The following is a 72,089-nucleotide window of genomic DNA, read 5'->3' on the forward strand; positions in this document are numbered from 1 at the left end:
TTGCACTAGCTGAAACAGTTTTTTTATTATCGTAGATAAATTTGTTAATATACAATAATTTATCGTTTACTTACCTGAGCAAAAATTTCGTGAGACGCTGAAAATAGGCCACCTATTGACAATTCGCACGGTTTCATACTTCTCATTGTTAATAATAACAAGAGCTTTTGATTCTTCTTAGAAAGTATATAGAACGGTACTTGGCACCTGTAAATAAGATATTGAATTTTTTGTTTGTAAAGGATAATTATTTTGGAAAACTTATGCCGCGTCAATTTGTGTTATTATTGTTTCTAAATTAAAATTTTATATAACAAAGTTTTCCTACAATTCTTCAAAAGTTCCATTGCTATGATCAATCAGCATTTGTCCGAAGTAAAAATTAATATATATAATGAATAGAGTTTCAAACACTGTAGCAAAGCATTCCAATATCGTGCTTGTATTCTTTTGCAGTATCACTTGTAATTCTAAAATCTTAAAATATAGAAAACATTCTTTAAAGAAACACTTTTAAAAGAAATTTTTTTAGTGAAGAAATATAATCTCGAAAATAAAATAGAGCAATCGTTTATATACAAAAAATAAACTACTACACTATAAAAAGAAATATAATACTTTACTTTAATTTTGTTTAAATTCTTTTTTTTGTTTAAATTCTGTGTATATATATATATATATATTTTGCACTTTTCCACTTACATAAAGAACATCAAATATAATTATGATCATACTAAAAAATATTCCAAATAGATAAATCATTTTTGATATTTTATTAATCAATGTTGTGAACCTAAGCAAAGAAACGAAATAACGAAATAAATTTAATAGAAAATTTAATCTTGTAAGAAAATAAATTTATGAAAATTATATAATGAGTTTTACTCTGTGATCCTTATATAAGATTTTATAATATTAATTATCCATTCTGATTCGTCCTTATTTGTTCGACTATTACGCCAACAATTCTGTAGAAATTTCTCATCTTCAAATGGTTGACGAATTTTTAATCTACAATGAATTGATCGAAAAAATTTTAATGACATAAAATTTAATACTTCAAAACAAAAATATAATAATAAAGAGTAATATTTAGATAATAAACTTACATTAGAATACTAAACATTGTACAAGCGTGTATTACGTATGACACATACATTAAATAAATCACACAAGCTATTGTCAGTACAGTCATAAGTGTTATTATTTGGTAAAACAGTAGACTGTAATATATCAATCCCGAATTAGAAATATTATTTACAAAAAATGGTAACGTTAAATTCTTATTTTCTGAGAATCCAAAAATATGCATTAAAGCACCTAAAATACTTGGAGTAGTCATAGAAATATAGTAAGCCATAGTAAAGCCTGAAAAATGAGAACACCTATAAGAAAATATTTATTACCTGTTTGTTTTTTTTTACATGAGGGGAACTACTTACCCACAAAAAAAAACGTATAAATTTTCGTTAATTTCGTGTACGTTTCTAATATGCATAATTCATCTTCGTTCCAAATGTGCTCGTAATCATATTTTAAATTTGCGACCAAATACTGGCTCTACAATTCGAAATAATTCTACACTTTTGTTATTAAACTTTTGTTGAATGTAAATAAATAAGAGTTATTTTTTATATATAAATACGTACTGTTTTGAATTGAAAATTTGCTGCAATGAAAGTACAATTTACACCTAAAACTATTATTATGTTTGGCAACGTAGTTAAAATCGATTGAAAATCCATGTTTAATACATAAAATTGATAAAACTGAAATTATAAATATTACTTAAATATTCCATAAAAATAAACATTTTGAGTAATTTATACATATAACGATTACTTAAAATAATATTTGTTCGATATTTTATATATTTCTGTAACAATACTGATAAAACGTAAAAATCATTCTAATGCAAACGATAGTTAAAGAAAAATTTTCTACCTGATGAAAAGAAAATGGGAATAAACATGCAGCTACTAAAAAACAACGAAACAATTGGTTAGTATAATTTTGATTGCAATTAAGACCAGTTACACATTGTATTATTCGCTTAGAAAAAAGGAAGTGTTGCTCGTTGTGATTAAGTCCCGTTCGAGACATTTTTCTGAACTGTTCGTTTTTCTACGTCGAGACAAACAAGAAGTTCAACAGATCCCCTACATTGCGCATTCAAATAGCCGATCATTATAATTATTAGAAGTGTTTAAAAAACAATGTAAGGATAATAATACACCGACGATATAAATCGATATAATCGAGGGTTCATCTATTTACTTTCTAGCAACATTGTAGTATTGATCATTTTACAAAGAGTTTTAAATGCATATAAGTACGAAAACAGATGGTTATTCCCAACAATTAGGAAAAGGGGTGCGATACATTTAATTTCATACATTCACTGACCTGCGCAGTAGCGTCTCCTTTCAGAGCAGGTCTTCTCAGTTGCACTTTGATAGTAGTGCAGTACAGATGATTAGAAAATACTTGTTAACGATGGAAAAACAAGATCGTTACAGGAATAAGCTGAGTGTAAAAGAATACAAAAGGTGTGCTCTTTTGTGAATAAGAATACCACAAGTGCTTATAGGTTTATTAAAAATGTGTTTTAAAAGAGAAAGGAATCATAATGAAAAGTTATTAAAAGAAATTTTAATTTATAAGCTTTTTTTAATTTTAACGATTATTAGCAGACCTCATACAAGTGAACAGATATTTTGTTTCGTGTTTGGAGTGAGTTTTTTGTTATGCATTACTAATAAATAATTTTTTTTCTTTTTATTTGTCACTATGTTGACTGTATTAAACTGTGATATGCCATGGCGAAAGAAAACGATTTTTGCATGAGCTGAAAGAAGTTGCATATTTGAAGTAAATTTGTTAATCGAGAAAAATTTATTTTTACATACCCCAGCAAAAATTTCGTGGGACGATGAAAAAATACTACCGATTGAAAGCTCGCTTGGTTTTTTACTTTTCATTGTTAATAATAGCAAGAGCTTTTGATTCTTCTTAGAAAGTATGTAGATTGGTACTTGACACCTTTAAAGAAGATATTAAATTGTTAATGTATAAGAAAGTTTATTGCTTACAGAATATCTATTATTTATAACAGCTATTATTTATTGTCGCTAAATTAAAGCTTTGTATATCAAACCTTTCTTACAATTCATCAAAAACCCTACTGCTATGATCAATTAGCATTTGACCGATGTAAAAATTAATATATACAACAAATATTGAAGCAGAAATTGTAAAAAAACATTCAATTATTTTGCTTGCATTTTTTTGCATTATAACTGGTAATTCTAAAATCTAAAAAAAAACATTTGTTAGAATGATACTTTGAAAAGAATTTTTTGGGGGTTAACAAATTTCAAAAGTATAAATCTGTATGTAATAATACTAAACATAGTGGTGGCAATTGTATGAAGAAGTAAATAACTGTACTTTAATTTTTTTAAAATAGCACGTATTGCTAATATTTTACTTACATAAAGAATATCAAAGAAAATCAAGATCATACATAAAAGAATTCCAATTATATAAACATTTTTTGATACTTTATTAATCAGATTTACATACCTAACAATCAAGCAAATATTTTATTCATACAAAATTATTGTTGGAAAAGACTTAAAAGTACTGATAAGAAATGTTACTTCGTTACTCTTGTATATCTTCTTATTATATTAATTACCCACTCTGATTCTTCCTGATTTGTTTGAGTATTCCAATCCTTTTGTATGAATTTCTCTTTTGCAAACGGTTGACGTATTTTAAATCTACAAAGATTAGGCTCTTAAATAATTCTTTGTTTTCACTCAAATACCGGTATTAACAGATTTAGAATATTTAAGTGAAAGACATACATTAAAATATTAAATTGTGAACAGGCGTGTAAAATAAATAGCAAATATACTGAATAAATCACACATCCCATTGTTAATACTGTAAAAAGAGTTATTATTTGGCACAAAAGCAAACCGTAACGTAACAATCCTGAGTAATTAGTGTTTACAGGAAGAATATATGTTATATTGACACTGTCAAATGGTCTATAAATATACAGAAAAATGCTTAAAATAGTTGGGATTGTCGTTAAAATACCGTAAAGAATTGCGCTACCTAAAAAAAAGATCGTGTTTACTAGACAATCTTGTTTATGTTTCATATAAGAATACTGACCAACATAAAAGATGATATATAGTCTAGTAATTTTCGTATATTTTTCGGATATCTTTAATTCATTCTCGTCGAAAAAATTCTCGTAATCATTTTTTATATACGAGACTAAAACTCTTCCCTATTATGAAACAAAACCATTACTCACCGTTATAAGAACTTTTTTTTACTATTAATAATAATGGAGGGAATATAATTATTATACGAACTGTTGAAAGCTTTAAATTAACTGCACCGAAAGAGGAAGAAATACTCAAAGCAGCTAAAATCTTTTGCAGCAAACTGTAAATTGATTGCGAATCCATAGTTATTTGAGAACATTGGTATAACTATAAACAAGAATATATATATATATCTACAACATAATAATTTATATATGGACAAAAAAAAATATAGTAAATACTAATTTTTATAATGTTTTTTATTACGTAGAGAGAATATTTTGAATAAAAATAAATTTTACAAACAGATATATATACCGTGCAAACGATAAATAAATGTAAATCTTTTACCTGATATAAACAAAATATGAAAACGAAGATGAATAATAAAGAATTACGTATAAAAACGTCATTCAAATTTACGTTTCTGTTAAGACCTAGTACAAATCGTACTATTCGATTAGAAAGAAGAAAATGTTGTTCGTAATGATTCAGTCCTGTTCGAGACATTGTTTTGAACTGTTTGTTCCCTGCGTCGAAGAGAAAAACGAACCCAACGCGTGGTTTACATTGCGCATTCAAATAGCCGCTACTTAAAATTATTAGAAGTGTTTAAAAAACAATGTAAGGATAATATTACGCCGACGATATAAATCGATATAATCGAGGGTTCATCTATTTACTTTCTAGCAACATTGTAGTATTGATCATTTTACAAAGCGTTTTAAATGCATATAAGTACGAAAACAGGTGGTTATTCCCAACAATTAGAAAAAGGGGTGCGATACATTTAATTTCATACATTCACTGACATGCGCAGTAGCGTCTTCTTTCAGAGCAGGTCTTCTCAGTTGTACTGTAACCGTAGTGCAGTACAGATGTTTAGAAAATACTTGTAAGCGATGGAAAAACAGGATCGATACAGGAATAAGCTGAGTGTACAAGAATACAAAAGGTGTGCTTTTTTGTGAATTAAATACCCTAAGTGTTTGTAGGTTTATTAAAAATGTGTTTTAAAAGAGAAAGGAATCATAATGAGAAGTTATTAAAAGAAATTTTAATTTATAAGCTTTTAATAATGTTTACAATTGCCTACAGGCTTCATACAAGTGACTACATTTTATTTTTTTTTGGAAGAAGTAAATAGTTTCTTATACAATAATAGAGAAAATATTTTTCGTGATTATTAATTACTATGTGGATTGTACTAAATTATAATACGCCATAGCGAAAGAAAATGCTTTTTGTATGATCTGAAAAAAGTTTCATATTTAAGATAAATTTGTTAATGAGCAGTAATTTATTCTTTACATACCCCAGCAAATATTTCGTGAGATACTGAAAATAGATCACCGATTGAAAGTTCGCACGGTTTCATACTTCTCATTGTTATCAATAGCAAAAGTTTTTGATTATTCTTAGAAAGTAGATAGAACGGTACTTGACACCTGTAAATAAGATATTAAATTTTTGGTTTGTAAAAGATAATTATTTTGGAAAACTTATGCCGCGTCAATTTGTGTTATTTTTGTTTCTAAATTAAAATTTTATATAACAAAGTTTTCCTACAATTCTTCAAAAGCCCCATTGCTATGATCAATCAGCATTTGTCCGAAGTGAAAATTAATGTATATAAAAATTATTGAACCACAAATAGAAACAAAAAATTCTATTATTTTGCTTGTATTTTTTTGCAGTATTACTGGTAACTCTAAAATCTGAAAATAAAAAATTTAATCGAATGATATATTTAAATGAAATTTGTCGAGATTAAAAAAATTTCAAAAGTTTAAATAAACAAGTCATAATACCAAAAGAAAAGCCTGCATTGTATAAAGAATTAAATGACTGTAATTTAAATTTGTCAAATGTGACAAATATGTCTAACGTTTTACTTACATAAAGAATATCAAAGAAAATCAAGATTACACAAATAAATATTCCAATTATATAAATGTATTTCGATAATTTATTAATTAAATTTACATACCTAACAAACAAAGAAACAAAAAAATTAATTAAAAAAAATAGTTAGGAAAGAATTAAAAGAGCATTTAAATAAATTATACTTCGTGACTCTTTTAAATCTTTTTATTACGTTAATTATCCACTCTGATTCTTCCTGATTTGTTTGATTATCCCTGTTCTTTTTTGTGCATGTCTCTTTTGCAAACGGTTGACGTATTTTAAATCTATTATGATTAGGATAATAAATAATTATTTAGTTTTATTCAAATACAAGGATTCAAAGAAATAGACTATTTAAGTGAAAGACATACATTAAAATATTAAATTGCGAACACGCATGTAGAATGAATACCAAATACATTGAATAAATCACACATGCTATTGTTAATACAGTCAAACTTATTATTATTTGTCACAAAAGCAAACCGTAACGTAAAAATCCTGAGTAATTAGTGTTTACAGGATAAACATATGCTATGTTGACACTGTCAAATGGTCTATACATATGCAGAAAAATGCTTAAAACAGTTGGGAGTAACATTGAAGAACTGTACAAAATTACGTTGCCTGAAAAAAAAAGACCGTGTTTACTTGACAAATTTGTTACATCGTGTTTCATATAAGAATACTGACCAATAAAAATGATGATATATAGTCTACTAATTTTCGTATATTTTTCGGATATCTTTAATTCATTCTCATCGAGTAAGTTCTCGTAATCATATTTAATATACGAGACCAAATCTCTTATCTGAGAAACAAAACCATTACTCATCGTAATAAAAACTTCCGTTTTTATTTATTAAATACCGGTAATGTAAATAAAATACGCACTATTGAGAGCTGTAAATTTACCAAATTGTAAGAGCAAGCTACTCCGAAAGCAGTTAAAATGTTTTGCATCAAACTGTATTTTGATTGAGGATCCATAGTTAGTTGAGAACATTGATATAACTAAAAACAGGAAATAAATAAATATGAACTCTGCAGTAAAATAAATTATTTAAAATCTAAAGCTTAATAATATTTATATATGTGAACAAAATAATAAAAATACTATTTATTGATACACTAGTGATCTCTACGTGAAACTATTATTTAAAATAAAAATAAATTTACAAAACAAAAAACCATACAATGCAAGCAATAAGAATCTGACAATTTTTTACCTGATGTAAATAAAATATGAAAACGATGATAAATATTAAAAAATTGCGCATTTCTACGCCATTCAAATTTACGTTATTATTAAGACCTAGTAGAAATCGTACTATTCTATTCGAAAGAATAAAATGTTGCTCGTAGAGGTTAATTCCTGTTTGAAACATTGTTCTGAACTGTTCTTTTCCTGCGTCGGTACAAGAAATGAACCCAACTCGTGCCTTACATTGCGCATTCAAATAGCCGATCATTATAATTATTAGAAGTGTTTAAAAAACAATGTGAGGATAATAATACACCAACGATATAAATCGATATAATCGAGGGTTCATCTATTTACTTTCTAGCAATTTTGTAGTATTGATCATTTTACAAAGCGTTTTAAATGCATGTAAGTACGAAAACAGGTGTTTATTCCCAACAATTAGAAAAAGGGGTGCGATACATTTAATTTTATACATTCACTGACTTGCGCAGTAGCGTCTCCTTTCTGAGCAGGTCTTCTCAGTTGCACTTTGACCGTAGTCCAGTACAGATGTTTAGAAAATACTTGTTAGCGGTGGAAAAATAGGATCGATACAGGAATAAACTAAGCGTACTAGAATACACGAGATGTGCTCTATGTGAATTAAAAATATCCCATGTTCTTAAAGGTTTATTAAAAATACGTTTTAGAAAAAGGGAAAAAATGATAATGAGAAGGAATAAAAGAAATTTTCACTTTTTATGGTGGATCAAAATTTCGTGCGTCTATTGTGTTGTTTCAAATAGTGCAAATTTTTGAAGTCAATAAAATTACTTTATATATGCAAGTGAATTATTAATTTGAAGATTTACGAACTTTTGGTTCACCATAATATAAGCTTATAATAATATATACGATTTTTAACAGACTTAATATCAGTGACTATATATTTTGTTTTCGTTGGAAGAAGTTTATAATTTCTTACGTTATTGTTTTCTTAATAGATAAACAATATTTTTCGTGATCTATTAATATTACTAAGTTGACTGTATTAAACGATAATACGCCATGGCAAAGGAAAACGATTTTTTCATGAGCTGAAAAATAATTTCTCATATCAAGAAAATTTGTTTATCAGTAGTAATTTATTTTTACATACCTCAGCAAAAATTTCGTGAGACGATGAAAATAAACCACCGATTGAAAGTTCGCTCGGTTTAATACTTCTCATTGCTACTAATAACAGGAGCCTTTGATTCTTTTTAGAAAGTATATATATTGGTACTTGACACCTGTGAAGATAATATTAAATTGATAAGGTAAATAGAAAGAATATTGATAAAAAAATATCTATTACTTATTACACGGTTATTATATTATTGTTACTAAATTAAAACTTTTTAAAAAAATTCTTCCTTACAATTCTTTATGGGCCTCTGTGCTATGATCAATTAACATTTGTCCGAAGTGAAAATTAATGTATATAAAAATTATTGAACCACAAATAGAAACAAAAAATTCTAATATTTTGCTTGTATTTTTTTGCAGTATTACTGGTAACTCTAAAATCTTAAAATAAAACATTTATTAGAATGATAATAATAAAAATATTTTTTGAAAGTAAAAAAATTCCGAAAGTATAAATAAACAAGTCATGATACCAAAAAAAAAGGTTGCATTGTATAAAGAAGTTAATGACTGTAATTTAAATTTGTCAAATATAACACATATGTTTAACGTTTTACTTACATAAAGAATATCAAAGAAAATCATGATCATACATAAAAATATTCCAATTATATAAATGTTTTTCGATAATTTATTAATTAAATTTACATACCTAACAAACAAACAAAACAAAAATTAATGAAAACAAAATTATCAGGAAAGAATTAAAAGAGCATTTAAATAAATTCTACTTCGTGACTCTTGTATATCTTCTTATTACGTTAATTATCCACTCTGATTCTTCCTGATTTGTTTGATTATCCCAATTTTTCTCTATGTATTCCTCTTTTGCAAACGGTTGACGTATTTTAAATCTACAATGATTAGGATTCTAAATAATAATTTATTTTAACTCAAGTGCCAGGATTCAAAAATATAGAATATTTAAATGGAAGACATACATTAAAATATTAAATTGCGTACACGCGTGTAGAATGTAAAAGAAATTTAATGAAATAATCACACACGCTATTATTAATATAGCAAAAAGTGCTATAATTTGGCACGAAAGCAAACCGTAACGTAAAAATCCTGAATAATTAGCGTTTACAGGAAAAACATATGCTATATTGACATTATCAAATGGTCTGTAAATATACAGAAAAATACTCAAAATAGTTGGGATTGTCATTAAAATACCGTAAAGAAGTAGGTAACCTGAAAAATAAAACCGTTTGAAACGTGAAAAATTTTCATCCGTATTTTAAACGCAAGTATACAGACTAACAAAAATGATGATATATATTTTAGTCATTTTCGTATATTTTTTGGTTATCTTTAATTCATTCTCGTCGAGTAAATTCTTGTAATCATGTTTTATATACGAGACTATATCTCTTATCTAAGAAACAAAACCATTACTCATCGTTATAAATAACTTCTGTTCACTGTTATTAAATAAAGGGAATATAATTAATATACGAACCGTTGAGAGCTGTAAATTAATTGCACCGAATGTGCAAGAAATACCGTAAGAAGCTAAAGTGTTTTGCAGCAAATTATAAGACGATTGGGAGTCCAGAGTTACTATAAAACATTGATATAACTAAAAACAGGTAATAAATATCAAAAGTTCACAGAGAAATGAATTATATAAACGTCTTAAACCTAATAATGTATATATATATATATATGTACAAAATAAAAATAAAAATACTCTTTATTTTTAATGTTTTTAATTTCTACGTAAAAACAATATTACTTCTGGAAATAAAAACTAAATGTTGCAAACAAAAATATTATACATACTATGGAAAGTGCTAAGAAACTAAAAATTTGTTACCTGATGGAAAAGATATAGAAATACATTGGTCAATATAAAAAAATTGCGAATCACTACATTATTTAAACTTTTATTACAATTAAGACCAACTAGAAATCGTACTATCTGATTCGAGAGTAGAAAATGTTGCTCGTAAAGGATAAGCCCTGTTCGAGACATTGTTTCGAACTGTTCGTTTTCTATGTGAAAATAAAAAACAAATCCAACGCGACCCTTCAATTGCGCATTCAAATAGCCACTCATTATAATTATTAGAAGGGTTTAAAAAACAATGTAAGGATAATAATACATCGACAATATAAATCGATATAATCGAGGGTTCATGTATTTACTTTCTAGCAGCATTGTAGTATTGATCATTTTACAAGGTGTTTTAAATGCATGTAAGTACGAAAACAGGTGGTTATTCCCAACAATTAGAAAAAGGGGTGCTATATACTTCTTTTTTTTTATTATTATTATTTTGACAAACCTGCGCAGTAGTGTCTGCTTATAGTAATTCTTGTCAGTCAGTGTTTAGCTACGGTAGGATATAGATGTTTAGAAGGGAATAGGTATTGCAAAGGATAAATCGATATTACAGTATGTTCAGTGCAATGTTACAATGTTGAATGCACAACTGTACAATTTTGAGTGCACAACTGTAAAATGTACAGTGTAATGTTGAAATGAATGAATTTAGTTGAATAACATATTCAGTAATCTCATAATTCTATAAAAATGTAATTACTATGATCAATAAGCTATTTTTCACAAGTAGTTTTATTAAAAATGATAAGAAAAGGGTGAATTTATGAAGTGAAAAATGTTGTTTACTTTCTTTTTGAAACTATTTAATTATTAAAATAATCTAACAAGATAAAATAATGACAATTAATATGAGCTAAAATACTTTACTATAAACAATAATCGTATTTTAACACAAGTTAGTATTTCAAGTGCATAATACTATTTCCGGGTATTTCCATTGTTGCATGGATCGTTTAGGTTTAATATATACTGTAAAAAACCGTTGCAAATGAGAACGCTTTTTGTATTAACTGAAAAAAAAAAATAAGTAGATTTAACTGTACCATTACACGTATATTAGAACAAATTATTTTATAAAAGTAATTACTTACACTGGCAAAAACTTCGTTAGTTGCTACGAATACATCACCTATTGAAAGTTGTGACAATTTCATGCTTCTCGTTAAAACGAATAATAGTAATTTTTGAGTTTTTATAGAAAGATTGTAATATGGAATAGAACATCTAAAAGAGAAAAAAAAAACAAAAATTAAGAAAAATATTTATTTGTTAATAAAAACAATTTTTAGAATATATTTTAAATTATATTCATTTCGTTTCATTTTTACATTGCATATAACAATTCCTTACAATTCTTTAAAAACATCATCACTTTGATTAATAAGCAATTGTCCAATATAAAAGGCAATATATACAGTAAATAATGATCCAATCAAATAAATACAGCACTTAATCGTTTCACTGATATTTTGCAATACAGGAGATAGTTGAAACATCTAAATGACCAAATAATAATAAAATATACAATTCCTAATAAATAATTTGTTAAAGTTATATTAACAATTTTATGATTATTTATAAAAGGTATTACTCACATATAAAAAATTTAAAATGACTATTAGCATAGAAAAAAAAACTGCGATTAAGTATTGTCCCTTAGCAATATTATTGAAAATATCGATGAACCTTTAACAAACAAAAAAGGAATAATAAAATATAATATAATAGAATGATTAATAAAAGTTCGAATATATTATAAATGTTTCATTTTTTATTCGGGGTGGGTCCCGGTGTTTTTCATCAAAACTATTGAAGTATATTTCACAAGTGAAAAAATTAGAAAAAATATATAACCAACATTTGAAGTTCTATTTCAAATAAAGTAAAGTAAACTTTGGTACACTATGTATAATATTATTAGAATTTTCTTAAAAAATAGTATGAAAAATTAATTTAACAATTTATTCGCGTTAAGAACTATTTCAAACTTACTTTGTTATTCTTGTATAGATTTTAATTAGACCAATCATCCAATCATTTTCTTCCTCGGGTGTTGTAAAAAACCAAACATTTTCTATTTCATTCCGATTACTATTAAATGGTTGACGTATATTAAATCTGCAAAAAAAAGAAAAGAAAAGAAAAAAAACAACAAGCTAGAGTTAACGTTGAGGAAAAAGAAAATTACTTCTTAACATTTAAGAAGTAGCTATTTATATTAGAAACAAAATGTTATTTTATCGTATAAGAACTTACATCATAACGTGAAATTGGCCAATAACGTGTTGCAGTAATAACCAAGCGAATGAAGAAAGAAAAATACCTAATATATTTATAATAAATAATGCTGTTATTTGATAAATGAGCAAACTATAGTATAACAGTCCTGAATGTAATACTTTATTAACAGGAAATGGTAATTTCAAATGATTATCGTCCGTTGTTCCAAAGATATTTTGAATAACACTCGATATACTTGGATAAAGAATTATAATTGATATAACATTTAATATTACTGGAACAAACAATATAAGATAAATATATTGGTTGTTATAAAATAAATAAATTGTTAATTTAATTTGTATTCTATTAAACGGACCAGCGAAAATGTATACAAATAATTTGTTCATTTTGTTATTTTTGTTGATTATTTGAAATTCTTCCTTGTGCCTCATATGTTCGTAATCATGCTTAATATGAGTTATTAATATTTTTAGCTAAAATTACAACATTGAAACGTGTATTAAAAACATTTTTGTCAAAAGCAAAAAAAAGTCATTGTGAGAAAAATAATACGAACCTCGGCCAAGCTAACATAAATCCTGTAATAAAATGAGAGAAAATATAAACATGGTCCCATTGTTTGCATAATTTTGATAGATGGAAGTAATTCCATATTAAACGCGTAGATCTGATAAAACTAAAATCATAAATTCAATCAAAGATTTGACGAAGCAATTTTTTTAATTGTGTTATTACAATATTAATAAATCAAAGATTGAAGTAATCTGTGCAAAAATCGGATAAATATATATTTTTATAAAACGATATAATAGCAAAAGAATAAAATATACAATCTAGAAAATATTATCAAATAATTAAATAAACAAATAGAAATAAGAAATTGATTTTTAATATATACATTTATAAAATTAATTTTTGTATAAAAAAAATCTCTGCCCTAAAATTTAATTTTATTGTCAGATTGTATCTTAATATATTTGTTGATGTATAAAATAACACTAATTGATTAATAAACACGCACACACACACACATTTTTTATTTAAAACTTTTATTATTTCATACAAGTCAATTATAATTATATATTATCAATTATATATTGTTAAGTAATAGAAAATTACTAATTTAATGAAAAAAGATAAATTTACCTGATGCGCAATTAATGGTAATAAATAAATAATTAACGAACAAAGTAAGGACAGTTGTCCATTAGGATTTTGATCAGGAAAAATTCGTATCAGAAATCTAACGAATTTGTTAGAGAAAAAAAAGTGTTGTTGAAAGTATGTCAGACCTCTTAGAGACATGGTCAAGTATCTAACAAGTACAACAAAGAAGTGGAACAAATTTCATCCCCTCTTCTTCATTATGTATTCTAATTATCCTTCTATTACAGTTTGTAAAACGTATTGTAAATTATTCATACGAAAATAGTACGACAATGATTGCAATCTATCGATTGCAACGTTAAAATATTGCCACCCCTTTTGACAAATTATAGTTCGAATAATACAAAGAAAGGTAAAGTTGTTTTTTTTTTTTATAAGCGTGAATACACCTGGTATTTCCCAACAATTCAAAGAGGAAATAAAAAACTTATATTTTTCGATATGAAAAACATGCGCAGAAAGGGTTTATTGATTGCAATTCTTTCTCAGTTAACGTTCGACCATCATAAAGAACACTTGCTTGATAAAAACCAATACTAGTCAAAGTAAATTTTTGTTAGAAAATTAGATTTAGAAAATGTTTTCGTAATTAAATAAAATAAACTTATCAACTTTTGGATTCATAAAAAGTACCTGTAATATATTTACAATACTAATATGCGATACAAGTAAGTACAATAATTTAATTAGTAATTAAAATAAAATTTTATAGTACGAACAAATATGTCACAGTATTTCTACTGTTACGCCTCGGTTTATAACAAACTGTAAAAAACCATAGCGAAGGAAAATGCTTTTTGCAATAACTGAAACAAATGTAAATTCTTATAAAATGTTAGAAATTTTCTAATAAATAATTTATAATACTTACATCAGAAAATATTTCGAGATTTGCAACAAATATACCACCTATCGAAAGTTCACAATGTTTCATGCTCCTCGTTAATACAAATAATAGTAATTTCTGAGTTTTTATCGAAAGATCGCAAAATGGAATATTGCATCTGAAAAAGGAAAAAAACAAGAACGAAATTATTTTGTTCATAAAAAATAGTTAGATAAAAAAACAATTTTATTTCACATTCAATTATATAATATATGATCTCACAATTCTTTTACAGTGTCATCGCTATGATTTATAAGCATTTGTCCAGTATAAAAAGTAACATATGTAATAAATAATGACGCTACCAAATGAATTACGCATTCAATTACTATCCTTAAATTATCAATGATGGAAGATATATTAAGTATCTACAATAGAAATATAAAATCATGAAAATAATTGTATATATTATTAAATAACAAATTTTTTTCATTAATACAGAAAGTTTTTAACATTATAAATCATAATAAACAGTTGTAATAATATTAATTCTTATTTTTTTTTTTTATTTTTTTTTTGTCAAAATTTTTTACTCACACGTAGAAAATCTAAAAGAAGATTTACCATTGAGATAAATACAATGATTAAGTAATTGGTTTTAGTTATTTTTTTATATATTTCAACGAACCTTAAAGAAAACAAACAAGAGATATTGATTATGGTAGAATATAAACAATTTAATAATACTTATGGTATTTTGTAATATATGTAAATATCTATTTTTATAAAAAGTCTCATTTAAATATTTCATTTTTCTATTTTTCTATTATATATATATCTTGTAAAATACGCGTAAAGAAAAATAATTTAAAAATATTTTCATAGTAAGTATGATTATTAAGGTAATAGTTAAAAATTAATAATCAAATCTAAATTGAAATCGAACAGATAAATAAAGATAAATAACAGAATTAATTTTTATTATTCTTTTAGTTTAAAAATAACAATTTTTCAAGTATAAAAAATTCCTTAAATAAATTGCACGTGCAATAAATATAATTAAAAGATTGAAACAAAATAAAAATAATAGAATAAAAAATGATATATGAGCTTAATCAATTATTATCTAATAAAAATACAATGCAAACAAACTTTGTGATTCTTGTATAAAATTGTATTATTCCGACCATCCAGTTCTTTTCATCAATGTATGTTCTATTAAGCCAAACTTTTTGTATATGTTTTTGATTATTCGCAAATGGTTCATGTATGTATAATCTACAACAGGTATAAAAATTCTAACTTATATTTACGAAATAATAAACGGTAAAATGCAATATTACAAATATCGTTGAAAAAATTTAATGCCATTGAAAAATAATAATTAAATAATATATATATATAAAATAAAAAATATAATTATATGCACAATAATATATAAAAAAACACCTACGTCAAGATCCGAAACTGACCACATATGTGTTGTATCATAACCCAAGAAAATGGACTAAAAACAACGATTAGTGATAATACCAGAAAGATCCCTATTATCTGGTAAATAAGCCAACTATAATATAAAAATCCTGAGTGTACAACATTGTTAACGGGTAATGGTAATATCAAATGACCATCATCCGTTGTTCCGAACATGTATAAGATTATGCTCAAAATACTTGGTGATATCATTACACCTCCAAATATAAAAGCAAAAGCTGCAACAATTATGTAATACCAATTATTTAATAACGTTTTATATTTTTAATCTTATGTTTATTTTTAATTCTACTTACCAACGATAATATAACTATAATATTTACTCTGATTAGTGTATTTTTCCATTATTTGAATTTCTTCATTATCAGTCACTAACTCGTAATCAATTTTTATGTGAGCCAATAATAGTTTAGCCTAAAAAAGAAAAAAAAAACAACGAAAAACACAAATTAAAAACTATCTTTGCGTTGGAAACATTTGTAAGAAAAAAAAAAACAAAATAAAAGAAGCGTTAATTTATAAACAATACAAACCGTATGAAGGCTCGCGTAAAGTTTGTAATAAACAATAAGAAAATACAAAACTGGCAACATTGATTGAATAACTTTGATAGAAGAGTCCACATTCACATATGACACGTAAATCTGATAATACTATTATAAAATCGTTAAATTTGCTTGTTTGTTTTTGTCCTTTTTTTTTTGTTTTCAAATTTAACCCACTACTTTTATTATTATTTGTTCTAAAAGTGTCTAATACATAGATGATAACTTAAATATAATATAACGTTTATTACTGAAATTTAAGAACCGTTTTATAATAAATTATAATTATTCATTGATTATTTTATAACTACACATTTTTCCATATTTTCTTCTTTTGCATAGAAATAAATAAAAAAGAAAAGAAGAGTAAGATCTAATAATATTCATTTTGATTTTTTACTAAGTAAGTCATAAATACTTTAAAAAATAATTACGAGACAAATTAAAATAATTTAATTTAAATTAAAGGTCCTCTTGATGAAAAAAAAAAAGAAAACCATGAAATAAAATGAAGTATGTTTTAATATTCGATACGATATCGTAAAATACTATATCCTAACAAGGAAAGAAAATAAAAAACAAATTACTTCAATATATTAAATGATAAACCAAAGCATTGACGAATCAAATGTCTATTCGTATATTTAGAAAATATTGAAAATACTATTTAAAATACAAATTTAATAAAATAATATTTGAACTGCAATAGTTATGTGTAGTATACAATCACTTGTTTATTAAAAAAACAATTTCTTTTACCTGATGCATTATGCATGGTATTAAATATATACATAACCCACAAAATATACACAAAACACTATAAGAGCTTTGATTAGGACTAATACGTAGAAAAAATTTAACTAATACATTTGAGAAATAAAAGTGTTGTTCGAAGTATGTCAGACCTTTTACAGACATCGTCGAGTATCTAACAAATACAACAGAGAAGTGGAACAAATTTCACCTTTCTACTTTATTACGTATTCTAATTACTCTCTATTACAATTCGTAAAACATATTGTAAATTATTTATATAAAAATAGAGTTTCATAATTATTGTCCAATCGATAGAAAGTAATGCTAAAAAAATGTTCTTCCCTCCCCTTTTGAAAAATTATACTTCGGATAAACTTCACCCAAAGTACACAGTGAAGTTTTTTATAAGCGTGAAAACAGGTGGTCGTTCTCACCAATTAAAAGAGGGGAGTTTTACCTTATATTTTTCGATATGAAAAACATGCGCAGAAAGGGTTTATTTATTGCAATTCTTTCTCAGTTAACGTTCGACCACCATAAAGGACACTTGCTTGATAAAAAACAGTACCATTTGTTCGAATAAGTGCAAATCTCTAACAATTTTATCGACAATTTAAAAAATCGTGCGGTTGTATATTTGTGAAAAATATAAAAAACAATTGATAAATAAAATATATGAAAATAATTTTTAACAAAAAATAAATAATGGAATAAAATTTCGATATAAGATGTATTATAATATGTTATAATATTTACAAGTTGGGTGTCCATATATAAAAATGTTTTATGTGTGTATGTTTTATTTTTATTGGGGAAAGAGACAAACAAAGTTTTTTGTTTTTTTTTTTTAGCTAAAATAAATAATTCTTTATAGATTATTTGTAATAATAAATTTGCGGAACGTAATAAAAGTAATACACGAGTGTTAGAAATAATTAATAAAAATAAATAAAATCAAATCAAAATCTCTCACGTGTAATGAAGATATCTTTTGTAGTAAAATGAAATAAAAATAAGTGCTAATAGTAGGATAATTAAAAAAGAAAACAAAAAAAAAGAAATACGATTAGAAGAACAACTAATGATATTTTTGATAAGCAATATTATTTAACTTTATACTATGAACGATCGTAAATCGTATATCTAAATACAAATAAGTGTTATATATTCTTTCCAGAAGAATTTAAATTTTTATAACATACATTAATCGGTGTAATATATATTTCCATCATCGTAAAATCCTTTAGGTTTATAACATGCTGTAATAAACCGTAGCAAATGAGAATGCTTTTTGTATTAACTAAAACAACAAAATTGTTTGAAACATCAGGAATATTTGTAAAAGTGATTAGAAGAAAAAAAATACTTATTTATGTTTGCTTACTCCAGCAAAAGTTTCATGGGATGCTACATATATACCACCAATTGAAATTTCAGATTGTATCATTGATCTCGTTAACAAGAATAATAACAATTTTTGTGTTTTTATAGAAAGCATGTAAAATGGAATCTGACGCCTAAAAAATAATATCTTTTTTTTTATTTCTTCTTATCGTCTAAACTATTTATGTAATTAATTTTCTATTTTTATATATAAAATCATATTCTAAATACTTTAGATTGAATATTAAAAAAATATTTATTTATTTATTTATTTATTTATATATTAATAAGATTTATAGCAAAAATCTTACATTTCTACGAAAGCATCATTGCTATGATCAATGACCAATTGTCCAACATAAAAGCTAATATAAATCGTAGAAATTGATCCAGCCATGTAAATGCAACAGTTAATTGTATCATTAGCACTTTGCAATACCGTTGATAATTGAAACATCTATAAAAGTAAAGAACATAATAATAATATAATAATTACAAAAAAAGAAAACAAAATTTGTGCATAATTTGAAAGATTTATTTAAACATACGCTATATATATAAAATCTATAGTTTTATTTTATTTATTATAGGTGAATTACTTACGTATAAGAAATTGAAAAAAACTAGTAGCATTGAAATTGAAACTGCAATTAGATAAGACATCTTGCAATAATCATTTATCAAATCAATGAGCCTTAAAAAAAAAAAATATCATTATATTAATAAATAAAAATAATATTATATTTTAATATTTTTCATTACCGATGCTAATGCAAAACGTAATAAGAAATATCGAAACGAATGAAATTTGAAAAAAAAAAATAATTTTATAAATTAAATACTTTTTTTATATTAAACTATATCTGATATTTATTAAATTTGTCAATTATAATAATATCAAACAAAAATATTTGACAAAACTTGTTAAGAGTGATAAATAAAAAAAACTAATATAATAGTAACAAATTAATTTAATTAAAAAATCATTTTCTACTAACTCGGTGACTCTGGTATAACATTGGATTAGGTCAATCATCCAATTCCATTCCTCCTCAATTGTGCCACTAGACCAATTATTTTCTATACGTCTGTGATCATTCTTAAACGGTTGTTGCATTTTCCATCTGAAATTAATAAATTATTATTATTAAAAAAAAGGATACAATTTTAAAAAATACTTTTTTATTTATTTTATATATTATATATTAAATATTAATGTAAAATAAACTTACATTATAACACTAAATTGACTGCATACGTGTTGTATCATTACCCAATACATTGAATAACATATACTACCAATTACTCCTACAATAAATAATGCTAACGTTTGATAAATAAGCAAACTATAATATGCCAATCCTTCGTTTAAAACATTATTAACAGGAAACGGTAATGTTAAATTAATATCGTCCCACGATCCAGACATATAGAGAAAAACATTTATTATACTTGGAAACGTTATTGAAATAATATAAAGATTTATGAGTACTGTAAAAATGGAAAAGAAAAAAAAAACAATTACGCAAATATAAATTATCGCAACGAATATATATATTGTGTTATTTTTAAAGTTAATTTATTTATTTTTCTTTTTTTTTTGTACATAAATTTTTGTTTGCTTACCAATTATAAGATAGACATACAATTTGCTTTGTTTCGTATACTGTTTCATAATATTTAATTCGTCCTCGTCGGCCAACAATTCGTAATCGAGTTTAAAATGGACGTATAATAATTTCATCTTAAAAATGACACACACATATTTTCTACGTAATTAAATAATTTCTTTGTTTGATTTCATTTTTTTTTTTTATTTATTTCTTTTATATATATTTTTTGTTCTAATATGAAAGTTAAAAGATAAAGTAATGTTCAAGATAAAATAATACGAACTGTTAGTAAACCAAAGTAAACGTTAAAATAACAATAGACGACAAATAATCCGGGTATCATTGTTTCCAAAATTTTTACAGCCGATTGCAGATCGTAGTTCGACGTGAAAAGTTGATAAAACTGTAATAATTGTTACAAATGCATTTCGAAAAAATAAAGTTAAAAGTAAAAAGGAATTAAAAAAAAATTGATAAAATAAAAAAACAAACTATAATAAATCCCGTGTTTTACTCATCGATTGTGGATACCGTTTACCTGCTGTAATATCATTGGTGATACGCAAACAGTTACCGTACAAAGTAAAAACAATTGTTCATTTGAGCTTTGATTTGGACGAATACGTATTAGAAATTTTAATAAACGATTTGAAAGAAGAAAATGTTGATTAAAGTATGCCAGACCACTCGAGGACATTGTGTGAGCAATGTTTCGAATAAACTGCTACGATAGGAGGAAACAAATTTTTACGATTTAACTTCATTGCGTATTCTAATTGGCCCATTTATTACAGCTACATTTAAAGGTTTTTTTTTTATAAAAAATTCATACAAAAATACTAACACGAATGGATATATAGAACGTAACGTTCAAGTATTATTATTTCCCCTTATCGATAATTGATATTAAATACACGAGGAGATGTGTACAAGTTTTTGTAAAAAGTATGAAAACAGGTGTTCATTCCCAACCAATTAAAAAGGGGGTGTTTTATCTTAGAATTTTCGTATTTGAAGGACATGCGCAAAAGGGTTGATCGATATTACAATCTTTCTCAGTCGACGTTCAACCTTCGTAATAAACACTTGCTACAAAAATATCACTCATTCGAATAAGTGGATCCATGTGAGACAGTGTGTGCTGATAAGTGTGTGGAATGATAACAATTTTACAGTGAATTTTACTTAACATTTACTTTACAATTTAACATTACTTTTCTTTACTTTAGAACAAGAGTTAGGTAATTATAAATATCGTTTTATTATTATCTATAAGTTATTTCATTTATTATTAAAACCAGTAACGCACTACCTATAATGTGTATACGTTTCAAATTTAATAATAATAAAATGAGTGATTATATTTTATTTAATTCAAACTTGAATTTTAGGCATGTAGTCATTGGTAAATTTTTTTTTTTTTATGGTGAATAACGAAGAAAAGATTTATTGAATAATATAATGTACCGTAGCAAAAGACAATGATTTTGCATTAACTGAAACATTAAGTCTTTCGTTTAAAAATGAATTTATAAATAATATTTAATTTTGGCCTGATTCTGAAATAATTAAATATGACGAAACGAATATTCTTCTTATCGAAAACGTGCGTGGACTTATATACTTATTTTTATCATTCAGAAAAATTACTTCTAAGAATTAATAGCGAACATATAATATGCAATTTGATATTTGCAAAATAAAAAATATTTTGTTTACGGTAAAAAAAAGACTTGTAATGCATGCATATGCCCAACAACAAACATCAATGTTATAAATAATAAAAAATTTTTATTCTAAAGTTAGTATCATATTAAATAGAAATGATGACGTATTATTTTATTCTATGTATTATATACCTATGTATTATAATAGTTACAACTTTTTTTTATGTAAGTTATATAATTAGATATTATTTAATACTGGAATAAACCATAGCAAATGAAAATGCTTTTTGAATTAACTGAAATATTAAACATAATGTTAAAAGAATATAGTTACAAAAATTTATATTCGTAATCGTTGATTGATTTATACTTGCCGCAGAAAATGATTCATGTGATGAAACGTATAATCCCCCAATGGAAAGCAAGCATGGTTTCAGACTCCTTCTAATCAGAAATAACAAAAGTAATTGTGTATTTTTCGAGAGCAAATAAAATGGAATTTGACACCTGAAAAGAAAATATATTTTGTTTATCATATAAATTATAAATAAACTTTGTAATTACTTACAATTCCTTGAAGACAGTTTCACTAAAATTCAACAGTTTTTGTCCAATATAAAAATTAATATATATTGAAAATGTAGAGCTACAAATGTAACCACCTAACTCGATTATTTTAGGTAAATTTTCCATGACTATAAACAATTGTAATATCTACAATTAAAATATAAATTAAATATTTCAAATGTCAATTATAAAAAAACAAAAGCCTTATTTGCTTAGTACCAACTAAAAAATTTTTATTATTTTTCATTTAAATTTATTATTATTTACTTACACGAATGAAATCAAGAACAACGATAAACATTGAAATAGAAACTAGAATTAGATAACTTATCTGTGAATAATGATTGATTGAATCAACATATCTGAAAAAAATAAAAAGAAAATTAATTAGGATAATACTAATAGAATATACAAAATCTATGATCAATTATATGTAACTAACTCCGTCAATTTTCTGTAACTAACTACAATGTCTACAATCCAATAAAATTCATTCAACGATTTTATTTCTTGATCAAAAGATCTTAAAACGTATTCTCGATCAGAATTAAACATTCGCTGTATTTTACATCTGAAATACAAGACTTAAAAATAATAGACATAAAAATTATAAATAAATACAATTAAATACATACATTATGATACTAAATTGACAGCATGCGTGTTGTACTATTACCAAATATGTTGTAAAACATACGATAGCAATTATAAGCAACATATAAAATCCTATTGTTTGATAAATAAGCAAACAATAATATAAAGCCCCTGCATTTGATATATTATTAAAACCAAGGAGTAACGTTAATTGATTACTATCTGATATACCAAAGAAATAAAGCAGAACTTTGAAGTAACATGAAAATGTTATCGAGATAACGTAGAAGCTTAATAAAACTGTAATAATATAAGAAGTTTAATATCATTATATAATATTATTATAAAAATATTATCAGAAACAACATTTAAATAACAATTACCCACGATGAAAGAAGTATACAATTTATTTTCTTTATTATACTTTTCCATAATCTTCAGCTCTTCCTGATGAGACAATTCCTCCAAATCTTTGGTTATTCGATTTAAAATTAACTTTAACTGTATGTAAAATGTTTTTATTAAATAGATTACTCGAAATTTCGAAGAAATATTTTAAATAGAAAATAAAAAAAAATTCTACGAACTGATAAATAACGAAAATAAGTTGAACCGAAAGCGGAGAACGCAAGTAAACCTCCCAAAAATTTGCGTAGTTCCACAACAATATTGTCTATATTCAAACTCATTGTTAGCATTTCATATATCTTTAACAGAAAAATTCTTATCTAAGAAAAAATGTAATCTTATATTGAAATTTTATAGAAAAACATATAACTCATGTTTATTACATTAAGTCTTAGCATAAAATATTTCTGCACGAGTATAATTGTATAAATAGATAAAACAGTAATGAACGTACTTCACAAAGAAGAAAATCTAACGTTTACGAAATTTAAAAAGGTAGTGGAAGAATGATTACGTAAAAAACTATAATGCAAATAATAAAAAAAGATTTAAACTATTAGAAAGAAAGTAAAGTACAGATATTAAGAAGTACGCGTGATTATGAAATAAATTTGAAGTGACACATTGAAGCATCATTTAGTTATAATATTATATGTTGTTGCATTCATATGAAGCTACTTGATTATTCAATAACTAATTGTAGAAATATGAATTTTGGCAATCATTGTAAAATAATAAATTTAAAATATTTGTCAGTTTTTTTTACGATCAGTAATCTTACGTTATATATGTACGTTAAAAAAGTAACACGTACCAGACCAGAAATCATCGGTATAAAATAACATGTTATTAAACAAAATAATAGAAATCGAATTTTAGAATTTTCATTAGAACGTAAACACAATATTATTTGAACTAGTCGGTTCGAAAAGAGGAAGTGCTGTTCGAAAAACTTTACATCTCTCGTAGCCATTGTTAAATAACTAACGTTTCTTTCAGTAACGTAAAGAATCTAATCCCCACTTTTACTTACTCGTCAATTTTAATAGCCATTCATTACAATTATGTGGTAGAGTATGCAAATTGGGAAGCAGAAAATTGCATGAAAATGATTATACCTATATGATGTTAACGTTGAAATACACTTTGTCAATATCCGATACTTTATAATAATGAAATTTGTAATAAGTAAGTACGAAAACAGGTGGTTTTTTCTCAACAATTAAACAAAGGGTGCGATTCCCTCTATTTTCAATATGTAAGGACCTGCGCAGAAGGGTTTATCGATTGGAATCATGTTCAGTTGCTCTCTGACCACGGTGTAAGTCGAATGCTCTTGATTGTGCTAAGAGATTGCAACAACAGTTACTATAGTTTAGAATTTTCCTAAGAAACGAAAAAAGTGCTATAACTGTTTATAATATGTATTAGACTCTGTCAATAATAGTGTTTTATAAATGTTAAATATCTACGTAATTTAATTCGATGTAAGTACGCAGCGCAAAGTAGATCTGTCAATGTGAAACAATAATTCTTTTAATACATACTGCATATTTTAACAATATACTACGATAAAAATAAAAAACATGCGATTGGACATATACAAACCAAAAAATATTTGGTTTATCGTTAAAAAAAAATTATCTTTATATAGAAAAAAAAGTTTCTAATAAAATTACAAGATCGTGCAACATAATTTATAAGAGCAGTTAAAAAAAAAATTGTAATGCATGCATATGCCTAACAAAAAACATCAATGTCATAAAAAATAAAGAATTTTAATTCTAAAGTTAGTATCATATTAAATAGAAACGATGACATATTATTTTATTTGAAACTAATTTTATTTTCTACGTATTGTAATAGTTACAATTTTTTTTATGATGGTAATCTAATTAAATATTATTTAATACTGGAATAAACCATAGCAAATGAAAATGCTTTTTGCATCAACTGAAATATTATAACACGATGTTAAAAGAATATAGTTACAAAAATTTATATTCGTAATCGTTGATTGATTTATACTTGCCGCAGAAAAAGATTCATGCGATGAAACGTATAATCCCCCAATGGAAAGCAAGCATGGTTTCAGACTCCTTCTAATCAGAAATAACAAAAGTAATTGTGTATTTTTCGAGAGCAAATAAAATGGAACTTGACACCTGAAAAGAAAATATATTTTGTTTATCATATTAATTATAAATAAACTTTGTAATTACTTACAATTCCATGAAAACAGTTTCACTAAAATTCAATAGCATTTGACCAATATAAAAATTAATATATATTGTGAAGAGTGAGCCAGTTATGTAGATACCGAACTCAATTATTTTTGGTAAATTTTGAATAGTTATAGATAATTGAAATATCTACAATTGAAATATAAATTTAATATATCAAATATGTTTTGTGATTAGTTATTACTAATAAAGTTAGTGAACAAAACACTAACTGAATTAATAGTAGAATGTCAAGAAAATTTATTGACAAGGGTAGGAATCACGTAGATTAACAAAATCGTAAATCATTGCTTTTTATAAAAATTGTTGTTGACTTACGTACGTAATACTCACGTAAATAAAATCAAGAACAACGAGGAGCATTGAAATAGAAACAATAATAAGATAAATTATCTGTGAATAATTATTGATAGAATCAGCATATCTGAAAACGATAAAAAAAAACTAATTAGGATAATACTAATAGAATACAAAATCTATGATCAATTATTTTAAACTAACTCCGTCAATTTTCTATAACTAACTACAATGTCTACTATCCAGTTAAATTCAGTTAGCGGTTTTATTTCTTGATCCAAAATTCTTAAAACACATTCTCGATCAGGTTTAAACATTCGCTGTATTTTACAGCTGAAATACAAAACTTAAAAATAATAGACGTAAAAATTATAAATAAATACAATTAAATACATACATTATGATACTAAATTGACAGCATGCGTGTTGTACCATTACTAAATATGTTGTAAAACATACGATACCTATTATAAGCAACATATAAAATCCTATTGTTTGATAAATAAGCACAAAATAATATAATACTCCTGCATTTGTAATACTATTACCAGCAAAGGGTAATGTTAATTGATTACTATCTAATATACCAAGCAAATAAAGAAGAACTTTGAAGAAACATGATGATGTTATCGAGATAACGTAGAAACTGAATAAAACTGTAATTATACGAGAATTTTAATATCTGCATAAAATGATGTTTTAAACTGTGGAGATCGAATAACATTAAAATAACAATTACCCACGATACCATACGTATAGATCTTGTTTTCTTTATTATACTTTTTCATAATTTTTAATTCCTCTTCGTCGGATAATTGCTTGCAATCTGTGATTATTCGTGATAAAATTAACTTGAACTGAATATAAAAGATTTTTATTTCATTAATTTTTGGAAATTTTAAAAAGAAAAAGAAACAAAAAATTCTACTAACAGTTGTACAATGAAAATAAGTTGAACTGTAAGCGCAGTACATGATAAGACCTCCTAAAAATTTACGTAGCTCCATCACAGTTTCATCTAAATTGAAACTTGTTGTCAAGAGTTCGTATACCTTTAAAAGAAAAATTATTATTCTAAAGTAATGTAATGTATTATAGTGAAAATTTAAAAAAATGTATAATATGTATTTATAATGAGTCTCCATATGAAAAATTTTTAACGAGTATATCTGTTTAAAGAAATGGAAGAGAAATAAGCATTTCTGTAATAATAATTAGACACGGCATGAAGAAAATAGTTTGGTCTTGAAATTTGAATAGATGCTCGAAAAATAATAATATAGAGAAATTAAAGGCAAAAAAACAAATACGTAAATGTATGAAGAAAAAAAGAGACATTTATAAATACGTATCATTATGCAATAAATTTATTCGAAATCCTTTGATTACCAAATGACTAAGTGTGAAGTTACGAAACTTGACAATTCACAAAATTTAATAGAAGTATAATATTTGTCAGCATTTACAAAAGATAGTTTAACATTAAATACGTACACGTAAAAAAGTAACACGTACCAGACTAGAAAGCATCGGTATAAAATAACATGTTATTAAACAAAGTATTAGAAATCGATTTTTAGAATTTTCATTAGAACGTAAACGCAATATTATTTGAACTAGTCGGTTCGAAAAGAGGAAGTGTTGTTCGAAAAACTTTACATCTCTCGTAGCCATTGTTAAATAACTAACGTTTCTTTCAGTAACGTAAAGAATCTAATCCCCACTTTTACTTACTCTTTAATTTTAATGGCCATTCATTACAATTATGTAATAAAGTATGTAAATTGGGAAGCAGAAAATTGTATGAAAATGATTATACTTATATGATGTTAAGGTAGAAATACACTTTGTCAATATCCGATACTTTCTAATAATGAAATTTGTAAGAAGTAAGTACGAAAACAGGTGGTTTTTCTCAACAATTAAACGAAGGGTGCGATTCCCTCTATTTTCAATATCTAAGGACCTGCGCAGAAGGGTTTATCGATTGGAATCATGTTCAGTTGCACTCTGACCACGGTGTAAGTCGAATGCTCTTGATTGTGCTAACAGACTGCAACAACAGTTACTATAGTTTAGAATTTTCCTAAGAAACGAAAAAAGTGCTATAACTGTTTATAATACGTGTTAGACTCTGTCAATAATAGTGTTTTATAAATGTTAAATATCTACGTAATTTAATTCGATGTAAGTACGCAGCGCAAAGTAGATCTGTCAATGTGAAACAATAATTCTTTTAATACATACTGCATATTTTAACAATAAACTACGATAAAAAGAAAAAACATGCGATTGGACATATAAAAAGCAAAAAATATTTGGTTTATCGTTAAAAAAAAATTATCTTTATATAGAAAAAAAAGTTTCTAATAAAATTACAAGATCGTGCAACATAACTTATAAGAGCAGTTAAAAAAAAATTGTAATGCATGCATATGCCTAACAACAAACATCAATGTCATAAATAATAAAGAAATTTAATTCTAAAGTAATTATCATATTAAATAGAAATGATGACATATTATTTTATTTGAAACTAATTTTATTTTCTACGTATTGTAATAGTTACAATTTTTTTTTGGATGGTAATCTAATTAAATATTATTTAATACTGGAATAAACCATAGCAAATGAAAATGCTTTTTGCATCAACTGAAATATTATAACACGATGTTAAAAGAATATAGTTACAAAAATTTATATTCGTAATCGTTGATTGATTTATACTTGCCGCAGAAAAAGATTCATGCGATGAAACGTATAATCCCCCAATGGAAAGCAAGCATGGTTTCAGACTCCTTCTAATCAGAAATAACAAAAGTAATTGTGTATTTTTCGAGAGCAAATAAAATGGAACTTGACACCTGAAAAGAAAATATATTTTGTTTATCATATTAATTATAAATAAACTTTGTAATTACTTACAATTCCTTGAAAACAGTTTCACTAAAATTCAATAGCATTTGACCAATATAAAAATTAATATATATTCCGAACAGTGAGCCAGTTATGTAGATACCGAACTCAATTATTTTTGGTAAATTTTGAATAGTTATAGATAATTGAAATATCTACAATTGAAATATAAATTTAATATATCAAATATGTTTTGTGATTAGTTATTACTAATAAAGTTAGTGAACAAAACACTAACTGAATTAATTGTAGAATGTCAAGAAAATTTATTGACAAGGGTAGGAATCACGTAGATTAACAAAATCATAAATCATTGCTTTTTGTAAAAATTGTTGTTTACTTACGTACGTAATACTTACGTAAATAAAATCAAGAACAACGAGGAGCATTGCAATAGAAACAATAATTAGATAAATTATCTGTGAATAATTATTGATTGAATCAGTATATCTGAAAACGATAAAAAAAAATTAATTAGGATAATACTAATAGAATACAAAATCTATGATCAATTATTTTAAACTAACTCCGTCAATTTTCTATAACTAACTACAATGTCTACTATCCAGTTAAATTCTGTCAGCGGTTTTATTTCTTGATCCAAAATTCTTAAAACACATTCTTGATCAGGTTTAAACATTCGCTGTATTTTACAGCTGAAATACAAAACTTAAAAATAATAGACGTAAAAATTATAAATAAATACAATTAAATACATACATTATGATACTAAATTGACAGCATGCGTGTTGTACCATTACTAAATATGTTGTAAAACATACGATACCAATTATAAGAAACATATAAAATCCTATTGTTTGATTAATAAGCACAAAATAATATAATACTCCTGCATTTGTAATACTATTACCAGCAAAGGGTAATGTTAATTGATTACTATCTAATATACCAAGCAAATAAAGAAGAACTTTGAAGAAACATGATGATGTTATCGAGATAACGTAGAAACTGAATAAAACTGTAATTATACGAGAATTTTAATATCTGCATAAAATGATGTTTTAAACTGTGGAGATCGAATAACATTAAAATAACAATTACCCACGATACCATACGTATAGATCTTGTTTTCTTTATTATACTTTTTCATAATTTTTAATTCTTCTTCGTCGGATAATTGCTTGCAATCTGTGATTATTCGTGATAAAATTAACTTTAACTGAATATAAAAGATTTTTATTTCATTAATTTTTGGAAATTTTTAAAAGAAAAAGAAACAAAAAATTCTACTAACAGTTGTACAATGAAAATAAGTTGAACTGTAAGCGCAGTACATGATAAGACCTCCTAAAAATTTACGTAGCTCCATCAAAGTTTCATCTAAATTGAAACTTGTTGTCAAGAGTTCGTATACCTTTAAAAGAAAAATTATTATTCTAAAGTAATGTAATGTATTATAGTGAAAATTTAAAAAAATGTATAATATGTATTTATAATGAGTCTCCATATGAAAAATTTTTAACGAGTATATCTGTTTAAAGAAATGGAAGAGAAATAAGCATTTCTGTAATAATAATTAGACACGGCATGAAGAAAATAGTTTGGTCTTGAAATTTGAATAGATGCTCGAAAAATAATAATATAGAGAAATTAAAGGCAAAAAAACAAATACGTAAATGTATGAAGAAAAAAAGAGACATTTATAAATACGTATCATTATGCAATAAATTTATTCGAAATCCTTTAATTACCAAATGATTAAGTGTGAAGTTACGAAACTTGACAATTCACAAAATTTAATAGAAGTATAATATTTGTCAGCATTTACAAAAGATAGTTTAACATTAAATACGTACACTTAAAAAAGTAACACGTACCAGACTAGAAAGCATCGGTATAAAATAACATGTTATTAAACAAAGTATTAGAAATCGATTTTTAGAATTTTCATTAGAACGTAAACGCAATATTATTTGAACTAGTCGGTTCGAAAAGAGGAAGTGTTGTTCGAAAAACTTTACATCTCTCGTAGCCATTGTTAAATAACTAACGTTTCTTTCAGTAACGTAAAGAATCTAATCCCCACTTTTACTTACTCTTTAATTTTAATGGCCATTCATTACAATTATGTAATAAAGTATGTAAATTGGGAAGCAGAAAATTGTATGAAAATGATTATACTTATATGATGTTAAGGTAGAAATACACTTTGTCAATATCCGATACTTTCTAATAATGAAATTTGTAAGAAGTAAGTACGAAAACAGGTGGTTTTTCTCAACAATTAAACGAAGGGTGCGATTCCCTCTATTTTCAATATCTAAGGACCTGCGCAGAAGGGTTTATCGATTGGAATCATGTTCAGTTGCTCTCTGACCACGGTGTAAGTCGAATGCTCTTGATTGTGCTAACAGACTGCAACAACAGTTACTATAGTTTAGAATTTTCCTAAGAAACGAAAAAAGTGCTATAACTGTTTATAATACGTGTTAGACTCTGTCAATAATAGTGTTTTATAAATGTTAAATATCTACGTAATTTAATTCGATGTAAGTACGCAGCGCAAAGTAAATCTGTCAATGTGAAACAATAATTCTTTTAATACATACTGCATATTTTAACAATAAACTACGATAAAAAAAAAAAACATGCGATTGGACATATACAAAGCAAAAAATATTTGGTTTATCGTTAAAAAAAAATTATCTTTATACAGAAAAAAAAGTTTCTAATAAAATTACAAGATCGTGCAACATAACTTATAAGAGCAGTTAAAAAAAAAATTGTAATGCATGCATATGCCTAACAACAAACATCAATGTCATAAATAATAAAGAATTTGAATTCTAAAGTTAGTATCATATTAAATAGAAACGATGACATATTAGTTTATTTGAAACTAATTTTATTTTCTACGTATTGTAATAGTTACAGTTTTTTTTATGATAGCAATCTAATTAAATATTAATTAATATTGGAATAAACCGTAGCAAATGAAAATGCTTTTTGCATCAACTGAAATATTATAACACGATGTTAAAAGAATATAGTTACAAAAATTTATATTCGTAATCGTTGATTGATTTATACTTGCCGCAGAAAAAGATTCATGCGATGCAACGTATAATCCCCCAATGGAAAGCAAGCATGGTTTCAGACTCCTTCTAATCAGAAATAACAATAGTAATTGTGTATTTTTCGAGAGCAAATAAAATGGAACTTGACACCTGAAAAGAAAATATTTCGTTTATCATATTAATTATAAATAAACTTTGTAATTACTTACAATTCCTTGAAAACAGTTTCACTAAAATTCAATAGCATTTGACCAATATAAAAATTAATATATATTGTGAACAGTGAGTCAGCTATGTAGATACCGAACTCAATTATTTTTGGTAAATTTTGAATAGTTATAGATAATTGAAATATCTACAATTAAAAGATAAATTTAATATATCAAATATGTTTTGTGATTAGTTATTACTAATAAAGTTAGTGAACAAAACACTAACTGAATAAATTGTAGAATGTCAAGAAAATTTATTGACAAGGGTAGGAATCACGTAGATTAACAAAATCATAAATCATTGCTTTTTGTAAAAATTGTTGTTTACTTACGTACGTAATACTTACGTAAATAAAATCAAGAACAACGAGGAGCATTGAAATAGAAACAATAATTAGATAAATTATCTGTGAATAATTATTGATCGAATCAACATATCTGAAAAGGATAAAAAAAAAATTAATTAGGATAATACTAATAAAATACAAAATCTATGATCAATTATTTTAAACTAACTCCGTCAATTTTCTATAACTAACTACAATGTCTACTATCCAGTTAAATTCTGTCAGCGGTTTTATTTCTTGATCCAAAATTCTTAAAACACATTCTTGATCAGTTTTAAACATTCGTTGTATTTTACAGCTGAAATACCAAACTTAAAAATAATAGACGTAAAAATTATAAATAAATACAATTAAATACATACATTATGATACTAAATTGACAGCATGCGTGTTGTACCATTACTAAATATGTTGTAAAACATACGATACCAATTATAAGCAACATATAAAATCCTATTGTTTGATAAATAAGCACAAAATAATATAATACTCCTGCATTTGTAATACTATTACCAGCAAAGGGTAATGTTAATTGATTACTATCTAATATACCAAGCAAATAAAGAAGAACTTTGAAGAAACATGATGATGTTATCGAGATAACGTAGAAACTGAATAAAACTGTAATTATACGAGAATTTTAATATCTGCATAAAATGATGTTTTAAACTGTGGAGATCGAATAACATTAAAATAACAATTACCCACGATACCATACGTATAGATCTTGTTTTCTTTATTATACTTTTTCATAATTTTTAATTCCTCTTCGTCGGATAATTGCTTGCAATCTGTGATTATTCGTGATAAAATGAACTTCAACTGAATATAAAAGATTTTTATTTCATTAATTTTTGGAAATTTTAAAAAGAAAAAGAAACAAAAATTCTACTAACAGTTGTACAATGAAAATAAGTTGAACTGTAAGCGCAGTACATGATAAGACCTCCTAAAAATTTACGTAGCTCCATCAGAGTTTCATCTAAATTGAAACTTGTTGTCAAAAGTTCGTATACCTTTAAAAGAAAAATTATTATTCTAAAGTAATGTAATGTATTATGGTGAAAATTTATAAAAATGTATAATATGTATTTATAATGAGTCTCGGTATGAAACATTTTTAACGAGTATATCTGTTTAAATAAATGGAAGAGAAAATAAGCATTTCTGTAATAATAATTAGACTCGGCATGAAGAAAATAGTTTGGTCTTGAAATTTGAATAGCTGCTCGGAAAATAATAATATAGAGAAATTAAAGGCAAAAAAACAAATACGTAAACGTGAAGAAAAAAAGAGACATTTATAAATACGCATCATTATGCAATAAATTTATTCGAAATCCTTGATTACCAAATGACTAGAACTTCAATTAAACGTGAAGAATATTATTTGTAGCATTTAAAGAGAATATTGTTAAACATTTACACGTAGTTTTAAATAACTAACGTTTCTTTCAGTAACGTAAAGAATCTAATCCCTACTTTACTTACTCGCAGTTTTAAGAGCCATTCATTACAATTATGTGGTAGAGTATGTAAATTGGGAAGCAGAAAATTGCATAAAAAGATTATACCTATAGATGTTAACGTAGAAATACACTTGTCAAATCCGATACTTTGTAATAATGAAATTGTAAGAAGAAAGTACGAAAACAGGTGGTTTTCTCAACAATTAAACGAAGGGTGCGATTCCCTCTATTTTCAATATCTAAGGACCTGCGCAGAAGGGTTTATCGATTGGAATCATGTTCAGTTGCTCTCTGACCACGGTGTAAGTCGAATGCTCTTGATGTGCTAACAGACTGAACAACAGTTACTATAGTTTAGATTTTTCCTAAGAAACGAAAAAAGTGCTATACTGTTTATAATCGTGTTTAGACTCTGTCAATAATAGTATTTAGTTAATATTGTGTACTTGTGAATAATATCTGATTTAATTTTGCAATAATTTTCTTGTCATACATGCTGTACATTTTAATCATTATTACTACCTAATTTTTTTTTAATACGAAAATTAAAAAATTGTAATAAATATTATATATAAACTCGTTATACTTTTTTTATATTATATAAACATAGCAATAAAAAATATAACTCTTTATGGTGGTAACATAATTCTATTTATAGGACGTTGTTAGACCGCAGTAAAAGATAATGCTTTTTATATCATCTGAAGTGTAAAAATTGTGTTTAATTTGTATAAAATATATTATTTGTTGTTTATTGCTTACCCCAGGGAAAGCCTTACGCGATGAGAGGAATAATCCACCGAACGAAAGGTATTTTGGTTCCATACTTCTTGTTATATTAAATAATAACACCTTTTGACTTTTTTCATTGAAAGAATATAAAATAAAATTAAACATTAGCGTAAAAAAAAAATTTGTTAAAACGTATACATAAAATTAATAGATCAATCTTTGAAATCAATACATTTTGAACAAATTTAGTAATGCATGAATATGCCCAAAAACAAATATCAATGTCATAAATAATAAAAAATTTTAATTCTAAAGTAATTATCATATTAAATAGAAATGATGACATATTATTTTATTTTAAAACTACTTTTTTTGTTTACGAATTGTAATAGTTACAACTTTTTTTATGTAGGTAGTATAATCAAATATTATTTAATACTAGAATAAACCATAGCAAATGAAAATGCTTTTTGCATTAACTGAAATATAAAACACGATGTTAAAAAAATATAGTTACAAAAATTTATATTCGTAATCGTTGATTGATTTATACTTGCCGCAGAAAATGATTCATGTGATGAAACGTATAATCCCCCAATAGAAAGCAAGCATGGTTTCATACTTCTTCTTATCAGAAATAACAAGAGTAATTGTGTATTTTTCGAGAGCAAATAAAATGGAATTTGACACCTGAAAAGAAAATATATTTTGTTTATCATATAAATTATAAATAAACTTTGTAATTACTTACAATTCCTTGAAGACTGTTTCACTAAAATTCAGCAGCTTTTGTCCAATATAAAAATTAATATAAATTGTAAATAGAGAGCCAGCAATGTAGATACCGAACTCGATTATTTTAGGTAAATTTTGAAAAGTTACAGATAATTGAAATATCTACAATAGAAACATAAATATATATCAAATCTAACAAAACACTAACTTTATTAGTAATAACTTAATAAATTTCGAAATATCAGGAAAAGCAGTTGACTACAATGTCAATTAAATATATTTAAAGAATCGTAGATCATTTCTTTTTATAAAAATTGTGGTTGACCTACGTACGTAATACTTACGTAAATAAAATCAAGAACAACGAGGAGCATTGAAATAGAAACGAGAATTAGGTAAAGTACCTGTGAATAATTATTAATAGAATCGACGTACCTTAAAAAGGTAAACAAAAATTAATAAGGATAATACTAATAGAATAAAAAATCTATGATCAATTATTTTAAACTAACTCCGTCAGTTTTCTATAACTAACTATAATGTCTACTATCCAATTGAATTCAGTCAGCGGTTTTATTTCTTGATCCAAACTTCTTAAAACACATTCTCGATCAGGTTTAAACATTCGCTGTATTTTACATCTGAAATATAAAACTTAAAAATAATAGACATAAAAATTATAAATAAATACAATTAAATACATACATAATAATACTAAATTGACAGCATGCGTGTTGTACTATTACCAAATATGTTGTAAAAAACACGATACCAATTATAAGCAACATATAAAATCCTATTGTTTGATAAATAAGCAAACAATAATAAAATGCCCCTGCATTTGATATAGTATTAAAACCAAGGAGTAATGTTAATTGATTACTATCTAATATACCAAAGAAATAAAGCAGAACTTTGAAGTAACATGAAAATGTTATTGAGATAACGTAGAAGCTAAATAAAACTGTAATAATATAAGAAGTTTAATATCATTATATAACATTATTATAAAAAAATTATCAGAAACAACATTTAAATAACAATTACCCACGATGACACAAGTATACAATTTATTTTCTTTATTATACTTTTCCATAATCTTTAGCTCTTCCTGATGAGACAATGCCTCCAAATCTTTATTTATTCGACTTAAAAGTAACTTTAACTGTATGTGAAACGTTTTTATTAAATAAATTACTCGAAATTTCAAAGAAATATTTTAAAAAAAATAAAAAAAAAATTCTACGAACTGTTAAATAACGAAAATAAGTTACACTGTAACCGGAAAGCATAATAAGACCTCCTACTAATTTACGTAGCTCCGTCACAGTTTTTTCTAAATTCAAATTCATTTTTAATAGTTCGTATACCTTTAAAAAACAAATGAATTCTTATTCATGGAAATATATAATGTTGTGATAAAAATTTACATAATTATATGACACATATTTATTACATCGAGTTTTAGCATAAATTTTTCTGCACGAGTATATTTGTATAAATAGATAAAACAGTAATGAACGTACTTCACAAAGAAGAAAATCTTACATTTACGAAATTTAAAGTAGGTAGTGTAAGAATGATTACGTAAAAAACTATAATGCAAATAATAAAAAAAAGATATAAACTATTAGAAAGAAAGTAAAGTACAGATATTAAGAAATAGTACATGATTATGAAATAAATTTGAAGTGACATATTGAAGCATCAGTTAGTTATAATATTATTATTGCATTCATATGAAGCCCTTTGATTATTCAATTTTTGTCAGTTATTTTTGCGATCAGTAATCTTACATTATATATGTACGTTTAAAAAATTATCACGTACCAGACTAGAAATCATCGGTATAAAATAACACATTAATAAACAAAGTGCTAAATACTGATTTTTAGAATTTTCATTAGAACGTGAGCGCAATATTATTTGAACAAGTCGGTTCGAAAAGAGGAAGTGCTGTTCGAAAAACTTTACATCTCTCGTAGCCATTGTTAAATAACTAACGTTTCTTTCAGTAACGTAAAGAACCTAATCCCCACTTTTACTTACTCGTCAATTTTAATAGCCATTCATTACAATAATGTGGTAGAGTATGTAAATAGGGAAGCAGAAAATTGCATGAAAATGGTTATACCTATATGATGTTAAGGTAGAAATACACTTTGTCAATATCCGATACTTTATAATAATGAAATTTGTAAGAAGAAAGTACGAAAACAGGTGGTTTTTTCTCAACAATTAAACGAAGGGTGCGATTCCCTCTATTTTCAATATGTAAGGACCTGCGCAGAAGGGTTTATCGATTGGAATCATGTTCAGTTGCTCTCTGACCACGGTGTAAGTCGAATGCTCTTGATTGTGCTAACAGATTGCAACAACAGTTACTATAGTTTAGAACTTTCTTAAGGTGCAAAGAAATTTTTTTAACTGTTAATAATAAGTGTTGTACCCTTTTTTTAACAAGGTCCGGTAAATGTTGTGTTCATGTGGATTTAATTAGATTTAATTTTGCTAAATAAGTTTCTTAATGTGATATAATAATTCTCGTTTTACTGCACACTTTAATAACTATTAACATTTGATATCTGTTCTATACACAAAATATTTGTAATACGTAAATAATTATAATATTAAGTAACATGGACTTATCTATCATTTGAATTTTGATTAGGACGTGTACTAGTTACTCTAGATTATGGTGAGGAAAAAGAATTGTTATCAGAATAAGTAGATAATACTCGACCTATTCAGTTTAAAAGTCTATGTAAAATATATCTATAATTATTATTATATTAAACGTTTAACAATTAATATAGTTTTCCATTGTTTTTAATATAACTTCGAATTAAGATGCACTGCAATAAACAGTAGCAAATGAGAATGCTTTTCGTATAATCTAAAATAATAATATATTGTACGTTATTGAAACGATAAAATTATAATTTAATTATTTATTGTTACACACCGATGCAAAAACTTCGTTCGATGAGACGAACATTCCTCCGATTGAAAGACCACTTTGTTTCATACTTCTTGTTATAGTAAACAACAACAATTTTTGAGTCTTGACGGTAAACTTATAAATAGGTGCTGTACGCCTGAAACAACGAAATTTATTAATAGTTATAATAATAATAATAAGTATCTTATTTAATCAGATATCACTATATTTTCAAATGTTCCTATACTAATCGTTTATTTAGAAAAAAATAAAAAAAACTTGAAAACGTCTTACAATTCCTCGTAAGTTGCGTTGCAATGATTCAATAGGTTTTGCCCAATATAAAAATTCAGATAAAAGAGAATAATTGATGCGGAGATTATAAAACTACATTCTATCGTGTCTCTTGTACTTTGCAATATTTCTGACATTCGATAAATCTAAACAGTAAGCATAATATTAATAAAAATTATAACATAATCTTGTATAATAAATTTGCTGGGTTAATTAACATTCTTTCGTTAACTTATATACATTCTGGTAACGTACAATTGTACGAAAATACAAAAATATTTTAAACCATTTGTTAAAATATAATTATTATTTTATTACAAATAAGATCAATCATGGAAAAAACTTTTTTTTTTGTCCAATACCTCAAACAAATGAAAAATTAAGAATATTGTGTATATTAAAAGTAGTTACTTACGTAAAATAAATCAAAGATAACGAAGATCATTGCAAAACCAACATCAATTAGGTAAACAAATTTGGAAAAATTACTTAATAATTCAACGTACCTTTAAAAAAGATAGATAAATATTATTTAGAAAAAAAATGTGTGCATCTATGCGATCAAAAAAAAAAAACAAACAAAACTGAGTTATCACTAACTCCGTGGCCGTTTTGTAATGTTTTATAATGTCAATAATCCAATCATGTTCTTTCCAAGGTATTGTCCTGTTTAAAACTGTCCCTGTATATTCTTCTTCTTTTTTCGATAATTTCCGTACCTTTAATCTACAAACATGGTTACAAAACTAATCCTTAATAATAGTTAAAAAAACTTAAGTTAACACAGTGGATCTCAAATTATTTTAAATTATAAGTATCTTTTAATTATAAGTACTAAAAAGTTATGAACAAAACAGGAAAAGGACTGAAAAGCTTTGAACTTTACGATTTTTATACTTACTGATTGTGTGCAGGTTAAAAAATAATCAAAAATCGATGTTGACAAGGTTGTATGTAATCCTTATACTAATTTAGTAAGTACAATTTTGAAAAACCACTGAGTTAACATACGATCATACCATTTCAAACATAATACCTACATTATAACACTGAACTGATAACAAGCGTGTTGAACAAATACCAAATATGTTACGTAATAAACAGTCCCTATTATCATTGCAATTAAAGTGCCTAATGACTGATAAAAAAACAAAAGGAAAAAAAATGTTCCAGCTTTTGGAACATTATTTACAGGTGCGATCAGTATTAATTTATTACCATCCAGTATACCAAAAAGATAAAGAACAATACTTAAATAACTCGGTAAAACTATCGATAAATAATAAAGACTGAAGATAACTGTAACAATAAAGAAAAGAAAATGGAAAAAAAAAATTTTCGTTGAAATATTGAATTTTAATAATAATTATTCGTATATAAACATATTCGTACTTACGTATAATACCGTAACAATATAATTTAACCTGTTTCGTGTATTTTTTCATAATATTTAATTCCTCCTCATTGGACAAATGTTCGCAGTCTGATTTAAATTGATTGAAAAGTAATCTCATCTGTAAGAAAAGGTTTCATTTACAAGATAAGAACTCTCTAATCATTTATAAAATTTATAATAGTTAGAAATAAATAGATAAAAGATGATAAACGTACTCTTGCAAAACTGAAATAAGTGTTTGTATAACCGCAGATCATAAAAGATCCCGTTAATACTTTTTGCAGTATTTTAATAGTCGTTTCCACTTTGTTGTCGTACACTATAAGCTGATAAAACTAAAACAATTGGATGATTATTAATTCTGTTATAAAACAAAATTTTTATTCACTCGTAAGTTCGTTCAAAACAATAAATACATTATTTAACTTTACAAGTAATAAAATGATTGAAATATAATTAAAAATTATCGTTGATAATCGAAGTTTAATAAAATTTACCTGATGGGTAAAACCAGGTATTCCATAAACAACGATTAAACAAATTACGAGCATCTGATTATGTGAATTTTGATTAGGTAGTAGACCCATTACTAACAGAACGAAACGATTAGAAAAAAGAAAATGGTTTTTAAAGAAACGTTGACCATTGATAGACATGGTCTAGTATCGAATGCGTTCATCATCAAACTAAACAATGTGCTACGTATTTATACTTTATTACAAATTCTAATTGGTATAAATAATATAAGATAAAAGTGTTAGGTAAAACGGTGACTATAACTATAATGATTTAATCAATACACTGCAACATATTATTATGTTTCAACCCCCTATCTACAATTTTCAATTGATGACAATATTTTCCAATAGGGTAGAGATGTGCATGTGTAAATTGACAGGTGGTTGTTCCCAAGAATCAAAGAAGGAGGGAACAGTTACCTTTTATTTTCAATATTTATTGACATGCGCAGAAAGGGTTTCTTTTATTCCAACTTAGATCAGTTGTTCTCTGACACTTGTGCAGAACACATGTTTTAGAATAAGCAATCGTAGTATTGCTATTCTTATAGTGTTAACTAAGAATATTTGACTATTTTGATAATATAACTTGTTCATTTTTTTATAATAATAATAATTAATTCTACAAATATATGCTAAATGTATTTTTATCGTAGAAAAATAAAAAATTATTTAAATATATAATTAATATTATTCGATTAAAAATTTTTTAATTACTTCTTTTTCAACAATCGAACGAATATGGTCTAAATAATTATCCGATTATTTTAAAATATAATACAGGTATTTAATCTATAAATTTAATCTTTAGACGAAATGAATTTTTTTAACAAAAAATAAAACACAAATTAATTATATTTTATATTTTATAGATTCCCATTTTCTTTAATATAACTTTGAATTAAGATGCACTGCAATAAACAGTAGCAAATGAAAATGCTTTCCGCATAATCTAAAATAATAATATATTGTACATTATTGAAACAATGAAATTAGAATTTAATTATTTAATGTTACACACCGATGCAAAAACTTCGTTCGATGAGACGAACATTCCGCCGATTGAAAGACCTCTTTGTTTCATACTTCTTGTTATAGTAATTAACAACAATTTTTGAGTCTTGACGGTTAACTTATAAAACGGTGTTGTACGCCTAAAACAACGAAATTATCATTTATTTACTATTAATAGTTATAATAATAATAATAAGAATCTTATTTAATCAGATAGCACTATATTATCAAATATTCCTATACTAATCGTTTATTTAGAAAAAAAAAGAATTTGAAAACGTCTTACAATTCCTCATAAGTTGCATTGCTATGATTCAATAGGTTTTGCCCAATATAAAAATTAAGATATAAGAGAATAATTGATGCGGAGATTATAAAACTACATTCTATCGTGTCTCTTGTACTTTGCAATATTTCTGATATTCGATAAATCTAAACAGTAAGCATAATATTAATAAAAATTATAACATAATCTTGTATAATAAATTTGCACTGTTATTTAACAGTCTTTCGTTAACTTATATACACTTTTGTTACTTATAATTATACGAAAAGAAAAGTTAAGAATATTGTCTATTAAAAGTAGTTACTTACGTAAAATAAATCAAAAATAACGAAGATCATTGCAAAACCAACATCAATTAGGTAAACAATTTTGGAAAAATTACTTAATAATTCAACGTACCTTTAAAAAAGATAGATAAATATTATTTAGAAAAAAAATATGTGCATCGATGCGATCAAAGGAAAAACAAACAAAAATGATTTATCACTAACTCCGTGGCCGTTTTGTAATGTTTTATAATGTCAATAATCCAATCATGTTCTTTCCAAGGTATAATCCTGTTTAACATTGCTCCTGTATATTCTTCTTCTGTTTTCGATAATTTCCGTACCTTTAATCTACAAACATTGTTACAAACTAATCCGTAATAATAGTTAATAAAAATTAAGTTAACCCTCTATCGGCCGAATTTTTGTTATAAATAAAAAAAAATAATAACAACTAAAAATCAACAATTGTAAACATATATATGCAGATGAAAAAACAATTTCACGGTTTAAACAATTTTATTACAATATATTCACTGTGTGTTACTTTCAGGTAACAACGGCCCATAATGTTTCCACTTCTGCGTAGAAAAATTTAAACGTGAAATTCTACAAAGTATTTTTCATCTGGCATTAAACGTAAATGTACATTGCATTTTGAGCATTTCATTTTCGGAATTTCTTTATACTCGGAATTCTTGCAGCGTCATCTGTTGTCCGAAAAAAAATTGACCAATGTACTACTTCATCTTTTCGAACGTTTTGTATTGGAAGTACTGCTTTTGGTCTTTTTTTATATTTTTATGTAATTTTTTATCATAAAAAAAGAACACTCTCTTTTCTTGCGGATTCCTTTGTGCTCCTGACATAAACAAAATGCAATGTCAGTCTTAAATGTCAACAATTTATATTAATTCCTGGAGCCTTTTTCCGTAAAAATCTATCCCTCTAGTATCTTTATAGCTCTTCCGATATAAAACTGATAAACATGGTCAGAAATTGTTCGCTGCAACAAATTCCTCAACTTGTTCTGTCATTTGAAGGAACACACAAGCTTTATCTTAAATTTACAGAAATGTCTCTTTTAGGCCATTATTACTTCAAAGTAACAGGACTGTATCATAAAAAAAAAGTAACGAAATGATATTTAAAATGCAAAAAGAAAAGTTGTTATTGATATTCAAACTCAGAACAATTATATACATAATTTTGTATTCGTTAAACACCGACAGAAGCAAAAATAATATCGATGGGAAAAAAAGGATTTGCTTGCTTCTATTGCAGACAGCTTACACAACATTTATTTTGTTATTTCAGGTTGATGGTATTAGCAACCATCATGAATATTGGTATTAGTTGTCTCAAAGACATTACAGAATAAAGATTTATACACCATCTCGTTAAAAAAACTAAAATTATTTGGTAGAATGCCGAAAAATTATCGTGTTACCTGAAAGTAACATTGGCCCATAGAGGGTTAACACACAGTGGTTCTCAATTTTTATTTAATTATAAGTGTCTTAGAGCTAAAAAGTTTTAAACAAAATAGGAAAAGGACTGAAAAGTTTTGAACTATACGATTCTCATACTTACTGATTGTGTGCAGTTTAAAAAACAAACAAAAATCGATGTTAACAAGGTAGTATTTAATCATTATACTAATTCAGTAAGTATAATCTTGAAAAACCACTGAGTTAACATAAAAATATACCTTTTCAAAATAAATACCTACATTATAACACTGAACTGATAACAAGCGTGTTGAACAAATACCAAATATGTTATGTAATAAATAGTCCCTGTTATCATTACACTTAAAGTGCCTAATGTTTGATAAATAAACAAAAGGAAAAAAAATGTTCCAGCTTTTGGAACATTATTTATAGGTGCGATCAGTATTAATTTATTACCATCCAGTATACCAAAAAGATAAAGAACAATACTTAAAATACTCGGTAATACTATCGATAAATAATAAAGACTGAAGACAACTGTAACAATAAAGAAAAGAAAATGGGAAAAAAGAAATTTTCGTTGCAATATTGAATTTTAATAATAATTATTCGTATATAAACATATTCGTACTTACGTATAATACCATAACAATATAATTTAACCTGTTTCGTGTATTTTTTCATAATATTTAACTCCTCTTCATTGGACAAATGTTCGCAGTCTGATTTAAATTGATTGAAAAGTAATCTCATCTGTAAAAAAAGGTTTTATTTGCAAGATAAGAACTAATCATTTAAAAAATTTATAATACTTAGAAATAAATAGATAAAAGATGATAAACGTACTCTTGCAAAACTGAAATAAGTATTGCTATAACCGCAGAACATAAAAGGTACCGTTAATACTTTTTGTAGTATTTTAATAGTCGTTTCCACTGTGTAGTCGTACACTATAAGCTGATAAAACTAAAACCATAGAATGATTATTAATTCTGTTATAAAACAAAATTTTTATTCACTCGTAAGTTCGCTCAAAACAATAAATATATTATTTAACTTTACACGTAATAAAATAATTATCGTTGATAATCGAAGATTAATTAAATTTACCTGATGGGTTAAACCAGGTATTCCATAAACAACGATTAAACAAATTACGAGCATCTGATTATGTGAATTTTGATTAGGTAGTAGACCCATTACTAACAGAACTAAACGATTAGAAAAAAGAAAATGGTTTTTAAAGAAACGTTGACCATTGGTTGACATGGTCTAGTATCGAACGCGTTCATCATCAAACTAAACAATGTACTACGTATTTGTACTTTATTACAAATTCTAATTGGTATAAATAATATAAGATAAAAGTGTTAGGTAAAACGGTGACTATAACTATAATGATTTAATCAATAGACTGCAATACGTTACTATGTTTCAACTCCCTATCTACAATTTTCAATTGTTGACAATATATTCCAATAGGGTTGAGATGTGTATGTGTAAATTAACAGGTGGTTGTTCCCAAGAATCAAAGAAAGAGGGAACAGATACCTTTTATTTTCAATATTTATTGACATGCGCAGAAAGGGTTTCTTTTATTCCAACCTTGATCAGTTGTTCTCTGACACTTGTGCAGAACACATGTTTTAAAATAAGCAGACATAATATTGCTATTCTTATAGTGTTAACTAAAAATACTTGACTATTTTGATAATATAATTCGTTCATTGTTTTATAATTATTATAAATTATTCTACAAATATATACGCAGTGTATTTTTTTCGTAGGAAAATAAACAATTATTTAAATATTTAATTAATATTATTCGAATGAAAATATCTTAATTAGTTCTTTTTGATCATTCGAATGAATATGGGTAAAATAATTATCAGATTATTTCTATATATAATACAAGTTTTTATTCTATAAATTTAATGTTTAGATACAACGGATTTTTTTAACAAAAAAGGAAACAAAAATTAATTATTTTTTATATTTTATAGTTTTCCATTTTTTTAATTCAACTGTGAATTAAGATGCACTGCAATAAACAGTGGCAAATGAAAATGCTTTTCGCATAATCTAAAATAATAATATATTGTACGTTATTAAAACGATGAAATTAGAATTCAATTATTTATTGTTACACACCGATGCAAAAACTTCGTTCGACGAGACGAACATTCCGCCGATTGAAAGACCTCTTTGTTTCATACTTCTTGTTATAGTAAACAACAACAATTTTTGAGTCTTGACGGTTAACTTATAAAACGGGGTTGTACGCCTGAAACAACGAAATAATCATTTTACTTATTTTATATTATAATGGTTATAGTAATAATAATAAATATCTTATTTAATCAGAGCTCATTATATTATCAAGTGTTCCTATACTAATCGTTTATTCAGAAAAAAAAAGAATTTGAAAACGTCTTACAATTCCTCGTAAGTTGCATTGCTATGATTCAATAGGTTTTGCCCAATATAAAAATTAAGATATAAGAGAATAATTGATGCGGAGATTATAAAACTACATTCTATCGTGTCTCTTGTACTTTGCAATATTTCTGATATTCGATAAATCTAAACAGTAAGCATAATATTAATAAAAATTATAACATAATCTTGTATAATAAATTTGCACTGTTATTTAACAGTCTTTCGTTAACTTATATACACTTTTGTTACTTATAATTGTACGAAAAGAAAAGTTAAGAATATTGTGTAATAAAAGTAGTTACTTACGTAAAAAAAATCAAATATAACGAAGATAATTGCAAAAGCAACAGCAATTAGGTAAACAATCTTGGAATAATTACTTAATAATTCAACGTACCTTTAGAAAAGATAGATAAATGTTATTTGGAAACAAAAAATGTTCATCGATGCGATCAAAGAAAACACAAACAAATATGATTTATTACTAACTCCGTGGCCGTTTTGTAATGTTTTATAATGTCAATAATCCAATCATGTTCTTTCCAAGGTATTGTCCTGTTTAAAACTGTCCCTGTATATTCTTCTTCTTTATTCGATAATTTACGTATCTTTAATCTACAAACATGGTTAAAAGACTAATCTTTAATAATAGTTAATAAAAATTAAAGTAACACAGTGGTTCTCAAATTATTTTTAATTATAAGTGTCTTGGAGGTAAAAAGTTATGAACCAAACAGGAAAAAGACTGAAAAGTTTAGAACTTTTCGATTTTTATACTTACTGATTTTGTGCAGATTAAAAAACAACAAAAAATCGATGTTGACAAGTTTGTATGTAATCCTTATACTAATTTAGTATGTACCATCTTGAGAAACCACTGAGTTAACATACAAATATATCTTTTCAAACTAAACACCTACATTATAACACTGAACTGATAACAAGCGTGTTGAATAAATACCAAATATGTTACGTAATAAACAGACCCTATTATCATTGCAATTATAGAAAGTAATATTTGATAAATAAACAAAAGGAAAAAAAATGTTCCAGCTTTTGGAAGATTATTTACTGGTATGATCAGTATTAATTTATTGCCATCCTGTATACCAAAAAGATAAAGAACAATACTTAAAATACTCGGTAATACTATCGATAAATAATAAAGACTGAAGACAACTGTAACAATAAAGAAAAGAAAATGGAAAAGAAGAATTTTTCGTTGCAACATTGAATTTTAATAATAATTATTCGTATGTAAACATATTCGTACTTACGTATAATACCGTAACAATATAATTTAACCTGTTTCGTGTATTTTTTCATAATATTTAATTCCTCCTCATTGGACAAGTGTTCGCAGTCTGATTTAAATTGATTGAAAAGTAATCTCATCTGTAAGAAAAGGTTTTATTTGCTAGATAAAAATTATTCTATACTATACTAACTATTATAAAATTTATAATAGTTAGAAATAAATAGATAAAAGATGATAAACGTACTCTTGCAAAACTGAAATAAGTGTTGGTATAACCGCAGATCATAAAAGTTGCCGTTAATATTTTTGGAAGTATTTTAATAGTCGTTTCCACTGTGTAGTCGTACACTATAAGATGATAAAGCTAAAATCATTGGATGATTATTAATTCTGTTTTAAAACAAAATTTCTATTCACTCGTAAATTCGTACTCGTCACTCGTACATTATTTTACTTTACACGTAATAAAATGATTGAAATATAATTAAAATAATTATCGTTGATAATTGAAGATTAATTAAATTTACCTGATAGGTTAAACCAGGTATTCCATAAACAACGATTAAACAAATTACGAACAACTGATTATGTGAATTTTGATTAGGTAGTAGACCCATTACTAACAGAACTAAACGATTAGAAAAAAGAAAATGTTTTTTAAAGAAACGTTGACCATTGGTAGACATGGTCTAGTATCGAATGCGTTCATCATCAAACTAAACAATGTGCTACGTATTTATACTTTATTACAAATTCTAATTGGTATAAATAATATAGGATAAAAGTGTTAGGTAAAACGGTGACTATAACTATAATGATTTAATCAATAGACTGCAATACGTTATTATGTTTCAACCCCCTATCTACAATTTTCAATTGATGACAATATTTTCCAATAGGGTAAAGATGTGCATGTGTAAATTGACAGGTGGTTGTTCCCAAGAATCAAAGAAGGAGGGAACAGTTACCTTTTATTTTCAATATTTATTGACATGCGCAGAAAGGGTTTCTTTTATTCCAACTTAGATCAGTTGTTCTCTGACACTTATGCAGAACACATGTTTTAGAATAAGCAATCGTAGTATTGCTATTCTTATAGTGTTAACTAAGAATATTTGACTATTTTGATAATATAACTTGTTCATTTTTTTATAATAATAATAATTAATTCTACAAATATATGCTCAATGTATTTTTATCGTAGAAAAATAAAAAATTATTTAAGTTTTTAAATAATATTATTCGAATGAAAATTATTTTAATTACTTCTTTTCGAATAATCGAACGAATATGGACTAAATAATTATCCGATTATTTCGAAATATAATACAGGAATTTAATCTATTAATTTAATCTTTAGATACAACGGATTTTTTTAACAAAAATTAATTATATTTTCAACTTAAAGTTAACGTTTACCATAATACACCGTTGCGAAAGAAAATCCTTTTCGTACGATCTAAAATAATACATTTTTTGTTAATGTAGTGATGTGTTTAATTTCAATTGGGTTTTTTATTTGACTTTTTCACTTACAGATGCAAAAATTTTGTTAGACGAGACGAAAATTCCTCCGATTGAAAGACTACTTGGTTTCATGCTTCTTGTTATAGTAAGTAATAATAATTTTTGCGATTTAATTGATAGCATGTAAAATGGAATTTGACAACTAAAAACAAGAAGAAGATAAGAAAAAAAAAACAAAATAGTTTATTAAAATAATAAGAAAAAAGTTTTGCGTCTCATCGTCAATAAAAGAAAAATTATTTTTGATGAATAAAAGTGAAAAGTTTGTGTTCGAAAAAAATTGTTTCAGTTTCGGGAACATAACTTTTCAACCAATTCGCATAATTCTTTGCATAAACAATTTTTGTTAATAAAATGTGTCGCACTAATTGGTTGTCTAAAAAATATATTATATAATAAAAAATAATTAAAAACGTCTCTTACAATTCTTCGTACGTTGCGTAGCTATGATTCAACAATTTTTGTCCAATGGAAAAATTAAGATACAGGAGTAATATTGATACAAAAAAAATAAGACTGCATTCTATTGCATCTTTCGGATTTTGCAATATTTCCGAAATTCGAAAAATCTAAAAATTAAAATATAATATTGCAGACTACCTGAATAAATTTTTTAACATTTCTACAATAAGTTGACATATTCGTGTTATTTTTAATTGTATGAAAAAGAAAAAGGAAAAAAAAAATCTAAATAAAATATTATACCTATTTGCAGAAATAATATTTATCATTTTCTTGCAAATCTACGATTAAATTAATCGATAATCAGAAAAAGTGCACCCCGAGACGATTGAAATAAAATTGTTTAAATTTCCAAAAAATGAAAAATGATTTATGTTGTATTATAAACTTAATAATATATAATACTTACGTAAAGAAAATCAAAGATAACGAAAATCATTGCGAAAAAAATACCAATTAAGTAATTCATCTTGGAAAATTGATTTATTAGATCAACGTTCCTTGAAAAGATAAGCAAAAGTTTTTTTTTTATCTAGAAAAAATCTGAAAAAAAGAAAAATAATGGAAATAAGAAAGGAATATATTTGGACACCAACTCTAATACTCTATTGTAACGTTTAATTATGTCAACGATCCAATCATATTCTTCCCAAGGTATTTTGCTATTCCTAACTGTTGTTGTATATTTTTGTTTTTTCTTTTTTGGTAATTGTCGAGTCTTGAATCTGCAAAAACAAAAGGTTCAATTAAAAAATAAGAATTTGGTTAATGACGAATAATCTTTTTTATTTTTTTTTTAATTGAAACACTTACACTATAACTTTGAATTGATAACATATGTGTTGTACAAAAATCAAATATGTTAAATAATATAAACCACCTGTTATTCCTACCATAAGTCCGCTGAATATTTGATAAACGAGCAAAATATAAAAAAACGTTCCTCCACTTACAATATTATTAACGGGTAAGATTAACGTTAACTTATTAACATTTTGCATACCGAATAGATACAATATAACATTTAAAATACTTGGAGAAATGATTGATAACAAATAAAAACTGAAAAGAACTGTAACAATAAAAAAGAAAACAAGAATATCAAAATGCAATATATTGACATTTTTTTTTTTATATATAATCATTCGCATAATAAACATTTTCATACTTACTTGTGATACAATAAAAATACAATTTATTTTCTCTCGTATATTGTTTCATTATTTTGAATTCCTCATCGTTGGACAATTGTTTGCAATCATAATTAAAACGATTAAAAAGTATTCTCATCTGCAAAATGAAAATTCCTTTTACCTGGTCAAATTTATTTTGTAAATATGAAGCTAATAGAAAAAAGAAAAAAAAAAAGTAAAGTAGTATACAAACTGTGAAAAAATTGAAGTAAGTGTTGCCATAACCGCTGAGCATAAACAGTATTATTAATAGTTTCTGAAGTATTCTGATAGTCAACTGTAGTTCGTAGTCAGATGTTAAAAGTTGATAAAACTGGAGCCAAGTAATACATTAACGAATTCCACGTAATATTATAATTTACCTTATTTTTGAATACGGTTGATATAAATATATTTCTTGAATTACGTATATTCAGCTACATAACATTTCTATTCATACGTCACATTTATTCAAAAGAAATAATTACCGTAAATATAATAAAAAATCATGATGGGGAAAATATTTAACGATTTAAAAAAAAAAAATGTTCAAATAGACGAACGTACCTGGTAAGCAATAAAAGGAAAATCGTGAACTATTAAAATACTAAATAATAACAACTGATTATTAGGACTATGATCAGGACGTAGACCCATAACTAATAAAACTAATTTATTCGAGAGAAGGAAATGTTGTTCGTAAGAATTTCGACGAATCGAAACCATAATGTGATATCTAGCACGTTCACCATTGAACTGAACAATATACTTCTCCCCACTACTACTTCGTTATAAATTCTAATTGCCATAAATTAGTGATGGTAAAATATTAGGAAAGAGAAGTGAAGTGAATAAAAAAAAAAAAACAATAATAATTTAATCGAAAGAATGAAACGTTACAATGTTTCAAACCCTTTTATATTTCAACAATTTAATTATAGTTTTCGATCGAACAGCTGGTTGTTCTCCAACAATTAAATGAAGGGAAAAAATACCTTTTACATTCAATGTCTAGGGACATGCGCAGAAAGGTTGTTTCGTTGCAATCTTGGTCAGTTGCACTTCGACAACGGTGCAAGACACTAGCTTTGAAAGAAGAGAAACATTTCCTATGGCAGCAAGTACAATATACTTGTCATTTATTTCGTCAAATATATTGTGTTTAAAAAAATATAGTTTCATTAGTGCTTTCATAAAAAGCTTTTATAACATAAGTGGTGAAATATAATAAAAGACCTATGTATGAGCAAGTTTTTAAGTTAGTCGAACAGAAAATAAAGACGGTTTAAATAATAGTTTTTAATCAAATCCATTTTTAGAAAAAGTAAGTTCATATAAACTTACAAAGTAACAATTTACTATTACTGATACATATTATTTCCATTTTTTTTATTATGGTTTTACGAAAGCTTCGAATTATAGTGCACTGTAGTAGACCATCGCAAAAGAAAATGCTTTTCGCATCAACTAAAAAAAAATAAATTCGTCAAAAGAGTAATAAATATAATATCAATAATAATTGAATATTTACTCCAGCAAAAACTTCGTGTGATGAGACAAACATATTTCCGATTGATAAAAAACACGGCTTTCCACTTCTCGCTATCATAAATAATAACAATTTTTGAGTTTTTATAGAAAGAGTATAAAACGGAATTTTACATCTGCAAAAAAAAAATATTTTAGTATTATAAAAAAAGAACCAAAAGTAGAGAGAAGCATTTAAAGCTATTTTTAATTGTATTCTCGAAAGTAACATATTTTACAGAATAAGGAGACCGTCAAATATTGCAATTGCTGGTTAAATAAAAGAATTTTTTCGTACAATTCCAAAAATACCGCATTGCTATGATTTAACAGTTTTTGTCCCAGGTTGAAATTGATATAAATAGTAAATAATGAGCCAATGACATACATGCAAGATTCGATTCTATCTACTGCAGTTTTTAATATCTCGGAATATTCGAGGATCTGAAAGAAAATGATAAAAATCAGTAATCAAATGAAAAAACTAATTTCTTTTGAATGATGTCAAAATACGTAGAACCATATAATCGAAATAGTTATAATACTTAATTATAAAAATATGATATTTATAAAATATGATAAAAAACTACTGAGAAACAACATGTTTGCAATTAAGCACCCTATTTATATGAAACGAATAATAATACATTCCATTAAGATATTGTGTTCCGTGCAAAACAATTTCGATATAACAGATAACATATTGTAAAGTGATGGGAGAAAAAATAGTTCAGTTTTTTACTGTACCACTTTCATAAAAAACAAGATGATAATTATTTATATTAAAAAGTAAAAATAATATAACTACAACGTAAATGTCTAAATACTTCAATAAAAAATCTTATAAAATGCATTCTCGTAAAATAAAAATAAAAGCAAATGTACACATATTAATAAATGTTATCTCTTAATTTTAAGAAAATTACTTACGCACATAAAATTAAAAACAATGAGAATCATGGCTAGAGAAACAGTAATAATATACGCTTCATTCGAGGACAATCTAATCATTTTAACAAACCTTAAGCAGAAAAGAGTAAGTCAATATAATTATTCAAAAGTATATAAATTCACACATAGGATAGTCGACTAACTCTGTAGATTTTTGATGTCGTTTTATAATGTCGATTATCCAATTGTACTCTTCAATTTGTGTACACAAATACAAATTATTTCTATAATTCTGATTCCTTTTAAATGGTTGACGAATTTTAAATCTGCAATCAAGACAGAACACTTTACCAAAATAATAAAGTACATAATCATTACCCAGATACGTAAAAAGTTACTTTATCGCAAGAAACATACTTTATAATACTATATTGACAGCAAGCGTGTTCTATCAAAACCAGAAAAGCTGAGAAACTAAAACTGCCGATTGCCGTTGTTACAATAACAACTATTATTTGATAACTAAGTATGCTATAGAATAAAGCCCCAGATTTATATGATTTATTTTCAACAAGAGGTAACGTTAATTGATTATCTTCCAATTTGCCAATAAATTGCAAAAGAACATTACAAATGCTTGGAAATATTATTGAAGAGCAATAAACGTAAAAGAAAACTGGAAACATATATGATAATTCTTATTGCGAAAATTTAATGTTAAAACTTATTGCTTAAAATTACTTATACCTACCCATCACAGTATACACATACAATTTACTTTGAACTGTATATTTTTCCAAAATAATCTGCTCTTCATGATCAATTGTTTTCTCGTGATCAAGTTTAAAACGAGCAAGAATTATTTTAATCTTTTAATTAATAAAAACTTTTTGTATATAAAGTATTCTTAGTTTGCAACGAATAATGTATTTAATAGATAAATATTCACTAACTGTTTTGAAGTAAAAGAAGTAAACACTATAAGAGAAGATCATAACAAAAGAGGCTACTATTTTTTGAACGAGCTTGACAGTAGATTGTAGGCTAAGTTCGGTTTTGAAAATTTGGTGCAGCTAAAGAAAGTATTTATTAATTTACATTAAACTCTTTAAACTATACAACACATTAAAGATTATGAATCTACAATTTGCAACAATTTTATAGAACAAAACGTAATATTAATTCAAATTTATATTCATTAAATTATTGATAGGAAAGAGAAATTGATAACAAATGTAACATTAACACTAACTAATTTGAAAATGTAATAATCATGAACACATTCACGAAAATATCATTACCATTAGGAAAATTGAGGGTAAAAGATAGATAACTATCGCTGAAAATAACAACAACTGATCTCTCGAGTTTCGGTCAGGACGTTGATTCATGAAAAAGTGAAACAAACGACTTGAAAAAAGAAAATGATTTCTCGCGAGATCTCGGTGTTTTGAAGTCATAGTAAAGTATCTCTCTAAATCCCCGATAGAACTGAACGGAATACTATCATTTACTGACCTCCACCTAATTCTAATCGCTATCTATTACAAATAGTGTAAATTTGTGTAAATAAGTGTCTTGATTGAAGTGCTATAAATTAATCAATAAAATTACTAGTTAAATTGGTCTGATACTTCATATCTTCTTAATGTACAATATTTTTTATTGAGATATACTTGCGTGTATGTATTGAAACAGATGGTTATTCCCATATTTAAACGAGGGGGAAAAATACATTTAACGTTCAATGTCTAGGGACATGCGCAGAAGGGTTGCTATTTGCAATCTTGGTCAGTTGCACTTTGACAGCGATGCAGGACACTTTGAAGTGAACGCAGCTTTGAAAAAAGAGTACAAATTTCTATGGCAGCTAGTATGAAGACTACTTGTCTTTTACGAAATTATATACTTTTAAAGTTCTTATACTTCTTAAATTAAACTCTTGTGACGATATTTAAAAAAACAACAATAAAAAAAAGTTATTATATCAATTCTCACCTTAAAGAAAAATTTTAGTTGCAAATACTATATATATTAAAGGTACGATCTTCTATACATGTCAAAAAACACTAATAATGTAAAATTATTTTATTTACTAGACATGACATAGAAAATAATTATTTGTTGCATTGATTTCAAATATAGGTAAGTATTCCTAACAAAAAATACTATTTTTTATTGTTATTTATAAATATTCTTATTCTTGTGTACTACATTTTTAATAACCTACTTATTTATAATACACTATAATATACCATGGCGAAAGAAAATGCTTTTCGCATCAGCTAAAAAAAATTAATTCATTTAAAAAACAATTCTATATTTATTTATTATCAATATATTAATAATTACCCCAGCAAAAACTTCGTGCGATAAGGGAAATACATTTCCAATTGATAGATAGCAGGGCTTTCCACTTCTCGCTATCATAAATAAAAGTAATTTTTGAGTATTTCTGGAAAGAGTGTAAAACGGAATATTACATCTGTAACAGAAACGCATTTTATTATTAAAATAAAAAAAACAAAGGTTAAACAATTTAAAGGTATCTTTATTAATTATAACTATAGTAATTTTTCTTATAGCGTTTATATATGGTAAAGTATTGCTATTGCTGACAAATTAAAACAATATCTTCTTACAATTCCACTAAAACAGCATTGCTATTATTTAACAGTTTTTGTCCGAGGTAGAAATTCATATAAATAGTAAATAATGAGCCAATGACATACATGCAAGATTCCAATTTATCTACTGAAATTTTTAATATTTCAGAATATTTGAGGATCTGGAAGAAAATGATAAAGATCGCTCCTTAAATAACACAACAAATTTCTTTTGAATGATACCGAATTCCGTAGAGCTATACAATCAAAATACTGTTATAGTACTTTAATTTAAAAATATGATGTTTATGAGATATGATAAAAAAATTCTGAGAAACAATATTTTTGCACTTAAGCACCCTGTCTATGTAAAACGACTCATAATTTATTCCATTAACAAATAGTGTCCAATGCAAAACTATTTAAATTTAACATGCAACAGATTATAACGGTTTAGCAGAAGATATAGTTCAATGTTTTTCTATGTCCCTTTTTCATAAAACGAAAAATGATATTTCTACAACTCAAATATGTAAATATTTCTATAATAGGTCGTATAAAATAAATTTCCGTTAAATAGAAATAAAAGAAAACGTAAATACAAAAATAACGATAATCTATTAAATTTAAGCAAATTACTTACGCACAAAAAATTAAAAACAATGAGAATCACTGCAAGAAGAAGAATAACTACAGAGACTTCATTAGATATGAGTTTCGCCATTTTAACAAGCCTAAAGCAAAACAGAATAAATAGATATAATTATAAAAATATTCAATATAATGAAATAAGAAATAATCGACCTACTCTATAGATTTTTGGTGTCGTTTTATAATATTGATTATCCAATTGTATTCTTCTGCTGGTGTAGAAAAATATAAATAATTTCTTCTACAATTCCAATTTTTTTGAAATGGTTGACGAATTTTTAATCTGCAATTCGGAAAGAACAGTTTAATTAATATCTTAGTATATAATCAATAAGCTGATATATAAGAAGTTACTTTATCTCAAGAAACGTACTTTATAATACTATATTGACAGCAAGCGTGTTCTATCAAAACCAGAAAAGCTGAGAAACTAAAACTTCCAATTACCGTTATTAAAATACTAACTATTATTTGATAACTAAGCATGATATAAAATAGACCTCCAGATTTAAATGATTTATTTTCAATAAGAGGTAGCGTTAATTGATTATCGTCCAATATGCCAATAAATTGCTTAAACACACTACAAATGCTTGGAAATAATATTAAACAGCAGTAAACGTAGAAGAAAACTGTAAACGTTTATAATAATTGTTATTGCAGAAATTTGATGTTTAAACTTTTTGTTTATAATTATTTGTACCTACACATTAAAGTATACACAAACAATTTACTTTGAACTGCATATTTCTTCAAAATAATCTGCTCTTCATGATCAGTTGTTTTCTCGTGAAAAAGTTTAAAACGAGCAAGAAGTATTCTAATCTTTTAATTAATAAAAGATTTTTATATATTAAGTATTCTTAATTTCCAACGATGAATGTATTTAATAGATAAATATTGACTAACTGTTTTGAAGTAAAAGAAGTAAACACTATAAAAGAAGATCATAATAAATAACGCTACTATTTTTTGAACGAGCTTGACAGTAGATTGTAGGCTAGGTTCGGTTTTGAAAAGTTGGTACAGCTAGAAAAAGTTCTAATTAACTAACATTAAATTATTTTAACTGTACTATGCATTAGAGATTGTGAATCTACAATTTGTAACAATTCCATAGAACTAAAACGTAATAGAAATTAAAATGTCTATACATAAAGTAAAATAAAATAAATAAAATATGAAACACTTTTATTATTTTATTTAGCAATAAATTATTTGAAGTATCGCAAATGTGATTCATAATTACCAATAGAAAAATTATTGGTAATATGTAGACAATTATAGCTGAAAATAAAAAAAATGGATTCTTCGAGTTTCTATTAGGATTTTGATTCATCAAAAACAGAAACAAACGACTTGAAAAAAGAAAATGATCTTTCGCGAGATCTCGGTGTTTTAAAGTCATAGTAAAGCATCTCACGAAATCTCCCATCAAACTAAACGAAGTACTATCATTTACTGGCCTCTATTTCAAACTGCTTTCTATTATTAATAGTGTAAATTTGTGTAAGTCAGTGTCATGATTGAAGTGCTATAAGTTAATCAATAAAATTACTAGTAAAAATTTCCCCTTGTCTTATATAGCTATTCTATGTACAATATTTTTTATTGAGACATAGTTGCATGCATGTATTGAAACAGGTTGTAGATCCTATAATTAAGCGAGGGGAAACAATACTTTTTACTTTCAATGTCTAGGGACATGCGCAGAAGTGTTGCTCATTGCAATCTTCGTCAGTAGCACTTCGACAGCGGTGCAGGACACAATGTAGTGAATGCAACTTTGAAAAAAGAGTACAATTTTCTATGGCAGCTAGTATAAAGACTACTTGTCTTTTACAAAATTATATACTTTTAAAGATCTTATACTTCTTAAATGAAAATTTTGTGACGATATTTAACAAAACAACAATAAAAAAAAGTTATTATGTCAATTCTCACCGTAAAGAATAATTTTAGTTAGAAATACAATATATATTAAAAGTACGATCTTCTATACATGTCAAAAAACACTTGTATAACTACTAATAATGTAAAATTATTTTATTTACTAGACATGACATGGAAAATAATTGTGCGTTGCATTGATTTGAAATGTAGGTAAGTATTTCTAACAAAAAATACTATTTCTTATTGTTATTTATAATTCTTAATATTTTTTTTACTACATTTTCAATAACCCCCTGAATTATAATATACTATAATATACCATGGCGAAAGAAAATGCTTTTCGCATCACCTAAAATAAATTAATTCATTTAAAAAACAGTTCTATATTTATTTATTATCAATATATTAATAATTACCCCAGCAAAAACTTCGTGCGATAAGGGAAATACATTTCCAATTGATAGATAGCAGGGCTTTCCACTTCTCGCTATCATAAATGAAAGTAATTTCTGAGTATTTCTGGAAAGGGTATAAAACGGAATATTACATCTGTAACAGAAACGCATTTTATTATTAAAATAAAAAAAACAAAGGTTGAACAATTTAAAGGTATCTTTATTAATTATAACTATAGTAATTTTTCTTATAGCGTTTATATATGGTAAAGTATTGCTATTGCTGACAAATAAAAAATATATCTTCTTACAATTCCACTAAAACAGCATTGCTATGATTTAACAGCTTTTGTCCGAGGTAGAAATTCATATAATTAGTAAATAATGAGCCGATGACATACATGCAAGATTCCAATTTATCTACTGCAGTTTTTAATATTTCAGAATATTTGAGGATCTGGAAGAAAATGATAAAGATCGCTCCTTAAATAACACAACAAATTTCTTTTGAATGATACCGAATTCCGTAGAGCTATACAATCAAAATACTTTTATAGTACTTCATTTTAAAAATATGATTTTTATGAGATATGATAAAAAACTTCTGAGAAACAATATTTTTGCACTTAAGCACCCTGTCTATGTAAAACGACCCATAATTGACTCCATTAAGTAATTATGTACCATGCAAAACTATTTCCATATAATATAAAAGAAATACTAACGAGTTATAAGAAAAAATAGTTCAATTTTCTGCTGTTTTCTTTTTATAAAAAGAAAATATGATTTTTATTTATATCAAAAAAAAGAAATTATATCACTAAAAAAAAAATGACTAAATACTTCCATAAAATATCGTATAAAATGCATTTTCGTAAAATAATAATAGAAGAAAATGTACATATAATATTAAACATAATCTATTTAGTTTAGATAAATCACTTACGCACAAACAATTAACAACAATGAGAATCACTGCAAGAAGAAGAGTAACTACAAAGACTTCATTAAATATGAGTTTCGCCATTTTAACAAGCCTAAAGCAAAACAGAATAAATAGATATAATTATAAAAATATTCAATATAATGAAATAAAAAATAATCGACCTACTCTATAGACTTTTGGTGTCGTTTTATAATATTGATTATCCAATTGTATTCTTCTGCTTGTGTAGAAAAATACAAATAATTTCTTTTACAATTCCAATTTTTTTTAAATGGTTGACGAATTTTTAATCTGCAATTCGGAAAGGACAATTTAAATAATATTGTAGTACATAATCAATAAGCAGATATATAAACATTTACTTTATTTCAAGAAACGTACTTTATAATACTATATTGACAGCAAGCGTGTTCTATCAAAACCAGAAAAGCTGAGAAACTAAAACTTCCAATTACCGTTATTAAAATACTAACTATTATTTGATAACTAAGCATGATATAAAATAGACCTCCAGATTTAAATGATTTATTTTCAATAAGAGGTAGCGTTAATTGATTATCGTCCAATATGCCAATAAATTGCTTAAACACATTACAAATGCTTGGAAATAATACTGAACAGCAATAAACGTAAAAGAAAACTGTAAACGTTTATAATAATTGTTATTGCAGAAATTTGATGTTAAAACTTTTTGCTTATAATTATTTGTACCTACACATTAAAGTATACACATACAATTTACTTTGAACTGTATATTTCTTCAAAATAATCTGCTCTTCACGATCAGTTACTTTCTCGTGATCAAGTTTGAAACGAGCAAGAACTATTTTAATCTTTTAATTATTAAAAAATGTTTATATTTTAAGTATTCTTAATTTGCAACGAAGAATGTATTTAATAGATAAATATTGACTAACTGTTTTGAAGTAAAAGAAGTAACCACTATAAGAGGAGATCATAACAAAAGAGGCTACTATTTTTTGAACGAGCTTGAAAGTAGATTGTAGGCTAAGTTCGGTTATGAAAATTTGGTACAGCTAAAGAAAGTATTTATTAATTTACATTAAGCTCTTTAAACTATACAACACATTAAAGATTATGAATCTACAATTTGCCACAATTCTATAGAACAAAAAGTAATAGTAATTCAAATTTATATTCATTAAATTATTAATAGCAGAGAGAAATTGATAACAAATGTAACATTAACATTAATTAATTTGAAAATGTAATAATCATGAACACATTCACGAAAATATCATTTACCACCAGGACAAAAGCGGGAAAAACATAAATAACTATCGCTGAAAATAACAACAACTGATCTCTCGAGTTTCGGTCAGGACGTTGATTCATTAAAAACTGAAAGAAACGACTTGAAAAAAGAAAATGATTTGTCGCGAGATCTCGGTGTTTTAAAGTCATAGTAAAGTATCTCACGAAATCTCCCATAAAACTAAACGAAGTACTATCATTTACTGGCCCCTAACTATTTCAAACTGCTTTCTATTATTAATAGTATAATTTGTGTAAGTCAGTGTCATGATTGAAATGTTATAAGTTAATCAATAAAATTACTAGTAAAAATATCCCCTTATCTTATATAGCAATTCTATGTACAATATTTTTTATTGAGACATAGTTGCATGCATGTATTGAAACAGGTGTTAGATCCTTTAATTAAGCGATGGGAAACAATACTATTTACCTTCAATGTCTAGGGACATGCGCAGAAGTGTTACTCATTGCAATCTACTTCAGTAGCACTTCGTCCGCGGTGCAGAACACTAGCTTTGAAAAAAGAGTATAATTTTCAATACCAGTTAGTATAAAGACTACTTGTCTTTTACAAAATTATACACTTTTAAAGTTCTTATACTTCTTACATTAAACTCTTGTGACGACAATTAATAAAGCAACAATAAAAGAAAGTTACATCAATTCTCACCTTACAATAAAATATTAATTAAAAATACTATATATATTAAAGGTACGATCTTCTGTACCTGTCAAACACTTGTATAGCTACTAATAATGCAAAATTATTTTATTTACTAGACATGACATGGAAAATAATTATTTGTTGCATTGATTTCAAATATAGGTAAGTATTCCTAACAAAAAATACTATTTTTTATTTTTATTTATAATTTTTCATATATTTGTTTACTACTTTTTCAATAACCCCCTGAGTTATAATATACTATAATATACCATTGCGAAAGAAAATGCTTTTCGCATCACCTAAAAAGATTTATTCAATTAAAAAACAGTTCTATATTTATTTATTATCAATATTTTAATAATTACCCCAGCAAAAACTTCGTGGGATAAAGCAAATATATTTCCAATTGATAGATAGCAGGGCTTTCCACTTCTCGCTATCATAAATAAAAGTAATTTTTGAGTATTTCCGGAAAGAGTGTAAAACGGAATATTACATCTGTAACAGAAACGCATTTTATTATTAAAATAAAAAAAAACAAAGGTTAAACAATTTAAAGGTATCTTTATTAATTATAACTATAGTAATTTTTCTTATAGCGTTTATATATGGTAAAGTATTGCTATTGCTGACAAATAAAAAATATATCTTCTTACAATTCCACTAAAACAGCATTGCTATGATTTAACAGCTTTTGTCCGAGGTAGAAATTCATATAAATAGTAAATAATGAGCCAATGACATACATGCAAGATTCCAATTTATCTACTGCAGTTTTTAATATTTCAGAATATTTGAGGATCTGGAAGAAAATGATAAAGATCGCTCCTTAAATAACACAACAAATTTCTTTGAATGATACCCAATTCCGTAGAGCTATACAATCAAAATACTGTTACAGTACTTCAATTTAAAAATATGATGTTTATGAGATATGATAAAAAACTTCTGAGAAACAGTATTTTTGCACTTAAGCACCCTGTCTATGTAAAACTACTCATAATTCATTCCATTAACAAATAGTTTCCAATGCAAAACTATTTTAATTTAACATGCAACAGATTATAACGGTTTAGCAGAAGATATAGTTCAGTGTTTTTCTGTGTCCCTTTTTCATAAAACGAAAAATGATATTTCTACAACTAAAATATGTAAATATTTCCATAAAAAATCGTACAAAATAAATTTCGGTAAATAAAAATAAGAGAAAACGTAAATACAAAAATTAATATAATCTAATAAATTTAAGCAAATTACTTACGCACAAAAAATTAAAAACAATAAGAATCACTGCAAGAAGAAGAATAATTACAGAGACTTCATTAGATATGAGTTTCGCCATTTTAACAAACCTAAAACAGAACAGAATAAATAAATATAATTATTAAAATATTCAATAGAATGAAATAAGAAATAATCGACCTACTCTATAGATTTTTGGTGTCGTTTTATAATATTGATTATCCAATTGTATTCTTCTGCTGGTGTAGAAAAATACAAATAATTTCTTCTACAATTCCAATTTTTTTGAAATGGTTGACGAATTTTTAATCTGCAATTCGGAAAGAACAGTTTAATTAATATCCTAGTATATAATCAATAAGCTGATATATAAGAAGGTACTTTATCTCAAGAAACGTACTTTATAATACTATATTGACAGCAAGCATGTTCTATCAAAACCAGAAAAGCTGAGATACTAAAACTACCAATTACCGTTGGTATAATAAAAACTATTATTTGATAACTAAGCATGCAATAAAATAGAACTCCAGATTTAAATGATTTATTTTCAATAAGAGGTAGCGTTAATTGATTATCGTCCAATATGCCAATAAATTGCTTAAACACATTACAAATGCTTGGAAATAATACTAAACAGCAATAAACGTAAAAGAAAACTGTAAACGTTTATAATAATTGTTATTGCAGAAATTTGATGTTAAAACTTTTTGCTTATAATTATTTGTACCTACCCATTAAAGTATACACATGCAATTTACTTTGAACTGTATATTTCTTCAAAATAATCTGCTCTTCATGATCAGTTGTTTTCTCGTGAAAAAGTTTAAAACGAGCAAGAAGTATTCTAATCTTTTAATTAATAAAAGATTTTTATATATTAAGTATTCTTAATTTGCAACGATGAATGTATTTAATAGATAAATATTGACTAACTGTATTGAAGTAAAAGAAGTTAACACTATAAGAGAAGATCATAATTAAAAACGCTACTATTTTTTGAACGAGCTTGACAGTAGATTGTAGGCTAAGTTCGGTTTTGAAAAGTTGGTACAGCTAGAAAAAGTTCTAATTAACTAACATTAAATTATTTTAACTGTACAATACATTATGGATTGTAAATCTACAATTTGTAACAATTCTATAGGACTAAAACGTAATAGAAATTAAAATGTCTATACATAAAGTAAAATAAAATAAATAAAATATGAAACACTTTTATTATTTTATTTAGCAATAAATTATTTGAAGTATCGCAAATGTGATTCATAATTACTAATAGAAAAATTATTGGTAATATGTAGACAATTATAGCTGAAAATAAAAAAAATTGATTCCTCGAGTTTCTATTAGGATATTGATTCGTCAAAAACAGAAACAAACGATTTGAAAAAAGAAAATGATTTTTCGCGAGATCTCGTTGTTTTAAAGTCATAGTAAAGTATCTCACGAAATCTCCCATCAAACTAAACGAAGTACTATCATTTACTGGCCTCTATTTCAAACTGCTTTCTATTATTAATAGTGTAAATTTGTGTAAGTCAGTGTCATGATTGAAGTGATATAAGTTAATCAATAAAATTACTAGTAAAAATTTCCCCTTATCTTATAGCAATTCTATATATGCACAATATTTTTTATTGAGACATAGTTGCATGTATGTATTGAAACAGGTTGTAGATCCCATAATTAAGCGAGGGGAAACAATACTTTTTACTTTCAATGTCTAGGGACATGCGCAGAAGTGTTACTCATTGCAATCTTCGTCAGTAGCACTTCGACAGCGGTGCAGGACACTTTGAAGTGAATGCAACTTTGAAAAAAGAGTACAATTTTCTATGGCAGCTAGTATAAAGACTACTTGTCATTTACGAAATTATATACCTTTAAAGTTCTTATACTTCTTAAATTAAACTCTTGTGACGATATTTAACAAAACATCAATAAAAAAAAGTTATTATGTCAATTCTAACCGTAAAGAAAAATTTTAGTTAGAAACACAATATATATTAAAAGTACGATCTTCTATACATGTCAAAAAAAACTTGTATAACTACTAATAATGTAAAATTATTTTATTTACTAGACATTACATGAAAAATAATTGTTTGTTGCATTGATTTCAAATATAGGTAAGTAGTCCTTACAAAAAATACTAATTGTTATTTTTATTTATAATTTTTCATATATTTGTTTACTACTTTTTCAATAACCCCCTGAGTTATAATATACTATAATATACCATTGCGAAAGAAAATGCTTTTCGCATCACCTAAAAAAAATAAATTCATTAAAAAAACAGTTCTATATTTATTTATTATCAATATTTTAATAATTACCCCAGCAAAAACTTCGTGGGATAAAGCAAATACATTTCCAATTGATAGATAGCAGGGCTTTCCACTTCTCGCTATTATAAATAAAAGTAATTTTTGAGTATTTCTGGAAAGAGTATAAAACGGAATATTACATCTGTAACAAAAACGCATTTTATTATTAGAATAAAAAAACAAAGGTGGAACAATTTAAAGGTATATTTATTAATTATAAAGATAGTAATTTTTCTTATAGCGCTTATATATGGTAAGCTATTGCTATTGCTGACAAAATAAAACAATATCTTCTTACAATTCTACTGAAACAGCATTACTATGATTTAACAACTTTTGTCCGAGGTAGAAATTCATATAAATAGTAAAAAATGAGCCAATGACATACATGCAAGATTCGATTCTATCTAGTGCAGTTTTTAATACCTTGGAATATTCGAGGATCTGAAAAATAATAATGAACATCGGTTCTTTATTAAAAAAAAAATTTCTTTTGAATGATGTCAAAATACGTAGAGCCGTATAATCGAAATAGTTATTATACTTAATTATGATATTTATATAATATGTTAAAAAACTTCTGAGAAACAACATTTTTGCAATTAAGCACCCTATCTATATGAAACGAATAATAATGCATTCCATTAAGCAATTGTGTCCCGTGCAAAACTATTTCAATTTAACATATAACAGATTATGACGTGTTAGCAGAAGATATAGTTCAGTGTTTTTCTCTGTCCCTTTTTCATAAAACGAAAAAATGATATTACAACAACACAAATATGTAAATATTTCAATAAAAAATTATATAAAATAAATTTCCGTAAAATAAAAATAAAAGAAAACGTAAATACAAAAATAACTATAATCTATTAAATTTAAGCAAATTACTTACGCACAAAAAATTAAAAACAATAATAATCACTACAAGAAGAAGAATAATTACAGAGACTTCATTAGATATGAGTTTCGCCATTTTAACAAACCTAAAACAGAACAGAATAAATAAATATAATTATAAAAATATTCAATAGAATGAAATAAGAAATAATCGACATACTCTATAGATTTTTGGTGTCGTTTTATAATATCGATTATCCAATTGTGTTCTTCAGTTTTCGTACAAAAATACAAATTATTTCCATAATTCTGAATCCTTTTAAATGGTTGACGAATTTTAAGTCTAAGATTCCAAGAGAACATTTAAACAAATTAGATGAGTACATAATCAGTATGATAAAAATAAAAAATTACTTTATCCCAAGAAACTTACTTTATAATACTACATTGACAGCATGCGTGTTGTACTAAAACCAAAAACGCTGAGAAACTAAAACTACCAATTACCGTTGGTATAATAACAAGTATTATTTGATAACTAAGTATGCTATAAAATAAAACTCCCGATTTATATGATTTATTTTCAACAAGAGGTAGCGTTAATTGATTATCCTCCAATTTGCCAGTAAATAGCAAAAAAACATTAAAAATGCTTGGATATATTATCGAGCAGCAATAAACGTAAAAGAAAACTGTAAACGTTTATGATAATTAATATTGTGAAAATTTAATGTTACATCTTTTTGCTTAAAATTACTTATACCTACCCATTATAATATGCACATACAATTTACTTTGAACTGTATATTTCTCCAAAATAATCTGCTCTTCATGATCAGTTATTTTCTCGTGATCAAGTTTAAAACGAGCAATAATTATTTTAATCTTTTAATTAATAAAAAATTTTTTATATAAAGTATTCTTAATTTGCAACGAATAATATATTTAATAGATAAATATTGACTAACTGTTTTGAAGTAAAAGAAGTAAACACTATAAGAGGAGATCATAACAAAAGAGGCTACTATTTTTTGAACGAGCTTGACAGTAGATTGTAGGCTAAGTTCGGTTTTGAAAATTTGGTGCAGCTAAAGAAAGTATTTATTAATTTACATTAAACTCTTTAAACTATACAACACATTAAAGATTATGAATCTACAATTTACAACAATTTTATAGAACAAAACGTAATATTAATTCAAATTTATATTCATTAAATTATTGATAGGAAAGAGAAATTGATAACAAATGTAACATTAACATTAACTAATTTGAAAATGTAATAATCATGAACACATTCACGGAAATATCATTTACCACTACGACAACAAAAGGTAAAAGGTAGGTAACTGCAGCTGATAAAAATAACAGATTCTTCGAGTTTCGGTTTGGAAGTTGTGTCATTAAAAACTGATATAAGCGATTTGAGAAAAGAAAGTGACGTTTCGCTAGATCTAAGTGTTTCATAATCATAGTATAGTATCTCACGAAATCTCCCAGCAAACTGAACAATATGCTACTTTTTCTTGGCCTTAACTAATTCAAATTGCAACCTACTAAAAATAGTGCAAATTTGACACAATCAATTTAATGATTGAAATACTATACATTAATCAATATAATTACTAGTAAGAATTTCCACTTATCTTATAGCTATTCTACGTGGAATATTTTCTATTGAAACATACTTACATGCATGTATTCAAACAGATTGTGGTTCCCATAATTAAACGAGGGGAAGAAATACATTTTACTTTTCAATGTCTCGGGACATGCGCAGAAGGGTTGTCTCGTTGCAATCCTGGTCAGTTGCACTTCGACATCGGTGCAGGACACAAGCTTTGACAAAAGAGTACTATAGCAGTTAGTATAAAGAATACTTGTCTTCTACGAAATTACATACTTTTTAAGTTCTTATACTTCTTAAATTAAACTCTTGTGATGATATTTAAAAAAACAACAATAAAAAAAAGTTATTATATCCATTCTCACCTTAAAGAAAAATTGTAGTTAGAAATACTATATATATTAAAGGTACGATCTTCCATACATGTCAAAAAAAACTTGTACAACTACTAATAATGTAAAATTATTTTATTTACTAGACATTACATGGAAAATAATTATTTGCTGCATTGATTTCAAATATAGGTAAGTATTCCTAACAAAAAATACTATTTTTTATTTTTATTTATAATTTTTCATATATTTGTTTACTACTTTTTCAATAACCCCCTGAGTTATAATATACTATAATATACCATTGCGAAAGAAAATGCTTTTCGCATCACCTAAAAAAAATAAATTCATTAAAAAAACAGTTCTATATTTATTTATTATCAATATTTTAATAATTACCCCAGCAAAAACTTCGTGGGATAAAGCAAATATATTTCCAATTGATAGATAGCAGGGCTTTCCACTTCTCGCTATTATAAATAAAAGTAATTTTTGAGTATTTCTGGAAAGAGTATAAAACGGAATATTACATCTGTAACAAAAACGCATTTTATTACTAGAATAAAAAAACAAAGGTGGAACAATTTAAAGGTATATTTATTAATTATAAAGATAGTAATTTTTCTTATAGCGCTTATATATGGTAAGCTATTGCTATTGCTGACAAAATAAAACAATATCTTCTTACAATTCTACTGAAACAGCATTACTATGATTTAACAACTTTTGTCCGAGGTAGAAATTCATATAAATAGTAAAAAATGAGCCAATGACATACATGCAAGATTCGATTCTATCTAGTGCAGTTTTTAATACCTTGGAATATTCGAGGATCTGAAAAATAATAATGAAAATCGGTCCTTAATTAAAAAAAAAAATTTCTTTTGAATGATGTCAAAATACGTAGAGCCATATAATCGAGATAGTTATTATACTTAATTATAAAAATATGATATTTATAAAATATGTTAAAAAACTTCTGAGAAACAACATTTTTGCAATTAAGCACCCTATCTATATGAAACGAATAATAATGCATTCTATTAAGCAATTGTGTCCCGTGCAAAACTATTTCAATTTAACATATAACAGATTATGACGTGTTAGCAGAAGATATAGTTCAGTGTTTTTCTCTGTCCCTTTTTCATAAAACGAAAAAATGATATTACAACAACACAAATATGTAAATATTTCAATAAAAAATTATATAAAATAAATTTCCGTAAAATAAAAATAAAAGAAAACGTAAATACAAAAATAACTATAATCTATTAAATTTAAGCAAATTACTTACGCACAAAAAATTAAAAACAATGAGAATCATTGCAAGAAAAACATTAATAATAGAGATTTCATTAGATATGAGTCTCACCATTTTAACAAGCCTAAAGCAGAACAGAATAAATTGATATAATTATAAAAATATTTAATAGAATGAAATAAGAAATAATCGACCTACTCTATAGATTTTTGGTGTCGTTTTATAATATCGATTATCCAATTGTATTCTTCAGTTTTCGTACAAAAATACAAATTATTTCCATAATTCTGAATCCTTTTAAATGGTTGACGAATTTTAAGTCTAAGATTCCAAGAGAACATTTAAACAAATTAGATGAGTACATAATCAGTATGATAAAAATAAAAAATTACTTTATCCCAAGAAACTTACTTTATAATACTACATTGACAGCATGCGTGTTGTACTAAAACCAAAAACGCTGAGAAACTAAAACTACCAATTACCGTTGGTATAATAACAAGTATTATTTGATAACTAAGTATGCTATAAAATAAAACTCCAGATTTATATGATTTATTTTCAACAAGAGGTAGCGTTAATTGATTATCCTCCAATTTGCCAATAAATAGCAAAAAAACATTAAAAATGCTTGGATATATTATCGAGCAGCAATAAACGTAAAAAAAAACTGTAAACGTTTATGATAATTAATATTGTGAAAATTTAATGTTACATCTTTTTGCTTAAAATTACTTATACCTACCCATTATAATATGCACATACAATTTACTTTGAACTGTATACTTCTCCAAAATAATTAGCTCTTCATGATCAGTTATTTTCTCGTGATCAAGTTTAAAACGAGCAAGAATTATTTTAATCTTTTGATTAATAAAAAATTTTTATATTTTAAGTATTCTTAATTTGCAACGAAGAATGTATTTAATAGATAAATATTGACTAACTGTTTTGAAGTAAAAGAAGTAAACACTATAAGAGGAGATTATAATTAAATTCGCTACCATTTTTTGAACAAGCTTGACAATAGATTGTAGGTCAAGTTCGGTGTTGAAAATTTGGTGCAGCTAAAGAAAGTATTTATTAATTTACATTAAACTCTTTAAACTATACAACACATTAAAGATTATGAATCTACAATTTACAACAATTTTATAGAACAAAACGTAATATTAATTCAAATTTATATTAATTAAATTATTGATAGGAAAGAGAAATTGATAACAAATGTAACATTAACATTAACTAATTTGAAAATGTAATAATCATGAACACATTCACGGAAATATTATTTACCACTACGACAACAAAAGGTAAAAGGTAGGTAACTGCAGCTGATAAAAACAACAGATTCTTCGAGTTTCTGTTTGGAAGTTGTGTCATTAAAAACTGATATAAACGATTTGAGAAAAGAAAGTGACGTTTCGCTAGATCTAAGTGTTTCATAATCATAGTATAGTATCTCACGAAATCTCCCAGCAAACTGAACAATATGCTACTTTTTCTTGGCCTTAACTAATTCAAATTGCAACCTACTAAAAATAGTGCAAATTTGACACAATCAATTTAATGATTGAAGTACTATACATTAATCAATATAATTACTAGTAAGAATTTCCACTTATCTTATAGCTATTCTACGTGGAATATTTTCTATTGAAACATACTTGCATGCATGTATTCAAACAGAATGTGGTTCCCATAATTAAACGAGGGGAAGAAATACATTTTACTTTACAATGTCTCGGGACATGCGCAGAAGAGTTGTTTCGTTGCAATCCTGGTCAGTTGCACTTCGACAACGGTGCAGGACACAAGCTTTGAAAAAAGAGTACTATAGCAGTTAGTATAAAGAGTACTTGTCTTCTACGAAATTACATACTTTTTAAGTTCTTATACTTCTTAAATTAAACTCTTGTGACGATATTTAAAAAAACAACAATAAAAAAAAGTTATTATATCCATTCTCACCTTAAAGAAAAATTGTAGTTAGAAATACTATATATATTAAAGGTACGATCTTCTATACATGTCAAAAAAAACTTGTATAACTACTAATAATGTAAAATTATTTTATTTACTAGACATTACATGGAAAATAATTATTTGTTGCATTGATGTCAAATATAGGTAAGTATTCCTAACAAAAAATACTATTTGTTATTTTTATTTATAATTTTTCATATATTTGTTTACTACTTTTTCAATAACCCCCTGAGTTATAATACACTATAATATACCATTGCGAAAGAAAATGCTTTTCGCATAACCTAAAATAAATTAATACATTTACAAAACAGTTCTCTAGATTTATTTATTAATAATATTTGTTTACTTACCCCAGCAAAAGCTTCGTGCGATAAGGAAAATATACTTCCAATTGATAGATAGCATGGCTTCTCACTTCTCGCTATCATAAATAATAGCAATTTTTGGGTATTTCTGGAAAGAGTATAAAACGGAATATTACATCTGCAACAAAAGCATATTTTGTTATTAAAGCAAAAGAACCAAGGATAGAGAAGAATTTAAAGCTATTTTTTTCATTTTATCTGTAGTCAATTTTTTTACAGCATTCATGTATCGTAAAGTTTTGTTATTGCTTGTAAAATAAAACAATATCCTCTCACAATTCATTTAAAATAGCATCACTATAATTCCAAAGCTTTTGTCCAAGGTAGAAATTAATGTAAATAGTAAATAATGAGCCCATAACATATATGCTGGATACGATTATGTCAATTGAAGTTTTTAATAATTCAGAATATTGGAGGATCTGAAAAATAACGATGAAATTTGGTTCTTATGTAAAAAAAAATAATTTCTTTTGCAAGATACAAAAA

The 72,089-nt window shown here is 25.6% G+C and overlaps 3 long non-coding RNA genes across 6 annotated transcripts; all 3 read left to right on the forward strand.

Annotated features, from left to right (window-relative positions):
• The first annotated feature begins 5,023 nt into the window (after positions 1-5,023).
• Positions 5,024-6,250, forward strand: LOC122513838. The gene is made up of 2 exons (XR_006302896.1): positions 5,024-5,301; positions 6,044-6,250. It is a non-coding gene; the product is annotated as an uncharacterized LOC122513838 (long non-coding RNA).
• Positions 6,251-13,854: 7,604 nt separating this feature from the next.
• LOC122513843 lies at positions 13,855-15,090 on the forward strand. The gene is made up of 2 exons (XR_006302901.1): positions 13,855-14,559; positions 15,013-15,090. It is a non-coding gene; the product is annotated as an uncharacterized LOC122513843 (long non-coding RNA).
• A 6,430-nt stretch (positions 15,091-21,520) lies between these two features.
• On the forward strand, positions 21,521-49,275 carry LOC122513833. Of its 4 annotated transcripts, none has more exons than XR_006302887.1 (3): positions 21,521-21,749; positions 35,034-35,076; positions 49,138-49,275. It is a non-coding gene; the product is annotated as an uncharacterized LOC122513833 (long non-coding RNA). The 4 variants fall into 4 exon arrangements; XR_006302886.1 differs by lacking the exon at positions 21,521-21,749 and adding an exon at positions 28,874-31,710; XR_006302885.1 differs by lacking the exon at positions 21,521-21,749 and adding an exon at positions 34,467-34,568.
• The last annotated feature ends 22,814 nt before the right edge of the window (positions 49,276-72,089 follow it).

This window comes from Polistes fuscatus, unplaced genomic scaffold, assembly GCF_010416935.1.
Source record: "Polistes fuscatus isolate 324 unplaced genomic scaffold, CU_Pfus_HIC Scaffold13, whole genome shotgun sequence".
NCBI lineage: Eukaryota > Metazoa > Arthropoda > Insecta > Hymenoptera > Vespidae > Polistes > Polistes fuscatus.